This window comes from Spinacia oleracea, chromosome 3, assembly GCF_020520425.1.
Source record: "Spinacia oleracea cultivar Varoflay chromosome 3, BTI_SOV_V1, whole genome shotgun sequence".
In the NCBI taxonomy this organism is placed as follows: Eukaryota; Viridiplantae; Streptophyta; class Magnoliopsida; order Caryophyllales; family Amaranthaceae; genus Spinacia; species Spinacia oleracea.
Window position 1 is genome coordinate 139,526,600 of NC_079489.1, and position 72,089 is coordinate 139,598,688.

At 35.3% G+C, this 72,089-nt stretch overlaps 3 protein-coding genes and 5 long non-coding RNA genes across 9 annotated transcripts; 1 reads left to right on the forward strand and 7 right to left on the reverse strand.

The window, feature by feature from the left end:
- The first annotated feature begins 9,655 nt into the window (after nucleotides 1-9,655).
- On the forward strand, nucleotides 9,656-10,712 carry LOC130469442 (uncharacterized). 2 transcript variants are annotated; one of them, XR_008929976.1, is made up of 3 exons: nucleotides 9,656-9,951; nucleotides 10,045-10,255; nucleotides 10,400-10,712. It is a non-coding gene; the product is annotated as an uncharacterized lncRNA (long non-coding RNA). The 2 variants fall into 2 exon arrangements; XR_008929977.1 differs by having other exon boundaries at nucleotides 10,062-10,255.
- Nucleotides 10,713-13,684: 2,972 nt separating this feature from the next.
- On the reverse strand, nucleotides 13,685-14,919 carry LOC130469443 (uncharacterized). The gene is made up of 2 exons (XR_008929978.1): nucleotides 14,887-14,919; nucleotides 13,685-13,866 (listed from the first exon to the last, which is right to left on the reverse strand). It is a non-coding gene; the product is annotated as an uncharacterized lncRNA (long non-coding RNA).
- A 5,362-nt stretch (nucleotides 14,920-20,281) lies between these two features.
- LOC130469444 (uncharacterized) lies at nucleotides 20,282-21,580 on the reverse strand. Its single transcript, XR_008929979.1, has 2 exons — nucleotides 21,484-21,580; nucleotides 20,282-20,463 (listed from the first exon to the last, which is right to left on the reverse strand). It is a non-coding gene; the product is annotated as an uncharacterized lncRNA (long non-coding RNA).
- Nucleotides 21,581-23,322: 1,742 nt separating this feature from the next.
- LOC130469445 (uncharacterized) lies at nucleotides 23,323-24,175 on the reverse strand. The gene is made up of 2 exons (XR_008929980.1): nucleotides 23,804-24,175; nucleotides 23,323-23,723 (listed from the first exon to the last, which is right to left on the reverse strand). It is a non-coding gene; the product is annotated as an uncharacterized lncRNA (long non-coding RNA).
- A 1,983-nt stretch (nucleotides 24,176-26,158) lies between these two features.
- Nucleotides 26,159-31,405, reverse strand: LOC110774746 (uncharacterized). Its single transcript, XM_021979327.2, has 10 exons — nucleotides 30,760-31,405; nucleotides 30,156-30,239; nucleotides 29,955-30,071; nucleotides 29,197-29,847; nucleotides 28,629-28,951; nucleotides 28,441-28,540; nucleotides 28,292-28,351; nucleotides 27,918-28,001; nucleotides 27,673-27,789; nucleotides 26,159-26,881 (listed from the first exon to the last, which is right to left on the reverse strand). Exons 1-10 carry the CDS (start codon nucleotides 30,817-30,819, stop codon nucleotides 26,579-26,581), a joined length of 1,899 nt encoding a protein of 632 aa, XP_021835019.1. The 5' UTR covers nucleotides 30,820-31,405; the 3' UTR covers nucleotides 26,159-26,578.
- A 5,161-nt stretch (nucleotides 31,406-36,566) lies between these two features.
- On the reverse strand, nucleotides 36,567-37,610 carry LOC110774750 (uncharacterized). The gene has a single exon (XM_021979330.2). It carries the CDS (start codon nucleotides 37,608-37,610, stop codon nucleotides 36,567-36,569), a length of 1,044 nt encoding a protein of 347 aa, XP_021835022.1.
- Nucleotides 37,611-50,858: 13,248 nt separating this feature from the next.
- Nucleotides 50,859-52,896, reverse strand: LOC130470541 (uncharacterized). Its single transcript, XR_008931139.1, has 3 exons — nucleotides 52,484-52,896; nucleotides 52,090-52,149; nucleotides 50,859-51,132 (listed from the first exon to the last, which is right to left on the reverse strand). It is a non-coding gene; the product is annotated as an uncharacterized lncRNA (long non-coding RNA).
- Nucleotides 52,897-63,826: 10,930 nt separating this feature from the next.
- LOC110774745 (uncharacterized) lies at nucleotides 63,827-69,535 on the reverse strand. The gene is made up of 3 exons (XM_021979325.2): nucleotides 69,282-69,535; nucleotides 66,908-68,567; nucleotides 63,827-65,651 (listed from the first exon to the last, which is right to left on the reverse strand). Exons 2-3 carry the CDS (start codon nucleotides 68,555-68,557, stop codon nucleotides 63,876-63,878), a joined length of 3,426 nt encoding a protein of 1,141 aa, XP_021835017.1. The 5' UTR covers nucleotides 68,558-68,567; nucleotides 69,282-69,535; the 3' UTR covers nucleotides 63,827-63,875.
- Between the last annotated feature and the right edge of the window lie 2,554 nt (nucleotides 69,536-72,089).

The window sequence follows — 72,089 nt, forward strand, 5'->3', positions numbered from 1 at the left end:
AAAACATTTGAGTCTATATATGGCCTCTAACCATTTTAGGGAATTTGGGTTTTGTCATAGCTTTCTTACAAGTCACAAACTCATTAATCTACATGATAATAGTTTGACTGCAAGTTGTAGGTTTCTTCACTATTTAATAGAAGAATCTCATAGTTTCATTGACCTGATCTCTATGTTTCTTCACTATCTAATAGAAGAATCTCATAGTTTCAGTGACTTGAATTCTATGCCTACTTGGGTATAGAACATCAATAGAATATCAATAGCCACTTGAAAGTCCTTTGAATACTCTGTTCTCCTTGAAGCACTTGTAAAGTCTTCTAAGAGATGTCTATTCTTTAAAGCCACTTCTAAAGTCCTTAAAGAATAAGTTCGGATTTTCTGAAGCACTTCGAAAAGCCTCCGGAATGTCCGTTTATGTTTGTTGTTCGCCTCGAAGACTTTCGAGGTCTATTTTCTCCCACTTGTCATTTTGGAAACGAATCTCCAAAAGGACATTATTTCGAGCAAACAAACATTATGTTCTCAAAAATTTGTGGTAGAAACAATACCCTTGTGTCTCATTTGAATAAATCACAATGAAACATATATCTATACTTGGGCCTTAGTTTGTCGAATGACAAACACTAAGCTCCCACTGAGTTTTGCAACTCTCTAGATATTTTATGAAAAGTTATTCTGAAATTACTTTTCAATAGCTTTGACGAATTTGGTTTAGTTTGGTGGTAGTTGAGCATTTTGTTTTAGAAATTATAGGAAAAGTCTTTATGATCCATCATTGATCGAATCAAGTACTAATTGACTTTGATTATGCCATATCTTATGGACCTAGATTGTGAAATTACAACACACAATCATTGATGATCATATTTGGTCTCAAGTAATCATCAACATGATCTAACCTAGATCTTTATGATTTCTTGCCAAGTGGATTTTATACTTCTGAATCTTTGAACTAGCCAAACAGATTCAACTTATATCACATTTGAGTAAATAAACCTATATTCACTCAAATCCATGTGAAATAATAAAGTCATAAAATCTTTCTTTAGCTTTGAACTCTATTGTCTAGGCGTTCTAACAATAGTTCATATCTTTTGTTACTTTCAACAAGTAAGACTAGTTGTCTTAAAATGATCTAGAAATCAATCAACTTTCAAAAGTCCATCAAAATAGAGCTTATGAATGTTAACTTGTTGATATGGTCTAAGCAACAATGCCAAAGATTAGTGGAACTCAAATCAAGGGGTTGATTTGAACCTAGTAAAGTTCTTTAAAGAGTTGTTTGTTTTAATCAAGCATATTGACTCAACCTGTAATTGACCATTTCATTCAAATAAACAAACAAACATTGTCTTTGTTTTTCTTGAATGTGAGTCTTTCTGTGTTTGAAGCAGAAATTTAGGTATGCTGATTATGGAACAAAATAGCCATTAAGTTCCAGCCTTTGAAAGGACTTAAAACAAACTTAGATGACCCTACAATTAATGTAGCAATGCCATGCTTCATTTCCCACTTGTAGGTCATTAGTGTATCCTAGCTTCCATTGTTTGAGTTATTACCGAAGTAAGAACCTCAAGCGGTATATGATACCAAGGAAGTTTGATTGCTAGGTCACTTCTCTTTAAACATAAATTTATAGGTAGAAACGGAATCGTAAATTCCTTTCATTTGTTCCTTGTTTTCCTATTTCTTGTACCCTTTCTTATAGTCTTAAGAATTGAATTCTTTAGTGTTGACTTTTATACTTTGTTAGACATGTCCAATGTCACCAACAAGGTTCTTTACCATTTTAATTTATGTTGAATATTTTGTTTCAACTAGATGATCTTACCAGAAGCTTCTAAAGTTCTCTAAGCATCGATCTATTCGAATGTCTAGGGACTAGACTCATTCGAGAATTAAATGGACAAAGATATTAGGTTGTTAACCATTGGTAAAGCTGAGCGTATTAAACTCAATGCTTTATGATCTCAAAACTACATTGTATTTTGAATTCACAAGCACCAATTGGTTTGCCATTCGATTTTGATATTCGAAAACAACCATAAAAGTCGCTATAAGAAACGTACATTTTAAATTGCTCACTTTCTCTCATTTCCGTGAATCGTTCTTGGATTCACTACCAATCGAGGAAATTTACTGTTACCTTTCTAAAAGGATTTATTGCAGTGCAAGATATTTAATTATAAACAATAATTAAAACATACATTGAAGCATGCAAAGTCTAAACATTTATCATGAATAATAACTTGAAAATCAAAGCAATCATGCAATTTCAACAAGTTATTAGCATTTTATTCGAATTTATTGTTCCGGCAGGTGTGAATAAAATGATTCCAAGATCCTAAAATCATTGAAGAACTAAGCACAGTTTGTCGACTTAATCCTAAAACATCTTAGGTAAGCAAAAGCCTTTTGCTAATAGTCTAGAAACTATTCTTGGTTGATAGGTACGTCTAAGAACTTATTAGGTAAACCTATCGATTTTGCCACGACATAAAAGGACTCCTTACTTATATCGTTGAGTTTCACCAAAACTAACATGTACTCACAATTATTTGTGTACCTTGCCCTTTAGGACCAATAAGTAACACCTCGCTGAGCGAAAACTATTACTAGATTGATGTAAAGGATATCCAAGCAAGTGTATATTTTGGCATGGCACCTTTTAACTCAATTTTTAAGTTTGGAACTTAAGGCTCTTACTATGTTGGTTAGATTTTAAGTGAACTAAAATCCTTAATCATGCAACATAATCAAGCTTTTAATCTCATGCATTTTAAGACATATTTAAAAGCAATAAATAACTTAAAACATGCATAAGATATTTGTGATCTAGTATGGCCCGACTTCATCTTGAAGCTTTAACTTCAAAGTCCGTCTTGAAAATCTCCGTGGGAGGCACCATTTTCTTCAAATAGGATAAGCTATAACTAATTACAACTATTTGATGGTACGCAGACCATATTTGAATTGAAAAATAACTTTGGTTCTTTAGACCAATTACATTCAAATTAATGGTACGCAGACCATATTTTCTATCCTATTTGGGCCATACTAGTCACTTCATAACCTGCAAAACAGTACATATACAATATATACCATTCACCCATTCATTATCATGAATGGCCCACATAGCTGGTTAGTAAAACACATTATGCATCACGTAAACATTTGCAGCAATTAATCAAGGGCACCAATAATCTACCAATTATTCAGTCCTTATTAATTCTAATCAAGTTGTTTTAACCTTAAGGATTTGTAGACCTAATCAAGAGTTTATGACTAAAAAGCGCTCCCACTTAAACCAATAAATTCATATGCTTTACCAATTTTAAACATAAAAATGTATTTCTAGTCTAACCGGAAACATACAAATTTAATTAAAATTTAAAGCTCATATAAATTTATAATTGAATCCAAAAAGTTTAATTTAATTTCAGTCGCATTTAAATTAATTCATGATTTTAATTTTAGTAAAATAATTAAACATTCAAAACGATTTAATCGTAACGCAAACACCCTACGCGTTGCACGCCCATGGGCCGCACGCACACACCCATTGCTGGCCATGTGCGCGCAGCCCATGCGCTCGTCGCATAGCTGCTGCATCCCTATCGCAAGCCTCCGCACGAATTGGTGCTCGCTGCGCGCGCCAGCGCTCATCGCACGCGGGCTATCGCTCGCAGTGCGCGCGCGACATCGCTCGCTGGGCGCGCGACATCGCTCGCTGGGCGCGCGAGCCATCGCTCGCTGGGCGCGCGACATCGCTCGCTGGGCGGGCGACATCGCTCGCTGTGCGCGCGCGCAATGCTAGGCGCAGCGCTCGTGGCACGCGAGCTTGCGCTCGCTGCGCGCGAGGCTGTGCGCTCTTGTGCGAGGCAGCGCGCGTTGTGGCGCAGCTCGCTTGCTGCCCACACGCGACTGCCTTGGCTCGCCCTACGCCCATGCCCATTCGTCCATTGGTCGTGGCACACGACACAAGGCAGGGCTGCTGCCTTGTGCTCGTGCACTACGCCCTTGCTCATTGCATTCGTGCCGCACGGGCGACGAGCTCCCTTGCTCGTCGTCGCATGCCCGCATTATACAACACCCCTTAAGGGTAACACGAAGCGTCCATTGCTTCGTGCGTGCAAGTTTTATGAACGAATCGCATAAAAAATTTAAAATTTATATTTAAAATTAATGACAAATTAATAAATAATATTAATTTCATAATTTTAGGGCGAAAAATCAAAAATTTATTATCCAATTGATTTCCGATTGTTATGGATTCAAGTCTAGGTCATAAAAATTTAAAATTTATCGTAAATTTACAATTTTTATGGTGGTTTTTAATCATAGGTTTCTAATTAAATTACAATTAATTATGAAAATCAAATTAATTCTAAATTATTCTAATTTTCAACAAATTAATCATAATTACAAATTAGATTGCATAATTAACAAGACTAGGCATTCAAACTTGTTAAACATATGCAGTAGGTCAATAAAAAATTCAAGATTTATCAACAAGAATCGCAAATATTTAATTTAACATCTTAAATTTACGAAATTTTGCATTCGAAAAACTAAAACCTTCGAAAAGTCATAGTTAGGCTTCGAATTTGAAAATTTTAGAATGCCTTTTACATGCGGAATTGACACAAAAATCACTCAATTCGGATGAGTAACGAAGAAACTGCCGAAAAAACTGCGTACGTATAATTAAATAAACGCAATTTGCAATTAATTAACAATTACGAAAATTAATCACCCCTTTTAATTCTTGCAAATTTGTAATATTTAACCATGTTCATGCAATTTAGATTATGAAAATAATAAGGGGCTCGTGATACCACTGTTAGGTTATGATACATATGACAATTCATAAATCATGCGGAAAAACCATAAACCCAGGAAAACATATTATTTACACATAATCATTTAGCATAGATTAGATGCATACTCTTTGTTGCGTGCCTTCCCTAGCTGCGCCCGAACCGAACAAGAACAAGTCTTTAGGACTCCAAGTGTCGTCCCTCCGTAGAAAGTCCACAGCACGTCCGGATCCGCCTTAAGATTGACCAACTAGAATCGCCCTTAAGGTACTATTATTTTCGGCACTTTATAGGCAAATGTGTGACTGAATTTTTCTCTCAAAAACTCACTTTGAATACTTTGAAACTTGTGTTATAAATTGTGAGCCCTAGCCTCATATTTATAGCGGTATGGAAAGGGAATCGAAATCCTATTCAGATACAAATTAATTAAACCTAGAATCCTACAAGAACTCTAATTTAATTAATTTATCAAATAGAATTAGGAATTTAATCATTAACCGAACTCTGCATGTTTTAGGAAACGTGCACGAACACAAACACTTGCACACACACGCACGGCAGCCACGATGGGCCCCATGCGTGCGCGCGAGCAGCAGCCCACTCAGCGCCCGCGCGCGCTGCGCGCTGCGCGTGCTGTGCGCACTGTGCGCGTTGCGCGTGCTGTGCGCTGTGCGCGCTGCGCGCAGCCTGCTGGGCCTGGCCTTGCGCTGGGCCTGGCGTGGCTGTTTGTGCGGCGCGCTTGGCTTGCTGGGCGATGGCCTGGCTTCGTGCTGGGCCTCGTCCGGCAGGCCTCGTCCGATGCTTATTCGTACGATGCGCTTCCGATTAAATTTTCCGATTCCGGAATTCATTTCCGATACGAACAATATTTAATATTTCCGATTCCGAAATTAATTTCCGTTTCGAACAAATATTTAATATTTCCGTTTCCGGAATTATTTTCCGATTCCGGTAATATTTCCGATTCTGACAATATTTCCGTTTCCGGCAATATTTCCGATTCTGGCAATATTTCCATTTCCGATAATATTTTCCGACACGTACCATGTTTCCGTTTCCGGCAACATCTACGACTTGGATAATATTTATATTTCCGATACGATCCATATTTCCGTTTTCGGCAATATCATCGTTTCCGGAGTATTCATTTCTTGCCTGTGACGATCTCAGCTCCCACTGAAACCAAGATCCGTCGGTTCCGAATATTCATAGATGGAGTATTTAATGCTATTAAATACTTGATCCGTTTACGTACTATTTGTGTGACCCTACGGGTTCAGTCAAGAGTAAGCTGTGGATTAATATCATTAATTCCACTTGAACTGAAGCGGCCTCTAGCTAGGCATTCAGCTCACTTGATCTCACTGAATTATTAACTTGTTAATTAATACTGAACCGCATTTATTAGACTTAACATAGAATGCATACTTGGACCAAGGGCATTATTTCCTTCACCTACGGGGTTTGGGTCTTTTTCTCCCATTGAGACCTTAGGAAGAGAAATCCAAAACAAGCAAAAATCCCGAGAAAACGCTCACTTTTTGAATTTGAACCAGGCGGAAGACTTCCAAATTCAGCTAGCTTCTCCGCAAAGACTTCCATACCAACTTCGCTTTAGCGACTTCATATCATACCTTACTCGTTAGAGTAAGCAAATAGGAATTACCTTACTGTCGAGTGGCTTTCGCTCCTCTCCCTAATCTTTCTTCTAGCGCGGCTCGCTTCGCTTTTGTTGCGGAGCTTGCTGCTTTTCATTTTGTTAGGAGTAGGTGCTTGCCCTTAGTTGGTTGGGGGAAGAGGGCATTTCCATCGCGAAGGATTCAATCCAGCCACAGGTTCCCCTACGGCTACCTTGTTACGACTTCACCCCAGTCGAATACCCCACCGTGGTATGCGCCAATAAGACCACCAAAAGCCTTTGTGGCACTAGTGGTACACAGAAGCCATGGGTGATCATTGGTCCGATGCTTCGGGCGAAACCAATTCCCAGGGTGTGACGGGCGGTGTGTACAGGGCCCGGGTCGAATTGACTTGATAAAGAGCTTTCTTCGATGCGAAGAATTGTAAAGAAAGTAGCCATATTCACAAGGAAAGGAAGCCATAGACCGAAAAAATGAGTTGGATTTCCTGTGCTAGCAAGAAGCAATTGGGAGGATTCGGGTCAGATTTAGTTGATGGGATAAACGAAAATTTCATTCATATTACCTATGATACTACAATTACGTGTCAAGGTAATTATAAGTTATATAAAATTCAGCTTCTTAAAATTGAATGTCTATCGACAAACCTAAATCTATAACATTATGTTATTTTGTTTTGACTTCATGTATTGTGATCTAGATGAGAGTAGATCTTTTGTGGCCAATAAAGATACAAATATAATAGATGGCTTGACCGCTACTCAAACAACTCAAACAGGTATTTTGCTGCACAAGTGATTTTGTTTACCTTTTTGAAATTAAACATTAATAGTCATGCATATGATTAACTTGGTTAAATCTAAGTACACACTTTTTTGAGTTGTTATGTTTAGGTGAAGATGATTCCTCCACTAATTCAATGAAAGGTATTTGAAAAAATACTATAAAGAACTTTATTGGTTAAGATGTATAAAATAACAAAGTAAACTTAATTTGTCTGGACTTATATTATTTGAACTTATTTTATCTAAAAAAAACTTATTTTGAGTTAAATAAACTTATTTGTGGGTTAAATATGTCTGAAAAAAACTTAACTTTTTTAAAATTTATTTATTTAGGGAAAATTAAATCAATTGGTGTTGATAAACTCATTTACGAAATATTTTATATTTTATTAACTTTCTGTAAATGATTATTAAAAGTATTACATAAAAATATTTACGGAGTAGTAATAACCGTGCGTTGCACAAGTACTAAACTAGTTATCACTAATCCTTAGTTTCTCCCATGCCGGTTCTAAAATAACTCATTCAATTGGATTTGTTAGATAATTGACATCACCAAATTTGTTTTATTGCAAAAAAGTCTTAAATCCCTTCCAACATTCCCCCTCTCCACTTTTTATTTCCTCCTTTTTACATCAATGTTGTAGCCATTTATAAGCTTTTAATCTTGACCTTTAATTATAGGATATTATATACATATGAATTTAGATGATCAAACTACATAGTAAAACTACAAATCATATAATTATGTTATACATAATAAATATTGTATACCTCTATTTCAGTATGACTACAAATAGATTCATTTCCGCAGTTTCAAATAAGCATACTCATACATTGTAGTGTTTCAAATACTCCGTACATGTACACACTCGTATTATAATTGAAAAAAAAAAAACAATAATTCACAATTGGTGTTATTGGTTAGCAGAATTTTCCATTTCTTCATTCGTAAAATACTACAATGATCACGATTTACCTTAAATTGTAAAGATTACTAATAATGATGGAAACTAAAGATTCACATGACTGATAATAGCATTAGGAAAAGAAAATATCAGTTATACGGAAAATCATAAGATATTATTATTAGCACCAATGTGATCAAAATTTTACCATAATATCAATTTTACTATTCTATAAGCTAATTACTGATTAGTTTGTTGTCCACCCACAATGTCAAAAACGCAATCAAAACTCATAGAAATTTATACAAATTTGTAAACAATGGAAATAAAAACTGCGATAAACAAAAAAATCAATAAAACTATTGCCCACACAACAATTAATTTAACGGAGTTTTCGTGCCACTTTTATTTTTGTACTGCTAGTGCTATTTTGAAAATAGTCATGGGGTATTTTAATTCTTCCGAGATCAGGAAATACAAAAACTTCAAGTATACAATCATTCACATGGCTTAGCACCACCAGGAAATACAATTGTAAGTTGGATGAAAGCACGTACACTATTTAGTTTATTTTGATGATCAAACTTCATAGCGATATCTACAGAGGCGTTTATTTTTGTACTGCTAGCACTGATTAAATAAAAACTGAATGAGTAAGCAAGAAGACTTACAGGGAAGAGAGACGATTTCTCGCCGGCGGCTCTGTGGAGAGATTGTGTTGATCTTGATATCCCCTCCTTCTACCTTAGAAATCAGAACTTGTAATACCTTGAAATCAGAACTTGTAATAGTTGTATTGCAGAAAGTATTGAGAGGTGAGTAAATTGAAGAGAGTTGGTTGCTGTGAGGGAATTGAAGTTGTTCTCCATGAAAGTAGGAGAAGTAAGAGAGGTAAGTGGGGGAGTTAGTTGATATTACGTGGGTTGAGGAGTTTCATAACTCCGTATATTTTATTTGGGCTGAATTTCCTAATTTTGATTGTCAATTGGTTGAGTAATATATCATCAAAAGGTCTTGCGCGCACAAGGTGTACAATAAATTTATTGTACATCAAGATAACTTTTATGCAGTTTTTCGTAACTTTAACCTATTTTTCTGTAACGTTTATATTATAAAATTAAAAAGTTGATAGATAAACATTTTAAAGGGTTAAATGATTAATTTATACATATTAGTGATTTTGAAGAAATAATTTTTATTGAAATGAAAAATTTTATCATTAAAAAATAGATAACTTTTACATATATAAACGTAACTTTTAAGTATTTTGAATCAACTTTTACTTCGGTGTACAATATTTATTGTACACCCATTGTAAATAAGAATTTGTGATATATCATATATTACTAGTATGATATTACGTGTTTTTTTTTTTAATTTGTGAAAATCAATTTGAATTTTGGAATTTAGGGTATTTTGATTGATTTTGGAGGGAGTCAATGAGATTGCTGGATTTGGGTTTTGGAGGTCTCACATACTCCAATGACTCTTTTATTACAAACTTTTATATAAGGCGGTCTTTCCTGTAAGACCGCCTTGTTGTCACCAAGCTGCCACGTATGAGCTGAGTCAGCGTTTTATCTCCCAAAAAATATATATACATATTTTGCATTTCTTTTTCATTTTTATTTTCATAACCCTAATTCTCTCTCCTCCAAATTCTCTGACCCCCTCTCTCTCCTCCAAACCTCTCTGATCCTCTCTCTCCTCCAAACCTCTCGGCCAACGCCGGTGATAACCTGGAGAATCGAGGTCGACGGCGGAGGATACCGGCGACGCGGTTAGGGCGGAGGTGAGAATTGTTCACTCGGCCTCCATCTATCTCCTTCATTTCTCCTTCATTCTTGATTTAGTTAGGGTTTTGATTTTCCTTTTTATTGTTTAGTTTTGTTGATTTTGCAGATTAATTTACCGGAAAGATGAGAATGTGGTGGCCGACGAGCAGCGGCGAAGGGAGGAAGGAGATCGTGCGATGTTCAGGAAGAGGAGAGGAGAGACCGAGGAGGTTGCGCGATGAGTCGTCGTGGCTGCTGCTGCTCCTCGTCGGACAACCTAGTTAGGAAATTGCATGAGGAAGATGAGGTGTTCCTTATGAGGTGATTCTTTATCTTTCACATGTTGATTTGTTGATTTAGATTTGATGATTTAGATTTGATTTTGTTTTGTTTCGATTGAATTGATTAGGTTTTTCCAATCTCCTCTTTTGATTTAGGTTTTTTTGATTTTTGAATTACTGGCAGGAGGAGGCGGATTTGCCGCTGGTTGTTGGTGGTGGTGGTTGCCGCTGCCGCAATTAGAGGAAGGAGACGTAGCGCCTGATACTGAAGTTGCTCAGTCATGCGGTGGCTGCGAGGCGAACGAAGCGAAGCTGCTAACCTCGCTAGGGTTTCGTAGCTGGAAGGAAGCGTTACTTGTTGGTCGATTATGCTGTTGTTGGTGTTTTAATTTCGTTTTAGTTAAGAATTGTAATGTTTTAGTTATGGTTTTTCTGTATTTAGTTAAGAAATAAATGGTTTAGTTGATTTTCTTAAGTGAATAATTGTTTAGTTAAAATTCATATGAGTTTAGTCAACATTTTCGGAGGTTTAGTTAATATATTTTGTGTTCCATTTGTCTGAGTTTTAGTCGTGGTTTAAGAAGTTTTAGTTAAGAATTATTTTGTTTTAGTTATGAATATTGTCGTTTTAGTTAAGGTTAAATTTATTTTAGTTGAGAATATAATTTTGTTTTAACTAATAATCACTTTTTAGGTTTTTTGAGTTTTAGTTAAGATTTCTTTAGTGTTAGTTACGATTTTCTAGGAATTGGTTAAGATTTTTTGAGTTTTATTTACCTCTTTTGAGTTTTAGACAACGAAGTTCATGATTTTAGTTAAGATGCACACTTTTAAACATGCAATGAAACTAATTAGTTAAGTAATGGAATCAATTAGTTAAACATTGAAATCAAGTAGTTAAGCAATATAACCAATTAGTTAAGCTATGAAAACACTAAGTTTACAGATATAAAGAAAGTATTGTTAAGCCTGAAATTCAATTAGTTAAGCAATGAAACCAACTAGTTAAGCATTGCAATCAATTAGTTAAACAATGAAATCAATTAGTTAAGCAATGAAACCAATGAGTTAAGCATTGCAACCAATTAGTTAAGCAATGAAAACCAATTAGTTAAGCATTGAAACCAATTAGTTAAGCAATGAAACCAATTAGTTAAGCATTGCAACCAATTAGTTAAGCAATGAAACCAATTAGTTAAGCATTGAAACCAATTAGTTAAGGTTTGTCGAACTTTATCTCTCTCCTTCATTCACTTTGGTTTAAGATTTTCAGCTTTTCAAAGACGTGTTCATCTAATGTTCTTTTCCAGTAATTCACCGAATCCATTTGTTTTCTGATTTGATTTTGGTTTCGGATTTGTTTTCTGATTTGATTTTAGTTTGTGGCGTCGAATGCGGCGATTTTGGTTTGTGGCGTCGAATGCGGCGTTTTGTCGATAATTTGGACGATCTTAGTTTTTTTGTAGATCGAACCGAGTTTGTGCTTTGGATGCGATGTTAGAGGATGTTGAGCGGTCGATGGTGGAGATGGTAGTAGGCAGTAGATGTTTGAGGAGAGAGATCTGGAGGAGCTGTTGCAATTGCCAGTGACTGCAATCGTGAAGTAACATGCTTTGGTGGCTGCGATGTTTCTTCAGTGTGGCCTGGTGGTCTTGCAGTGGCTTCGCTATCCCTGCTGGTGGCTGCGACTCGAAGGAACATCAGCTGGTGCAAGGGTTGCCTGAGCTTGTGGTTTGATTGATGATGTTGGTGTTATGTTTTGTTGTTGGATTGAGATTGCTATTCAACAAAAAACAAGAGTTCAAGAATAATTTGTATTTTTTTAAAAGTGTAATTATTAATGGATTTGATGTATTTAGTAATGATTAAATTGCTTATAGTTAATAATATTTTCGTTCTAGTTATATTTCTAATGTATATAGTAATTATTAAATTGCTAATAGTTAATACTTGTAATGTTTTTGTTTTAGTTATATTTCTGATATATATTTAGTTATGAAATTTTAGTTTTAGTAACATTTTTTTTGCATTGAAGTCATTTTTTGTTTTAGTTTTTCTTATGTTATATTTAGTTAAAAATAACTTTGATTTAGTTAAGATTACAATTGTTTTAGTTAACATTACAATTATTTTTGTTAAGAATAATTTTTAGTTCAAACTTAATTGTTTTAGCTAAGAGTACATTTTGATGTTTAGTTAAAAAATTTTGAGTTTTAGTTAAGGTTTTTAGAATTTTAGTTATGATTTTTTAAGTTTTAGTTGTGATTCATTTATGACGTTTGGTTATAATTTATTGAGTTTTAGTTAAGGTTTTTTGAATTTTAGTTATGGTATTTTGAGTTTAAGTTACGTATTTCCGAGTTTCAAACAACAAATTTCAAAGCTTTAATTAAGATTCAGAAATGGAACCAATTAATTAAGATATGGAACCAATTAGTTAATAAATGGAACCAATTAGTTAAGCAATAAAACTAATTAGTTAAACACTGAAACTAATAAGTTTACAAGTATAAAGAAAATATTTGTTGAGCGTGGAATTCAATTAGTTATGCATTCGAACTAATTAGTTAAATAATGAAAGCAATTAGTTAAACATTGGGACCAGTTACTTATGCAATAAAACTAATAAGTTTACAGATATAAAGAAATTTTTGTTAAGCCTGAAATTTAATTAGTTAAGTAATTGAACCAATTAGTTAAGCAATGAAACCAATTAGTTAAGCACTGAAACCAAGTAGTTAATCAATATAACCAATTAGTTAAGCAGTAAAACCATTTAGTTAACCACTGGAACCAATTAGTTAAACATTAAAACCAACTAGTTAAGCATTGAAACCAATAAGTTTACAGATATAAAGTATTTGTTAAGCCTGACGTTCAATTAGTTAAGCAATGGAACAAATTAGTTAAACAATGGAACGATTTAGTTAAAGCAATGGAACCAATTAGTTAAGCAATTAAACCAGTTAGTTAAGTCTGAAATTCAATTAGTTAAGCAATGAAACCAATTAGTCAAACAATAGAACCAGTTAGTTAAGCAACGAAACGACTTAGTTAAAGAAATGGAATCAATTAGTTAAGCCTGAAATTCATTTAGTTAAGCAATAAAACCAATTAGTTAAGCCTGCAATTCAATTAGTTAAACATAAAATTCAATTAGTTGAACAATGAAAACAATTAGTTAAGACTGAAATCCAATTAGTTAAGAATGAAATTTCATTAGTTAAGCCTGAAATTCAATTAGTTAAGCTATGAAACCAATTAGTTAAACAATGGAACGAATTAGTTAAAGCAATAAAACCAATTTGTAACACCCCGACAATTCTCTCTTTTCTAAAATAATCTTTTAATATAAAACGTAGAGAATTATCAAGGCATTATCGCCCGTGTGAAAACGTAACGGCTTATTCAGAATTTTGCAGCGGAAAACATAAAACTAACTTCAGGTTTATAAATAATCGATTACAGATTTAGTCCAAAACCCATTTAACTGAAATAAGGAAATACGAATAGTACGACAAATTTCAAATTTAAGTTAACAAACCAAATCACTTAATAAAGCAAATCTAACTACAAGCTCTCTAATCCCGATCCCCAATGATGCATCATCTTCAAACCTGCAGATGGACAATGCTTATTGATCCTTAGAGACTGCTCACCAAGATTGGGTCATCACAGGATCAATAAGGCATAGCCATGATCAACATGCACAAGCAAAAGCACGTAATCAGCAAAGCTGAGTACTACATACTAAATCAATAATAATCCTAACATGATTCTATTAAACGAACAATCCTAACATGGTACTAAATAAAACATAAGCAAGGATAATCAAGATATATTGACTTGAAGACTATGTTTGACTGAACTAGACTTTTGTATCATTAACATTATTTAAATTGAAATAGTCAATGGACTGAGTTGTCTACTAGAAACTTCTTCTTCTTCACTAAGGAAGACGAGGTACGGGCGCGACTCCGTAAACCCCAATGACCTGCGATATCGAGGGACTTTTAAATAAAAATAGAACCGGTGATCAATCCGGCCCCAGAAAAAGCCATAGGCGACCCATGACCCCAACTCCTGATTGTCCGTCACTTTAGACGTGCACAGTCTAAAGCTATTGCTACTCATGTTCACTTTACATGACTTAACTTTTAATACTTGGTTATGACTCATCAAACATAAATATTATATTCAACAAGTAAACGCAACTTCTTCTATCTTTGAATTAAACAAGTGATCACAGAGACGTCACACAAGACTTATTCCAATTAATTCAACCTTTCCTTTAATACTGATACAACCCCTCTATATGGGTATAAGGTTTCAACTTACTAAACAAGGTCCTCGGCCCTTATAAAGTAGTGAAAAGCTAAAAGGGAACAATGAACAATCGATCTGAATCAATATATATAATAATCTAATGTTCCCAACCAACATGTTCGCATCAATCATCCATACCAACATGCTATAATTCTCATAACGAAATATATATGCTTAACATGTCCATCCAACAATATTAAACATGCACTTTCAACATAACCTAGTTCATCAACAATTTCAACATAACCAAGTTCCTCAATCGTTTCAACATAACGAAGTTCATAAATCATTTCAATATGGTTTCAACAAATCACACACATTCCAAGCACACAGGTATGTACGTACCTTGTGTAAACAAACTGATAGGCCACTTTAACGAACTCAAAAGTTGCCTACAGAGAATTCTCCGCCTAAAAACAACCAATAAAATTCCCCAATCAATATCCAACAATTTACAGCAATACTAAAGTACTCTAAATACACCCTAAACATATTTTGAACCATCCCAATATCGAAACTTAACTAAATAACCTCCAAGCATAATAACTATTAAACTAATGATCCCAAAACGTTCTAAACTCCAATAAAACATTCCTTTTAAAATTTCCAGCAATATAAAATAATTTCAAACGTCCACAAAACATAATGAACGTTCTTAAAATCATAAAAATAATAGCTTTAATAATATATAATCATTCGATTATGATTTAAATCATTAAAAACCTTAAAATTTCACACTTTAATAATTAAAATCATTATTTCATTTCAATTACCTAATCTGAAAATTAATAATTTAATTATGCAAACCTAAAATTCTGAAATCCACAATTAAATCATAAATCTTATAATTTAAATTCAAGAAACGCAATTTAAATTATTAAAACGTTATTAAATTCATTATTTAAACATAATATGTAAATCTGAAAATTCTAGTTAAATCATAGAAACATATAATTTAAATTCAAGAGCATAAATTCAAATTAATAAACTTAATTAAAAGATTTAAATAACTTAGGGTTTAAGAAACAACCAAAAGAGAGGGAATGGGTTGCTGGCCGGCGGCAGTGGTGGCGGCAGCAGGCGGGTGGTCTACGGCGCGGCGGACAGGCGGCGCGACGCAACTGGTGGCTGACACTAGTGATGGTGGCGAGGGGAGTGTGCTTGCGTGGAGGAGGAAGGAGGGAGGAGCAGGCCGAGCGGGCAGGGCCACAACGACGGTGCAGGCGGTGCGGCGCGGGGTAGACGCAGAAACAGCAACCAGGTGGCGGTGGTTGCGAGCGCTGGTGGTGGTTGAGCAAAACAGAACTCATGATTAATTAAGGGAAGAAGAAGAAGAAGAAGGGAGAAAGAAAGAAATTATAGACGAGAGGGAGGAGGAGGAATTACCGGGCACAGGAGGAGGAGGAGCGACGGTGGTCGGGTGGCTGCGGCGGCTGGGACAACGGCGGTGGCTTGGTACAACAGGCTTTTGGGTTTTTACGTGAAGTTTGAAGAGGGTCTGAGGGTTTTGCTTTTCACGTACAGTTGAGACAAGGGGAGAGTTTGTTGGTTTTTCATTTCACGTGAAATGGATTAGAAAAGGGAGTTTTTGGGGGTTTTTTTTATTTTTTTTATTTTGGGCTTTTCCCACGTGGGGCTAGGATTAGGATTTGGGTTTTAGTGTTTGAGTCAAATCGAATAGGGTTGTTTTTCCGAATTCAACGAGTTTTCCTAATTCAAATTCTTTTCAACATAAAATTCTAAAATTATTCTTGATTGCGCAAACCGTTAAAATATTTAGAATATATTTAAATGAAATTAAATATACATTAAATATATAAATATAATAAAGTTCAAAAATCGTTAAATATTTAGAACGTACTTAAAATAAAATAAATATACGTTAATTATATATTCATTACTTAAAATTCATAAATTCTATTTAAATATAAATAATATACGTTAAAATATATTAATAAAATTTATAAATTTACGGGGGATTACAATCTACCCCTCTTAAAAGAAGTTTCGTCCCGAAACTTGACACAAAATTTCCCACCTTTTCCCCAAGAGCTTTTAACTTATTCTTACTAGAGAAGTACTTGTGCCATCTATGTGCACTCTTTTGCCAATTCAAAGCTGTTTGTGTTACTCATGAACACCTTTTCTTATGCGGAGAATCTATTTGCTTTGCATCAACTTGTAAAATTTGCTAAAATGAGCATGAAAATGCATAAAAATGACATAAAATAGGTAAAAAGTGCGAATTTCTATCGCATTCTACCCCCCTTAAAGAAAACGAGTTACGCCCTCGTAACTCACCTCAGGGAATAGCTAACCAAAATTCTTTTTCGACGAATTCTATCCTCAAAATTCCTATTTCACTAAAACTACTAACTTTAGACTTTTCGCAACAGATGACTAAACAAAAGAACAAGTCACCACGAATTAAATAATGCTTAACTTGCGCGGAGTTAATAGAAAAGTACCAGAATCTATATCGGCAGATCGTTCATCCTCATTCCGATTCATCATGTACAACTTTCCTGGAGCCTTATTCGGGTTGTTGTTATCATTTGCAGGCTTATTATAGTTCTCTTGATTGTTTTGTGCCCCTCCAGGCTTTGAATTTTGACCTCCAGATTGGTTAAACCTCACTTGGTTTCCACTTCCATTACTATTTTGTTCCTTTCTGTGCTTAGTGAAGCACTCATACTCCCTATGTCCCCTTTTTTGACAATAGTTGCAGGTCACTAATTCTCCTTTGCAGTTCTTACCAGGGTGATTGTTACTGCACATCTTGCAATGATGCACTCTCTCAGACGGGTTCGAGTTGTTGTGGTGCCCCTGATTGTTTCTTCCTTGGAAATTTCCATTTCCATTCCCATTTTCGTTTCTATTCTTTTTAAAGTTTTCTTGGTTACCCCCAGCATTAAAATCTTTTCTCTTTTCCCCAATTACCACAGTTTTCTTTTCCCTTCTAGACTGCAGACCATAAATATGAGCAGCTCTCCCATACACTATGTCTAAGGAAGTAAAAGTTTCTCCACCTAATCCCAGTTGAATTTCATCCGTCAGCCCTTGCTCAAATCTTTGAGCCTTTAGCTCCTCAGTAGCTACCACCTCAGGTGCAAACCTCGATAAAGCTATAAACTTGCTATAGTATTCAGCAATAGTCATATTCCCCATCCTAAGGTTGATAAACTCCTGCGCTTTCTGCTTTCTCATAAAAGGAGGATAAAACTTCCCCCTTAAGGCAACTATGAATGAATCCCAATTGAATCCCTCAACAGCACTTAGTCTATTTCCATTTTCTTTCCACCACAAATCGGCTTCATCTTTTAGATATAGGACAGCTTGACTTACTCTCATACTCCCAGGGCAACTCACAGCCTCAAATAGTTTCTCAAATTCCCTAATCCAGTTTTCCAGGAAGGTAGGGTCTGCTTGTCCCTTGAAATACGGTGGCTTGACCTTAGAAAGTCTTTCAAACATTTCCCCTGCAGAATCGGGGCGCTCAGTTCTCTCCTGGGTTAGCTTTTCCGCCAAGAGGCGAATCGCAGCAGCTAGATCATTGTTGTTGGCCATTCTAGAACGCGACCTGCAATTAGTATACTCTATTTCAGGTTTGAAACACCACTTATACATTATCCCATACAATTTAATACTTGAATTGACCATAAAGATCGCCTCAACCAACAATGTTCACATTAATACACATCATTTACGAAGGCACGAAAATCGTTTATGAAGGTGCAACGATCGTCTACAAGATGCAATAATCATTGGAAAATAATCATCCTCAATAATTCGCGAAAGACATTTACGCACTACACATAAGGCATAACATTTTGAATCATATTGGTCATGAGGGTCTAGATTGGCCCTCACTTCCTTTATGTTCTCATCATTTAATATTATTGTGGCAATTAAATTGATCCACAATTCACATTGAGTATGCAAACAATTAATCCATGACGTACTACCTAGAGGTTGGAGTATTATGGAATCCTCAAAATAGAATAAAGAACACTTCCTTGAAAACTTTAACTTTTATTGCTAACTCCATAGAGGTTTATTACATCCTTGAAAATAATAAAGAACATTTCAAACTTCAATAAAATTTAACCTTAAACTGTTGTAACTTTGCTACTTATTCTTTAAAACATAAGAGCTAATAAACTATTTATGACTTCAAAATATTTGTGGCCTCTTGCCTATCCATTGCTCCTGAAACTTGCGGAGTGAAATTTAGATTTCAAGATCATCGAACTCTTCTTCAGGGTCTTCATCGGGGTCTTCCTCAGGGTTTGCATCTTCACCCATGTCTTCATTTTGATTAGGCTCACTTGCCATCTCCTGTTCACTTTCGAGCTCTGCATTCGAATCACTAGAGATCTCAATGGTTGGCTCATGAGCCGCTGGGTTAGGATTCTCTGCCTCAACACCTACATTCTCATTCTCCACAGCTACATCATTTTCCTCTAGGTCATTATTTACACTAATTCCCATAGGTTCTTCTGTAACTGAATCCCCAACATGACTCCCTACGATTTTACCGTCTCTAAACCCACTTTCTGCCGCTTCAATAACGGTGGTCAGAATTTCTGAATCATATTTCCATCTACCATCCCAAGTTCCATACTTAGCCAAGTTTGGAGTTCCATTATCAGAATGCATGTCTTTAAACTTTTCCTTGAGTTCTAGGTATGGAAATTTGTTAGGTAAGCAATTAATGATAGTGGCTGCTATGATATCCTTTCTCATTAAGATAGGTTGCCCTTGAACCTTAGCATAATATTCACATCCAAACACAATTTTTTCACATAAATATCTGGGGTTTCTATATCAAGTTTCTCGAAGGATCCTATATTGGTATACTTGGAAAGAAACATTTTATTCCTGAAATAAACAATTCAAGGTCTCACTAACGATTTTCCAGCCAAAACATAAACAAGGTTCAGTAATCGATAAGTTTGGTGGAATCAAACAATTCTTTATGCACTTGTAAATGTAACACTTAAACAATTAGCACATGCACATACATAACAATCAATTTCTTATCATTGACTAGCTACTAATGTACATATAATTCTATCTTATATGCCCTTCTTATACTACCCATCTCTCATAAACTAAAGCATTAGAATCATTTATATAACGAAATAAAAGAACGAAAATATAATAAAATTATAACGTAGCGAATAAATTCGAGAATAAAGTTATTAATTCAAAAAGATTTATATTTCCTAATTAACGAATTCTAACTCTTGAAACAACTTTAAAAAAATTGAACTCCTTTTTAAAAAAAAATGTATTCATATGATTTTTATTTATTTGTTTGAATAATAAATAATAAAAAATAAATGTCCAAAGTATCACTTTAACTTGGAAAAATAATTTGATTTCGAACGTAAATAAGGAATATCGTATACTTTCAAACAAGGTAAAATGAAATCGGCCCCCCAAAAAAAAGTACCAATTTTTGAACACTATAATCCGTAGAAGCTCGATTTTTAAGAAATCTATTTTAAATAACTAGGTAGTTAGGCGCCTAAAAATTTATTAAAGTAAAACCTTAGCTTCTAGATACCACTTTGTAACACCCCGACAATTCTCTCTTTTCTAAAATAATCTTTTAATATAAAACGTAGAGAATTATCAAGGCATTATCGCCCGTGTGAAAACGTAACGGCTTATTCAGAATTTTGCAGCGGAAAACATAAAACTAACTTCAGGTTTATAAATAATCGATTACAGATTTAGTCCAAAACCCATTTAACTGAAATAAGGAAATACGAATAGTACGACAAATTTCAAATTTAAGTTAACAAACCAAATCACTTAATAAAGCAAATCTAACTACAAGCTCTCTAATCCCGATCCCCAATGATGCATCATCTTCAAACCTGCAGATGGACAATGCTTATTGATCCTTAGAGACTGCTCACCAAGATTGGGTCATCACAGGATCAATAAGGCATAGCCATGATCAACATGCACAAGCAAAAGCACGTAATCAGCAAAGCTGAGTACTACATACTAAATCAATAATAATCCTAACATGATTCTATTAAACGAACAATCCTAACATGGTACTAAATAAAACATAAGCAAGGATAATCAAGATATATTGACTTGAAGACTATGTTTGACTGAACTAGACTTTTGTATCATTAACATTATTTAAATTGAAATAGTCAATGGACTGAGTTGTCTACTAGAAACTTCTTCTTCTTCACTAAGGAAGACGAGGTACGGGCGCGACTCCGTAAACCCCAATGACCTGCGATATCGAGGGACTTTTAAATAAAAATAGAACCGGTGATCAATCCGGCCCCAGAAAAAGCCATAGGCGACCCATGACCCCAACTCCTGATTGTCCGTCACTTTAGACGTGCACAGTCTAAAGCTATTGCTACTCATGTTCACTTTACATGACTTAACTTTTAATACTTGGTTATGACTCATCAAACATAAATATTATATTCAACAAGTAAACGCAACTTCTTCTATCTTTGAATTAAACAAGTGATCACAGAGACGTCACACAAGACTTATTCCAATTAATTCAACCTTTCCTTTAATACTGATACAACCCCTCTATATGGGTATAAGGTTTCAACTTACTAAACAAGGTCCTCGGCCCTTATAAAGTAGTGAAAAGCTAAAAGGGAACAATGAACAATCGATCTGAATCAATATATATAATAATCTAATGTTCCCAACCAACATGTTCGCATCAATCATCCATACCAACATGCTATAATTCTCATAACGAAATATATATGCTTAACATGTCCATCCAACAATATTAAACATGCACTTTCAACATAACCTAGTTCATCAACAATTTCAACATAACCAAGTTCCTCAATCGTTTCAACATAACGAAGTTCATAAATCATTTCAATATGGTTTCAACAAATCACACACATTCCAAGCACACAGGTATGTACGTACCTTGTGTAAACAAACTGATAGGCCACTTTAACGAACTCAAAAGTCGCCTACAGAGAATTCTCCGCCTAAAAACAACCAATAAAATTCCCCAATCAATATCCAACAATTTACAGCAATACTAAAGTACTCTAAATACACCCTAAACATATTTTGAACCATCCCAATATCGAAACTTAACTAAATAACCTCCAAGCATAATAACTATTAAACTAATGATCCCAAAACGTTCTAAACTCCAATAAAACATTCCTTTTAAAATTTCCAGCAATATAAAATAATTTCAAACGTCCACAAAACATAATGAACGTTCTTAAAATCATAAAAATAATAGCTTTAATAATATATAATCATTCGATTATGATTTAAATCATTAAAAACCTTAAAATTTCACACTTTAATAATTAAAATCATTATTTCATTTCAATTACCTAATCTGAAAATTAATAATTTAATTATGCAAACCTAAAATTCTGAAATCCACAATTAAATCATAAATCTTATAATTTAAATTCAAGAAACGCAATTTAAATTATTAAAACGTTATTAAATTCATTATTTAAACATAATATGTAAATCTGAAAATTCTAGTTAAATCATAGAAACATATAATTTAAATTCAAGAGCATAAATTCAAATTAATAAACTTAATTAAAAGATTTAAATAACTTAGGGTTTAAGAAACAACCAAAAGAGAGGGAATGGGTTGCTGGCCGGCGGCAGTGGTGGCGGCAGCAGGCGGGTGGTCTACGGCGCGGCGGACAGGCGGCGCGACGCAACTGGTGGCTGACACTAGTGATGGTGGCGAGGGGAGTGTGCTTGCGTGGAGGAGGAAGGAGGGAGGAGCAGGCCGAGCGGGCAGGGCCACAACGACGGTGCAGGCGGTGCGGCGCGGGGTAGACGCAGAAACAGCAACCAGGTGGCGGTGGTTGCGAGCGCTGGTGGTGGTTGAGCAAAACAGAACTCATGATTAATTAAGGGAAGAAGAAGAAGAAGAAGGGAGAAAGAAAGAAATTATAGACGAGAGGGAGGAGGAGGAATTACCGGGCACAGGAGGAGGAGGAGCGACGGTGGTCGGGTGGCTGCGGCGGCTGGGACAACGGCGGTGGCTTGGTACAACAGGCTTTTGGGTTTTTACGTGAAGTTTGAAGAGGGTCTGAGGGTTTTGCTTTTCACGTACAGTTGAGACAAGGGGAGAGTTTGTTGGTTTTTCATTTCACGTGAAATGGATTAGAAAAGGGAGTTTTTGGGGGTTTTTTTTTATTTTTTTTATTTTGGGCTTTTCCCACGTGGGGCTAGGATTAGGATTTGGGTTTTAGTGTTTGAGTCAAATCGAATAGGGTTGTTTTTCCGAATTCAACGAGTTTTCCTAATTCAAATTCTTTTCAACATAAAATTCTAAAATTATTCTTGATTGCGCAAACCGTTAAAATATTTAGAATATATTTAAATGAAATTAAATATACATTAAATATATAAATATAATAAAGTTCAAAAATCGTTAAATATTTAGAACGTACTTAAAATAAAATAAATATACGTTAATTATATATTCATTACTTAAAATTCATAAATTCTATTTAAATATAAATAATATACGTTAAAATATATTAATAAAATTTATAAATTTACGGGGGATTACACAATTAGTTAAGTAATGAAATCAATTTATTAAGCATGAAATTCAATTAGTTAAGCATTGAAACTAATTAGTTAAGCACGTGAACTAATTAGTTAAGCAATACATAATTCTAGAGATTTTTGTATAAATTAATTACGATAAAATATTTATGCTTCTAAAAACCATTTCAAAACTAAAAAATTACTTAAATGCAAAAAATGTAACTAAAAATCATTTCATAACTAAATATAAGAAAATTATAACTAATTCCATACAATCTTTTACTAAAACCATGAATAACTCAATAGAATTAAAACACCAACAAGTAGTCAATTCCTCCTTCTAAAACCAACCAAGATTAAAAAAAAAAAAAAATCTGGAACATGATGTTCCCGTCGGTGAGATGGTGTTGATCCGAAAAGCTCCGCTTCTCCTTCCTTTCTCGCTGTTTCCCGGCGGATTGTTCCTTGAGGCAAGCTTCCACCACAACGGTCATTTCACTGAAACCGCGCACCTCCAACAACTCCCTATCATTTCACGAAACCCAACGTCTTCCTAGCAGCACCAGCCACATCCCCACCACCGTCACCGCCCCCTCTTCAATTCTCATGAAATCAAACATCTAAAATATCAACCAAATTATTCAAAAACCTAAATTGCAAATTCAACAAAATCAAAGGAAAAAAACCGAAAACCTAAAACCTCAAACGAAATCCATGGTCGGCGGAGAACAGAGGCTGGGACAGTCGGAATCCATGGTGGTGCATCTTGCAACGGCGGCGAGAGGACAGATCGGAGAAGGAGAAGGCCGGAGAAGAGAGAATGAAGGTGGCTATGGTTTTGGAGGGGACGGCGAGAGTGTTGGAGGAGAGAGAGAGCGGGGCTGAGGGGTTAGGTTTGGTGTTGCAGAAGGTTAGGATTTTGTGTGGTAGAGAGAAGGATGAGAGGAGAGCGTTTGCAGAAAATGAGAGGAGAGAGAAAAATTTTCAACTTATATCGCGCGTGAGGCCACGCGCGCGTGGTTTCACACCCGGTCTTTCCTACACGCGCCTGTAAGGCGGTCCTACCGAAAAGTTGCTGCTCTTTTATTATTATATAGAATTTTTCGTGAGAATTTTTTGGTTAAATGGGGAAAATAAGGTGAGAATGAATTCTTATTTACATGGGGTGTACGTTAAATATTGTACACCGAAGTTAAAATTAATGTAAAATGCTTAAAAGTTACCCTTATTTATTTTTTAGTAATAAAATTTTTTCATTTTAATAAAAAAAAAGTTTCTTCAAAATTACTAATAATGTATAAAATTAATCACTTACCCCTTTAAAATGTTTATCTATTAACTTTTATTAATAATATAAAAATTTTAAAAAATTGGGTAAAAGTTATGTTAATGTACAATAAATTTATTGTAAATCTTGTACATGTAAGAACTTTTGCTATAGGAAGCAATACTTTATGGACGGAATGAGTAACAATGATTAGAAATTTATAGCAGACGTCAAATTCAATCAAATATGCCGTACTTATCTAGCATATATTTTGATGGAGACCATGGAGGCTTCGTCATGAGTCATGACGTCTAACATTATTGCATAATTATTTTTGATGGACACTCGTTCTATTTCTTATTCAACCAATTGATATGATCTAATTATTTATGGAAGAAAAAGGAGATTTGGATATTAAGAATATGATTATGATGTCATATTGTAATGGCAATTCATCATACGTAATACTTTATTCCATAAAATTTGCAACGTTCACCACTTCCCCATGTAAGAAAAGTTTTATTAATATTGCAATTTTCTTTAAAGGAAGTCTAATTTCTTTTACGTTAAAAGTAGGAGTGGACAGAAACAGAAATGTACATATTCTGATTGATAAAAATTTAGCTGGAATTTAATTTGTTTGAGCTTAAATATATGGTTCGGTAACTACATGAACCAAACTCAAATTTTACGGTGTTCGGTGCGAAAGCTTGTGAGCTCATTAAATTAAGAATAATAATGCATGTTTACAAGATTGTTACGTATCATTTAATACCAATGCTTAAACTATCAATTGAATGACAAACGGGGATCATGTTCTACATAACTCGTCAAAGAAAAATACCACTCCGTATTACAATGTCAATTAAGAAAATTATTAAATATTGTACTTATTGTTGAAATATAGTTCTACCAGTTTATCGAATCAAGACTCGAAATTCGACTTGAACTCGAAAATTCTTATCCAACCTAGTTCGAATTGAGTTCGAGCTCAAATTCGGAAAATTTTAACCAACCAAAGTCAAGCCCATATTAGAGTTTGTTTTGGTTCTGGTTTGTGTCCACCCCGAATTGCAAATTCTTAATATTAGCCTTGTTGATAACTCCCTACTTGGTTACCCATTTGGGTTTTGTGGATTACTTACATGGGTTTTGTAATTCCTTCTCACCGTTTACTCAACTAATTAAAACTTATATTCTATTCTAATGTAGCAAACATTTTTTAAAGGAACTTTTTTTTATTACAACTCATGTGTCACCTAGATGAAAACCCACAATTTTTTAACACGTAGATATCCGATATACCGCTTCAAATTGCAATTTTAGTATCATTACATTACCCTACCATTAAAGCTCTCAAGGAGTCAAGGGTGCTGATCGCAAGCAACTTGAACTCGACTCGGTCAAAGCTCAGTCAATGCTCGACTCGAGCTCAAAACCTTAATGAACAAGCTTTTTCTTGACTCGATAAGCTCGTAGGCATCTCGATAATTTTATTTATGGAGTGTAAATTAAGAAAAAGGACACTACACTTTATGGTACATTTGTGCACTGAGATCGAGTCACTGCATATAATGGACCAAATTGTAATGGGTCACAAGGTACAGGTTTTGATTATGAGGCAGATCATTGGCTTCACAAGCACCAACTTGAGGTCTCATATATAGATCCTCATGTTTTCTGAGCTACTTATGTTTGTATTTTGCATATCAAATGTTCTCATCCACATCAATCCGTAAGACCGTAAGCATCATTTTCAGTTAAAGATACAAGGTTACCAGTTAACCATTTGGTAGGAAAACATCTTACTCGTATTTCATAATAAATCGTAAAAGGACTCATACTAGTTAGGCCCTGTTCTTTTTGCCTTAATTGCAGTTTCAAGACTTTTTCGCAGTTCGGAAGATGGTTCTGAAAGTGCCGTAAAGTCCGGATCCCCGGCCCTCGTTGACAGACAATATTGTAAAATGGCAAAAGAAAAAACAAACTAATTACATACTCCAACATCCAAATGAAACAATAAGTACAGAAGACTCTATTGTGGAGGGGTAGAGGTACCTACTTTCACTGCCTCACAAAATCTATTCCACAAAAAAGAATTATTAAAAAAAAGAAAAAATCTATGTACGTACTTGGTGCTTATAAATTACATTCCTAAAACATGTTATGTTGAACAACATGAAATTCTCAAATTGAACAAAAAAGTTGTTATTGATGTATAATGTACCTGAAACTGAAATCATATGGAACCACTTCTACTAAATCTGAAAGTGTAACATTTTCTTTTCTGTCAATGCAGCTGAACGCTTCTTTCCTACGCTCATCGGGTAACTGGAGACAAACCCAATCAACCAATGAGTCAAAATCCTTCGCAAAGTCGAGTTGATACCAATCCATCAACTTCGGTATTACGAGCTTGTTATCCTTCGATACTCCAACTGCTGCCTGCAGATACTCTCTCTTTGCTACTTCCAACTCGCTTTCTATTTGAGACGCTGTGTACACTCTCACCTGTGTTTAACAAAGACAACGGTACCATAATGAGGAAACGAGAGCTTTACTCTAATCCAACATAGAGTGAATGTTCGGTTCTTTTAGGATATCTCATTAGCTTTAGATATCTATATTGATCTATACACTCTCATTTTAGTAAGTTTTTCCTCTCTTTTCCCTCTCCTATATTACCACTTAATCTCTGTGACAAATCCCTAATATACAGATTAATATGGGAGTATAATTTCAACCTACTTTTGGACCGAGCAAAAAAACTTCTTTGTTGGATACTAAGGCTCCGTTTGTTTTGACGGAAAAACACTTTCTCGGAAAATGATTTTCCTATTTTCCTGATGGAAAACAACTTTCTCTAGGGGAAAACCAACTTTCATTTTGAAAATATACCTACTTTTGGACCGAGCAATAGAATTTCTTTGTTGGACTCGAAGGCTCCGTTTGTTTTGACGGAAAAAGACTTTCTCAGAAAATTATTTTCCTAGTGGAAAACAACTTTCTCTAGGGAAACCCAACTTTCATTTTGAAAATAAGGAATGCCACATTTTCCACTCTAATCCCTTACATTTCCTTTTCTCTCCTCTCATTCCCACTTCAGTGTTCTTTTTCTTTATAATTTTTCTTGTAAGGAAACAAACAAAGGAAAACTATTCCCCCCTGATATTTTCCGTTAGCCTAAAACTTAATGCAAATGGGATTGAACAATGGTCAGTCTGGGCATCCTGGAGTACTTGTTTCAGACATTCTATGTAAAATTCATCAAACCAGAATCCTAAATAGGTTGGAAAACTCACAGCAGGAGAAGACCAACTTCCACAAGATAAGGCAAATGTAACCAATGGTTCTACGCACTCCAAACCAAACATCTCGCTCGCTTTCAGGTCATCACCTTTAACAGCTTTTCTGCCACCCTGTCGAGAACATACGATAAAACAAGGTCAGTAGACGTGACATCCTTATATAGATACTGATTTACTAAACACTCAGTTGATCTGCATATGTTTGGGAGTTAAAAACAAAGATATATAATGCTGGTTACCTGTTTCAAATAATATGGCAATCTTAAAATAAAATGCTCGATTGTGATCGCATTCATTCTCTGACCTCCGACTGTAATAGTTGCCTGTTGAAAACAATTTTAAATTTACTTAAAAGGAAAGTTGCTTTGAAAGAACTCCATACTATACCATTTTATAGAATATGTCAAGGTTATTGCCAATATCTTTCCCACTAGGGATTTTTTGAGTAATTCACTTGTACAATTTTGGCAGCACTTGAGAAATATCAAGTGCGGGCACGCCAAGTGCTGCGCATGTAAAAACCCGCACTTGAGCTTTTTTGTACTAGTGTGTGTTCAGTGGTAAAAACACTATCCAATTAATGCACAATAGCACCAGGATAGGGAAATCTCACCTCACGCATTAGTAAGACAACCTTTTCTGGACTCTCGGGTATTCCATGCTCTAGAAAAGCCTGAAAGTGACATAGCCTTAGCACAAAGCAAAAAATCTAAGGTTAAAAGTTTCAGGATAGTACTTAGCATTGACAATTTGACACCTTACATTCATCAAGCAAGAATTGTACGTATTTATCCAGAATGCAAGCTTATGCTGGTGTCCAAGGCCGTCCAAGCTGACTCTGGCAAGCTTCCCAAGGAGAAGCCTAGATATATACATGCATAATTAAGTTAAGCAAAGTGATCTAAATAATAATTGTAAGGTAATAGGAAAATGCAGTAAATTAAACTAACTTGAGTTTATGAAGCAAGAAAAGAGCATTTCTTTTCCTTTTTAGATCAAACGAGAGAGCATCAACTGTGCAGAAATCCTTGTAAACACCGATATCTCTGTGTTTGATTCCTGCAGAACCTCTATAAGGATCCTGAAACTCCTTATCTTTCTGTTGGTGAGAGGTAAATGATAAAGAATAAGGCGATGTGTCCAATTGAGTCCCTTTATCATTTGTTGCTGTTGTTGTTGTGCCCATCCTTATAAAAATGCTACACAAACACTTCAATATATCCTCTGAGATTTTGTTTGGTTCACTGTCTCCTCCTAATTCTTTGTTTACTGGCTGAAAAAACACAGAAATTTGTCAGAATTATGACAGAATTGAACTTGTTTCATGTCCCAAACTTCCAACTAATAACACCGCAAAACATTATAGAACAACTTTTGTGTAAGACCGCCTCAACGAAAAGACCAATTTGATTGCTTAATTAATTGGTTTTATTGCTTAACTAATTATTTTCATTGCCTAACTTATATGACATTAAGGTGGTCTTTTGTGAAAGACTGCCTTATATAAAAGTTATATACCTGCTTCTGAGATGGTTGACGCTTGAAAGAAGACTTCTTAACCGGTGTCTTAACCCTGGAAAGTTTTCTTTCTGAGGACTGTACATTTCTAAATGAAATAGAACACTTCCTATCATCTTCTTCTTCCTTTTCCTTCTTCACTAACTCTAACGAAAAATCATGATCAAATAAACCTTGTTTCCCATTCATCAAATCACTAGAATTTCTCCTAGTATGACGAGCTTTAATGTTTGTATTTCTTTTAGAATCACAAGGTGTTCGATTTTCCAGAGAATCTGCAGTTGATGAGTTACTTTTCCCATTAACCAAATCACTAGAATTTTGCGCGGTTTGATCAGAAACAATGTCAGAAGAAGTCGAGGTAGTTCTGACTAGTGATAACGAAGACCGATCATCAGAGACAATGTCAGATGAAGTTGACACAGTTCTAGCAACTGATAATGGAGATATCTCAGAATCAGAATGCTCATCTTCTTTAGAAGAACATCTACTCAAAATGCGTTCGTAGTAATCAACAGGACTTTCCAGTTTCCTCTTTGAACAGATGAACACAGCTTCCTCATATAAACTATGTCTGTAACTCACAACCTGTTCTTCGAGGCGAACCACCTCTTCTTCCAGGACAGCAATCTCAGCAAGAAGCTCCTGTGTCTGATCTCAATTTCATCCAATTTAATCAATAAACAGATAATTAATTAATTAATTAATTAATCTAATAATTAAGCACCCAAAATTATGATTAGTTTTTGAGTACTTACATTTGGAGGGAGATAAGGAGGAAGACGAGGAAGAGCACCTAAAGGTCTGTTAAAGGCTCTTTGTAAGGCTCTGTGTATGTTTTCTTCATCTTTCAGCCTCTTCTTCAGCCTGTCAACCTGAATTACAATCCCCAGTTCATAAATTTAAACAAAATAAATTTAAACAAAGAATTAATTGATTGAAAATGTTGAAAACAATACATCTTGCAATAAAGCTGATTTCTTCTGTTTGCGGGTTTGGTTTGCAGTTGGTAATTTAGTTCCTTGCATCTCCACCTTGTTCTCCTGTGTTAAGAATTGCCAATTTTGGAAATTGTTAAGAATTACATCATTAACAATTAACAACAACTTTAAAACCCAGCAAAAATCTGGAAACAAAAATAAATAAAAAGATAAGAACGACATAAATGTAGAAAAAGACAGTTGTTTTCTTTTCTTAGCTTACTTTCTGTAGCTCAGCGGAAAAGGAATTTCTATCCTTTTCCATTTTTTTCTGTAATTGAAAAAACAACAACAACAACAACAACAACAACAACAACAAAATCCTATAATTGCAGAAACCCAGAAACAAAGATTTAATCTTTTTCAACCCAGATTTAATACAATACCCATTTGACTAAAAATTAAAAATTAAGAAATGAGATTTTTTTTTATAAATTGTCAACTGAAATTCAGAGAGTAGAGCAATTTACAGCAAATTAACAGACCCACCAAGAAAATTTCAATTGACAGCTGTAGAAAATATAACCAAAAAATCAACAAAAACTATTAAAAAGGGAAGAAACAATTAGAAGTAAATTCATACATTTTGACGATTCAAAGGATGTTTTCGAATCTGTTGAGACGTGCGCGCTTTAGTGTTCATCTTTCTTTCTTTTTTTTCACTTCATGGGCTGCATGCACTCCACCACCATTTAAGCAACTTGTGTTTAATTTTAATACCAATCAGAAAATAAAAACTCGAAGGAAATTCAGATTACTGGGTATTTTTTTAGATTAATGAAATAAAAATGAGAAATAGAGCGGGAAAGAGTTTGAATCGAATACAAAAAAGGGATATGCAGAAACAGAGATGTGCCTGGATTTTGCTGAGTTTTTCTCTGTATTCCTTTGGAACAAGATCAAAATTACAAAAAAATAGTAAAAAAATGGAATACTTTAAATGGGAATTGATGATTTCCAGAAGGAGGAAGAAAGGATGTATTGAAAAGAGTGGAGTGAGACAAAGTTAGTAAGAAGACGACGAATAGAAATGATAGATTGAGCTTTAGACGGTGTTCAATGAGTTTTGGAGTATTATGTACTACTCTCCACTCAATATTTGTAGTTGCATTTATGTATTTTATCTGAATTTTGTTTGTTTATTCATTGTGGTAAGGGATTTCAGATTTGTGCAGTTAAGAATAATAAATGTAACAACGATTGTTCGAATCAACTGATAAAAGATTTGGACCCTGTTGGGCAATTACGGAGTTGGAGTTGTTACTTGTTAGCTGGCTTAACTAATTATTGGTTGTTTGTTTAAATATTTAGTAAATTAGTTGTTTAATGTAGGCAATGATAATTAAGGATACTCACGTAATCTGATGTAGGTTGATACAGGGTTATGATTTTATAAAATAGTAGGACAAATTTGTCATTTTACACCTATTTCTCCAAATCTATGTAAAATGCTCTTATATTGAGCTTTTTTAAAATTAGTTTTTTCCATCCCAAATCTCTCTTTTTATCCTCTAATTCACCTCAAAAGCTTTTTTTTTCCAAACCTCTCAAAACCAAACATTTCCTTGTTCTACTCCGTGTTAAACAAGGTTTCTGGATTGTAGACTTAGAAATGCAATAAATCTTTAAAGAGTTTCCTCTAGTTATGATCCGACTCGACTCGAATAGAAACTATCATAATTAAAGTTTAGTAGTAATAACATTAATAACAGGGGTCGCAAATAGGCCTGGTCACAGAGACGGACCTTTCCCAAGTCGATTCACACAAAATTCACTATTTTATACTGAATAAGGCGAACTTTTCTTCCATTTCAAGTCGGGCCAATTTCACTCCTAAAACTTCGATTTTAGATGTCCATAACCCCATAAGAACATGTCGGTGCAAGGCCGGGCTGGGCCAGAAAATTGGTCCTATAATTACTGCCCTGCTTTTTTGAGACGGGTCCGGGACGGGTCAGGTTGGGCTAAGCTAGATTCGGTATAGTGGTAAAGATAAATGAATGGTAAAGAAAAGAAGGGGAAAAAGGGATGATTTGGTGGAGTGGTGGGGTTGTGAAATGTGGGCGTTGGAATTTGGAGAGGTGAGATCAGAGATCATGCTAAAAGATGAAAGCACCCAATTTAAAAAGTGAGTGAGTCAGTAATTCAGTACATGTATGTGTAATGTGTGTGTGTGTGTGTAAGTGAATGACTGTGACGCCAACCTTGTTCCATCATGAATACTCCAGCGGTCCACCCAGCGTGCTCCTATTATTTCGCCCTACAAAATCTTTTACTAAAGTGGAAAAAAAGGAAAGCTTATTCTTTCTTTTTTTTACGTAAAATGAATCCTAACCTTTTTTATCACTACAAAAATAAAAAAACATGAATCTATTATGAAAGTAGAGAGAAAGATAGAGAGGGAAAGAGAGAAACTGTATGTCAGTTATCCTCTTATTTTATTAGACATACATAATATATACATATACATAGTATTATATAGGGGTAAGGGTATAATGGGCATCCACCCTAATATATATTTTATAACACTCCCCCTTGGATGTCCATTATCCAAAACAATATAATGTCTTATAATGCGCATGAAATGTTGCCTCATTAAAAACCTTACTAGGAAAACCCAGTGGGAAAAACCATGGTTAAGGGAAAAAGAGTGCAGCGCGCATTTACTCCCCCTAATGACAACATCACTAAAGATCTTTGAGACGGCGCAAACCAATGAGGTGAATCAACTTTTTAAATGTAGCAGTAGGAAGCGCCTTAGTAAACAAATCTGTCAAATTTTCACTTGAACGAATCTGCAAGACATTTATATCGCCATTCTTCTGAAGTTCATGAGTGAAAAAGAATTTTGGTGATATGTGCTTTGTTCTATCACCTTTGATGTATCCTTCCTTGAGCTGTGCAATACATGCTGCATTATCTTCATATAAAATTGTTGGTGCCTCTTTCTCGGAGGATAAACCACAATCTTCTCTTATATGTTGAATCACAGACCGTAGCCATACACATTCACGGCTAGCCTCATGAATTGCTAATATCTCAGAATGGTTAGAGGAAGTAGCTGCAATAGTTTGTTTTATAGAACGCCAAGAAATGGCAGTACCTCCACATGTGAACAGATATCCAGTTTGTGGTCGGCCATTATGAGGGTCAGATAAATATCCTGCATCTGCAAAACCAACTAAACCTTCTTTTGATAAATTAGGAAAGAACAAACCCATATCTTTTGTACCTTGTAGATAACGAAGTACATGTTTAATCTCATTCCAATGCCTACGGGTTGGGCATGAGCTAAACCTTGCTAACAAATTCACAGAAAATGATATGTCAGGTCTTGTATGACTAGCAAGATACATCAATGCTCCAATTGCACTTAAGTATGGTACTTCAGGACCAAGAATTTCTTCATCATTTTCCCGAGGACGGAAAGGGTCCTTATTCACTTCAAGTGATCTTACAACCATAGGGCTACTCAATGGATGTGCTTGATTCATAGAGAACCTTTTTAGCACCTTTTCTGTATATGTTGTTTGATGCACAAGGATTCCATTCTTTAGGTGCTCAATTTGTAACCCCAAACAAAATTTTGTCTTTCCAAGATCTTTCATTTCAAATTCTTTCTTTAAACATTCCACGGTCATGGAAATCTCTTCAGGAGTTCCAACAATGTTTAGATCATCAACATACACTGCAATTATAACAAATCCTGATCCAAATCTCTTTATAAAAATGCATGGGCTAATAGGATCATTCTTATAGCCTTCTTTCAATAAGTACTCACTAAGGCGATTATATATACCACATACGCCCAGATTGTTACAATCCATATAGAGATCTATTCAATTTGATAGAGAAATGTTCTTGAGAATTTGATTTTGTTGCTTCTGGCAACTTAAATCCTTCTGGGAGTTTCATATAGATATCATTATCCAGTGGGCCATACAAATAAGCTGTGACTACATCCATTAAGCGTAAGTCAAGTCCCTCTCTCATTGCCAGACTAATTATATATCTAAAAGTTGTTGCATCCACCACAGGAGAATATGTCTCCTCATAATCAATACCAGGTCTATGTGAGAATCCTTGTGCAACTAATCTTGCTTTATATCTTTCAATATCACCATTTTCATTTTTCTTTCGCACAAAGACCCATTTATGTCCCACTGGCTTTACATCTTCAGGTGTACGGACTACAGGTCCAAATACTTCTCTTTTTGCAAGAGATTTCAATTCTGATTCAATTGCTTCCTTCCACTTTGGCCAATCATCTCTATGTCTACATTCTTCAATAGACTTTGGTTCATGATCCTCATCATCATCCACAACATTTAATGCTACATTGCATGCAAAAACATTATCGACGTCGATTTGATTTCGGTTCCATGTAATTCCAGACATGATATAATTTATTGAAATTTCTTCATTATCAGGTTCCTGAATTTCATCTTCTATCATGTCTAAAGTCTCTTCTAGAGATCCTTTAAAATTGATAGTATCCTCTATTGGACCATCATTAACCATTGCTCCTTTCCTTTTTCGAGGATTCTTGTCTTTGGAACCTATTGGTCTTCCACGCTTCTGGCGTGCCTTAGACTCATTAGCAACTTCATTTTGTCCTTCTGGGACCTCAATCTTAATTGGAGCATTCACAGCTGGTATATGTGACTTAGTCACTCTCTTTGGGTCAGTAAAAGCGTCTGGCAACTGATTTGCTAAACTTTGTAAATGAATTATCTTTTGAACTTCTAGTTCACATTTCTTAGTACGAGGATCAAAATGAGATAATGATAATTCATTCCAACTAATTTCTTTATCCAGCTGTTTGTTTTCTCCCCCTAAACCTGGGAAAACTGACTCATTAAAATGACAATCAGCAAAACGAGCCTTAAATAAATCCCCTGTAGTTGGCTCAAGATATTTGATTATTGATGGGGAATCAAATCCAACATATATTCCCAACCTCCTTTGAGGACCCATCTTGGAGCAATGTGGTGGAGCTATAGGGACATAAACTGCACATCCAAAAATTTTAAGATGGGATATATTTGGTTCCTGACCAAAAACCAATTGTGATGGGGAGAATTTATGATAATTTGTTGGCCTGATGCGAATTAATGCTGCTGCATGTAATATAGCATGTCCCCAAGCAGTAATTGGGAGTTTAGACTTCATTAGCAATGGTCTAGCAATCAACTGAATGCGTTTAATTAATGATTCAGCAAGACCGTTTTGTGTATGAACATGTGCTACAGGATGTTCAACATTTATCCCAATGGACATGCAATAATCATTGAAAGATTGTGAAGTAAATTCACCAGCATTATCAAGACGAATAGACTTAATAGGAGTATCTGGAAAATGTGTTCTTAATTTAATCAATTGAGCAAGTAATCTCGCAAACGCCAGGTTGCGAGATGATAACAAATATACATGTGACCATCTAGTCGATGCATCGATTAAAACCATAAAGTATCTAAATGGTCCACACGGGGGATGTATTGGCCCACAAATATCCCCTTGTATACGTTCCAGAAAATTGATTGATTCAAAATTTATCTTAGCTGGTGATGGTCGAATTATCAACTTTCCTTGTGAGCAAGCAACACATGAAAAATTATTAGAGAGAATCTGCTGGCTCTTTAATGAATGCCCACAAGAATTTTCAATGATTTTTCGCATCATGATTGAACCGGGATGGCCTAACCGGTCATGCCAAACTATGAAGCTATCAGTAAACTTCTGGTTTACTATAGCATGTGTTTCAATAGTATTAATTCTCGTGTAGTACAAACCAGTGGAGAATGTAGGTAATTTCTCCAAGACAGTCTTTGTGCCATTAGTTATGCTCGTGATTTGAAGGAATTCATCATTTCCTTCACTAATAGTCTCAATATGATCGATAACCATTACTTTGAAAATCTTTAAAACTCAATAAATTTCTTTGAGACTTGGTAGAATATAATGCATCAATGATGACAAATTTAGTTCCCATAGGCAACAATATATTTGCTCTTCCGGAGCCTTCTATAATATTAGTACTACCCGATATAGTATTCACACTAGTTTTTCTCATCATCAATTGAGAGAAATATTTCTTATTCTTAAGTATAGTATGAGTAGTTGCACTGTCTGCAAGACACAATTCTTCATCATTTATTTCCCATTGACCTTGAGAGGTATTCATATTCTTCAAGGAAATAAAAATATGTGTCACAAAACTAAACATGTCCAAAATAACCATTATAAAATAAAACACCCAAAATAATACAATATCTTAGAAAACACACAGAATATAAAGTCATTATACCACAAAGTTCATAACTTAAATACATAATGTCATAATTAAAATACTACAATTCTATACCAAATCCAACACAACATATTAAAAACTTAATTATTCCCTTCAGGGGAAGTAAAGAAATCTGCAACTTCTAGGTGAGTTGTATCACCAGACTCAAAATTACCTTCGCCATCTTCAAATACAAGATTGGTCTCAACATTCTTTCCTTTCTTCTTCAATGATGATTGATAAAGGTCAACAAGGTGTTTTGGAGTGCGACATACGCGTGACCAATGGCCTTTTCCTCCACAACGATAACAAACACTAGTCACATTGTCACTTTTTCCTTTCTCACCTTTACCATTTTTGCGGTCCCACTTCTGGTGGGAATGTGAGCTCTTGTAATAACCTCCACGACCTCTACCACAGCTACCAAAACCACGTCCACGCCCACGGCCTCGCCATTGGCCACGACCACGACCACTGCTGCTGGCATGGTCTTTATTCTTTGATATTTTCCCGCTATGGGATGTCACATTCGCTTCAGGGAATGGAGTTGAGCCAGTAGGGCGTGCTTCATGATTTTTCATTAACAGCTCATTATTTTGTTCAGCCACAAGAAGACAAGATATCAATTCAAAATATTTTTTAAAACCTTTTTCTCGATACTGTGTCTGCAGGACAACATTGCTTGCATGAAAAGTGGAGTATGTTTTTTCTAACATATCTGCATCAGTAATTTTCTCTCCACACAATTTCAATTGAGAAGTAATTTTAAACATGGCTGAATTATATTCACTCACGGATTTAAAATTCTGTAATCTTAAATGCAACCAATCATAACGAGCTTTTGGTAATATTACAGTTTTCTGGTGGTCATACCTTTCCTTTAGATTGCTCCAAAGGATTTGTGGGTCTTTAACTGTCAGATACTCAGTTTTAAGCCCTTCATGGAGGTGATGGCGAAGAAATATCATAGCTTTAGCTTTATCTTGACATGTTGCTTTATCTTGACATGTTGCTTTATTTCCTTCTTTTATTGTGTCACCAAGCCCTTTAGCATCTAGGTGTATTTCAGCATCTAACACCCATGACAAATAATTCTTTCCAGTAATATCAAGCGCCACAATTTCAAGTTTTGCTAGGTTCGACATGATTCACTATACAGGATAATAATATTGATTAATTAAGACTTACATAATAAACATATTCACATCAAATCGTAATTTACATAAACATCACATACTAACATCATCAAATAGACATACTCATACACATCAAAATAGGTTTAACACATTAAATTATCATTTGTCGTGAAAATCATCAAAACAATCAATAGTATTGTAAAATATATAAGAAAAATTCATATTTACCGCAATAAAGAAGAAGTTACCAAAATTGATATGGACAACAAAGATACTGCACTTCGATCAAAACAGTATTGCCACATGATATTGTCACATTAAACCGTAACTAACATAAATATTCAGATACTAACATCATCAATTAGACATAATTCCAAGTATTCTAATTCAATATTCATATTAATACGGTAAAACAAATAAACATAAACTTACGAAATCAACATACCGATTACTAACGGTTATTAAAACAACTTAGTATGGTAAACTATCAATTCAAATCATGAGTGCAGGAGGAATGAAACGCAAAACACAAAAGCGAAATACTAGTTTACAATCATGTGGGCAGGAGGAATGAAACGCAAAATACAAAAAGCGTACAGTACTAGTTTACAATCATGTTGCATACTTGCATCATCACAATATAATTCAATTATAACCATGAGTATTAATTATAACATTAATGTGAACAACATGTAACTGTCAAATTGCGTCAATAAAAATCTAACAAGTTATACAGTTATAAAATAAATACCATGATCCAATAATTAAAATACATACCAGAATTTGTTGATCGATTTGCTTGTTTCGTTGTTCCTTTCCCGTCACCAAACAAGATTAATGATTAGGGTTGATAATTTCAATTATCTTCGGTCAATTAGAGATGGTGCTGATAACGTATTATGAAAGTAGAGAGAAAGATAGAGAGGGGAAGAGAGAAACTGTATGTCAGTTATCCTCTTATTTCATTAGGCATACATAATATATACATATACATAGTATTATATAGGGGTAAGGGTATAATGGGCATCCACCCTAATATATATTTTATAACAGAATCCTAATTTTATTATATCCCACCCTCCCTAATTCGTACGAAGTATTAGACCGTACTCGCATATCCTTAAGTATTACTCCCTCCGTCTCTTTCTGTTTTTAACGTTTGATATTTTTCACGCGTTTTAACGATTAATTAATTTACATTGTAATTCCTCAAAATTTTTTATTCAAACAAGATAAATTACGTTTATTTATAATGTTTTCACTTTTATCAAAATTTTGATATTCGGAAATGAGAAAATTTAAATGTCCCAATTGAAAAGTGTGAGAGATTAAATGACCCAATGAATTTAATTGGTTAAAATAATAATTGGACACAAATTTTGATAGAATACTAAATCCATTTATGTGATACTATAAAAGGAAATTTAAAGAACATTTTGAAATACTCAAAAAGGAAAATGTAAAGAACAAAAAGAGACGGAGGGAGTAGTAACTTTTTTACGGTTTTAAAAACGCGAATTAAGAAGCTATTCTATATATACGCGTAAATTTTTTAAAAGGTAATATTCTAAAATTATACATTGAACCGAGTCTAATAAAAATCCGCACGAAAAAAATTTCTCGGAGGTGAAAAGACGATACTGGATGCTTACCGAAAGAGGGGAATTTTGCGTATTACGAAATATTGCCCGAAGGGGCCTCGTCTCACTTTTCTCCACATGATTATATTATTTCTTATATGTTAGTGAGAATTAGTGGTCAAAGTATCTATTATTCGACCCATAAAAAATGCAATGGGACAAACAATTAGAGACGGCGAGAGAATAATCATTTTTCTTAACTTTACTGGTCTCATGCCTATAATAAGTTCAGTTCATCACCAAAAAAGAAAAAAATAATAAGCTCAGTTCAGTTCAACTAAAATTCAATAAGTTGGATCGGTTCTCATTGATTAAATTAAACTGTAAAAATAAATGTGTGAAGACTTTTTATCTCATTAATTGTTTTTCCTGGCAAGAAAGAATGACCTGTTGGAGCGGACTTCTCTGAGGTAACCGATCAATTATAAATTAAAGATGAGCTCTTTATATTTTTGTCTCTTTATATCCCTAATTCGTGTGGAGTATAAGAGACTTTTAACTTTTTATACTCCCTCCGTCCCGGAATACTTAACCTGTTTTCCTTATCGCCGTCCCTTAATACTTGACCTGTTTCTAAAAATGGAAATATTCTAACAATATTATATTATTTCTCACTCCACCCCTATTAACCCACCTACCCCCTACTCCATACAAAAAATAATTAAAAATTTAACCCCTACTCTCCCCCAACCCCACCTCTTAACCCACCTCCCACTAACTACATTAAAATAATACCCCACTATCAATTACTACATATTAAATTAAATAAGTCAATTCAAGTCCCTTAAACTCTGTGCCGGTCAAACCGGGTCGAGTATTCCGGGACGGAGGGAGTACTCCTTAATATTTACTGATACTCCCTCCGTCTCTTTTTGTTTTTTACGTTTTGTATTTTTCATGCGTTTTAACGAATAATTAATTTGCATCGAGATTCCTCAATTTTTTTATTTAAACATGATAAATTACGTTTATTTATATTGTTTTCACTTTTATCAAAATTCTGATATTGGGAAATGAGAAAAATTAATGTTCCAATGGAAAAGTGTGAAAGATTAAATACCCAATGAATTTAATTGGTTAAAATATTAGTTGGACATAATTTTTGATATAATATAAGTTATTTATGTGATAATATAAAAAGAAATGTAAAGAACATTTTGAAATACCAAAAAAGAAAAACGCAAAAAACAAAAACAGACGGGGGAGTAGTAGATTGGTACAATAGTTATAGTTGGATGTACTAGTCGTTAAAGTTAGCAAAACGTGAAAAACAAATATGGAGTAGGAAAAATAAATGGTACGTAATGATATATACAGGTCTTATTAGAGCTCCAAACTCTAAATAAACAGTTAATGATTTCTAATTTAGAATTAATTTAGAAATATATGTTAAAATCACGCATTGAATGATTAATTATGGATCTGCGTAAAGTTGATCATTACGAGTGTCACTTAATTTCCTCAGCTGTATTGGGGTTTGGTGGTATTGATGTCTCCCATTTTGAACTTCTTATATACGGAGTACTTCGTATACTGTAGGATCGGAATAGTACTGTACTTTGTAGTATCACAGTATCTTGAAGCAGACAGAATGATAGATATACGGATGATTAGTACTACTACAAAGATGTCGTTAGTGAATGGAATAGTATTAATCCGTATTATAAGGAGTAATTAGGAACTAGTCATATTAAAGTCCAAGCAACTTGATCTTGTTGGTGAGTACGGAAACTAATAATTAAGTAGATCGTCTTTGTTAAATTACAAGTTGGTCTCGTAGAAAACGACCGTTAAAGATAATTAATTAGAACCATCGGGTTTCAATAATTATAGAGATGGAATAAGACTTGTAATTCAAGCAATGATATTTCCCCCATTAATGATTACCCAAGAAAGATTGTAAATATTCACTACTCCTTTATAATTACACTTTAAATTACCTCGTTTACGATGTGCTTAAAAAGAGTAATGTATAGCTCAGTTGGTTAGAGTTTTTATCCCGGTTCCAGGTGATTTTGGGATCGATTTTCATCCATGCTCTTTTGGCTCATTCGCACAAAAAAAAAAAAAAGATAGTACTATCTCCATTTTAATTGATTTTTATATTTTCCGTTTTAGTGTGTTTCATAATGCTCTTTACATTTTACGTATTCTATTTTTGGACATGAAAAATTATTATCTTATCTTTCTTACCCCCATAATATTTACAATTTTACACTCATTTTTTCTTACTTTACTTTTTTTTTTCCACCCACACATTTTTACACATTTCTCTTACTTTATCCATATTTTATTATATTTCACCAACTTTCTTATTTTTGTCTTAATATTTGTGCAAATAGTAACAATAAAACTTTTTATGAAACGTTGATAGGAGAGAAATAGGTAGAAGGGGAGGAGAAAAAAAAATATCGAGAGGGGGGAAATGCAGCTCACCTTCCCCCTCTCCTTCCTTCCTTTCCCTTCCATTCTATTCTATTTTGTTTTCTAAACACACCGCAAATCTTCAATATTGAGAGTATGGTGTGATGGACCATAAGTGTGTCTTTAAACACCTAGGGTGGCCACACAAGTAATATAATTTAGTCCACTTGACTCAATCATATGACACTATACAAAGTATAGTAGATAAGGGGTAAGTAAGGGGTCGAACTCTCGGGAATCAAGTGTTTTTCATACTAGCAAGACACATGTAGCTACTAGCACACTTCACTTTAAACAACAATAAATAGTTGGGTTGTTTGCACAACTTGTCACTAATTGCACAAACTGGGTAATCAATATAAAGGGATAGGAACAGGGAGAAGGGCATTTCACCTAGTATGGCTATGGCAAGTCACAACTCTTGTACTACGGATCAAATCATGAAAGGGACCTATGCACCCTATCGGCCCGTTTAGAAGTCGGTCATAAATGGTATCAACATGAATGGATTTGTATGTAAATTTGTAAGGAAAATCAATATTCATTCTCATGGTAATATTATTTCACTCAAAATTATTTCTTTTTTCTTTATAAATTTTCATTATCATTCATTACCATTTTGGGAGTGATAGTAGGTGGGAATGAAATTTTATGAAGAAAAACAGTAATTTTGAGACAAAATTTCATTACCATGGACATCATGATGCTATTTCTTGTCAATTTACACTTAGATTTATTCCCTTTCTCACCATTTATGACCGACTATCAAACAAGCCGTATTAGTATAAATCCCCAACTTTCATCGGTGAGATTCGCTTCCTACAAGAGAATGTTCCCCGGTCGAAGGTCAGAACACTTCTAGGACATTGAGCATAGCACTTCGATCATCTCTATCCACCATAAGTGGGTGAATATCAATATGGATGAACACATAATCTAGCCCCGACTTTCACCGGTTACTAGACTACAGAATCCACTTAGTAACACCTCACAAGAACGAGCAATCAAGACCCCGAACCCGCCTCGGTGCCACTTCAAGGCCTCGCGAGGGGTGTAGGAACAAAAGCATTGAGTTGGCATCCCTATGGTCACACTACTAAGAAAAACGCACAAATCACCTCAACAATACATAGACACGAAAATAGCACAAGAGAAAGAGAAATCATGACATAATTCTACTAGGGGTCACCCAACCCCTAGGCTTAAGAGAACTACTTACATATAATAGCACTTAGACCTAGTAGATATAAGCAAACCATACATGAAAACACGACTTTTTATTTTAGATAAAGAAACACAACCTAAAAGATGAACTTGAGGATGAACACCAAAAACATACCAAATTAGGTAAAGAAACTCAACCACAAATTAATCATGAACTAAAAAACTCAAAATAAAATTGTAAGGAAAGCAATTAGATAAAATCTATAAAGGAATTACGCATGTAAACAAAAGAAAATACTTGAATTGAAAGATGAGATATTACTCCTAAATGTGCAGAAATTAAAAGACAAATTAAGTAACTAAAGAGTAATCTAGAAATAAATAAAGTGTATTCCTAAGAGAAATGACTGAAAATAAAGCTAATACACACTCCACGCAAGTGGATTTAAGGGTAACCTTCTATTTATACTAAGGGGAACATGTGCCAAAAAAGTAGGGTTGTCGTTAGACACTGCACGGACTTCATCAACTCTGCACGACCCGTGCAGATGTTGGACGACCTCGAGCTGAAATGGGGTAGCATGTGTTGCACGACGTGGGGAAGAAATGCATGACCCGTGCAGAGGGTCATGCGCCAGAAATGCACGACCCACGTCGAATCGTGCACGGTCCATGCATAACTGCTACCCATTGGCGATCTTTCTCTCGTTGTGATGTAAGGACTACATGCTCCGTGCAAGGACCATGCCTCTAGCTTTCTTACTACTCTTCTACACTCCTCACATCGTGCTTCCTTCAAGCCCAAAGACTCGACTTGGTGAAAGCTTTTCACCCATACTTCTCTTTATTCTTGAGAGCCTTCAATGATAGTGATGAGGTGGTATGACGAGGATTCTGCGAACCTTGCACTCGAACCCCATTGACGTGGTCAATGTCTCTTTTGAATTAGCGAGTATATACTCTTTACGTCGCTTTAGCTTGACTTGAAAATAGGGAGAGAGAAGCTCTCCGTAGAAAACAAGCAAAGAAAGGAAATAGAGTAGGAATAACTCTAAATGCAACTATATGCGACTAAACTATGCTAATATGTATACAAAAAAGATCCTAATTGGCTCCTAAATATGTGAAAATTACAAGCACATCACGGTGTCTATTAATTAGGGAGGGAAAATAAATCTCCGTATCATTTTCTTCGCCAACCTTTTATCTAAACAAGGGCTCAGCTTATTCTCGATTTCTCAATCATCACCTTTCCTTCTTTTTCTTTCTCTCCATTTTTTTTATCCAAACAAAAGTGTATCGGTATGTACAATTAAAAGTTAAATCAAAATGTTTAAAAGTTATCACGCTATAACATAAATTTTGTCTATTTTTTAGAGATCAAAAATTTCACATTAACAAAAATTATATCTGCAAAATCACAACAAAATGTATGAATATAATTATTTACAACCCTTTCAAATGTTTATCCATCAAAATCAAAATTTTAATTTAAAAATTAATCCCAAGATGTTAAAAGTTACCAAAACAGTAAAAATTATTCCAATATACATTCCAATATACAATATATTTAAAATTTTAAATAACAAAATAGAAGGAAAAGAGGAGGAAGGGAAAAGGGGGCACCAAGACACTAAAAAGAGTATTCCGTATTACAGTCGCTGAGTAGCGTAGATGTGGGCAAATAGCACATTATTAGCACATTAAGCTAAGGCTGAACATGGACCACCAAATTAGTGATTACATAATGCCTCCCAACTCCTTCATAATAATCATAAATCATAACCGCAACTAAGGGGCAATCAAAGCCTTTTACAGGACAACCCTTTATACCAAAACTGACCATTCTAAATTAATTATCCATATGATATTGTCTTGTGCTTGTTACGGAGTATCAAACGTATTTCCTCGATCCGTTTTGAAATAATGTGGACGGTTTATTTTTTTAACGGAGAAAATCTATTTGGCACCCTAATTAGCTGAGTTTGGGTCATCCGGCTTATAATCGAGGAGTCGATCACGAGCTGAACAAAATTTTGACTGAAATGTGATTGTCTCAATTTTAATTTCAACTGCGCTCGAGCTACGACCAAAATTAAACTTGAGGACTATTTCATCCGTCTTTAAAAGATTATCTCGTATTCTTTTTTAGAGTGTCCATATTCGTTTTCTTGTTAATAAAGTTAAAGTAAACTCGAATTAAGTTTAGTTTAAACCGAGTCGAGCTGAGTTCAAGTAGCTTACGAGTTGGGTCACATTTTTATCCTCTTCGGTTATCGAAAAATGATTATATGCCTTCCTTCTCACTCCACCTAAGCCATGCATACTAAAGAGCTACAGAGTAATTATTTACAACCATACTCTTTATGATCACAACTTACAAGACTATAGTGGAGTAACCATCAATCCTTCAACTAAGCTATTACTCCGTACAGCAGAGCACCAGCAAACATGAAAGCTATTAGGCTTTATTCTCTATCATCAATTTGATCGTTTTGATCTGATTTTTCTAATTTTTGGTCTACTTTTTCCTGGTTTAGTCTGATATGAATGTCTTTTATAAGTGTTTTTTGACTTTCTTTTATCAGTTCTAGTTTAATTTTTCCGATTTGACCAAACAAGCTATTAATAAGAATAAGGTGAAGAAAACATATTATAATGTTCTTGCTCGCATGTACCCAAATTATGCAAAGTTTTAGGTCCCCAATTAAAGAATACAAAGCATTGATTTTCTTTGTGATCGATCACTAACATATCGATCACGACGTGTCTTTAGCGGCCACGTAACAAATAGCCAAATAGGACCACGCACAACTATCCACTATCGACCTAGGGAGTATAGGTACGTAAAAACGAAAAACTAGGTAGCCAGAGTAATGATTCTACAGCCAAATTACAGCAACAAGTTAAACCTAGATGGAGTATGTGTATGTTCCTTGCTTGATACCTTTTTCAAGTCGTACTGAAACGGGATGGAGTTGTAATTCCTTACACAAATGCCTCGTGCCACCGTACAATGTTGAGTCGTAGTAGTTCCAGTTGAGGTACGTAATGTCGTAGTAACAATGAGTTTGTATTTCATATATACTATGTATGTAATTTTACATCTCGTTTACGTACACTAGTAGTCCAACTCAATGTGAATGAATGTCCATTAATTATGGCAATATTCTTGTACCAATATGGCCGGGAATCTATCTCTTTTCCATTCCATTTCTGTCTGTCAAATATTGTGTAATCTCGTATCATTCTCATTAATAACACACGTATATATAGTACAACTCAGTTACCTAAACCCTAGGTACACATTAGGTAACTTACCATAGTTAGGACTCTACAGAATATTCACAGAATAATATCTAATATCTTAACATATCTTAACATCCCCCCTCAAGGTGGAGCATGTAGATCTCGAATGCCCATCTTGTTCAAAAAAACTCAAATTGCGCCTTCCCCAACGCTTTGGTGAAGATATCTGCTAACTGAACCTTCGTCGACACGTACGACGGACTGATGATCCCTTCCTTGATTGCATCTCGAATGAAATGACAATCTGACTCGATGTGTTTTGTCCTTTCATGGAACACCGGATTCTGTGCAATATGTAACGCAGACTGATTGTCGCAATACATCCTCATGCCTTGGTCGTGTGTCACCCCCAAGTCGCGTAGTAGTTGTTTCAACCACTTCAACTCACACGTCAGAGCTGCCATCGATCGATATTCTGCCTCAGCAGACGACCGAGAAACAGTATGCTGTTTCTTGGTCTTCCAAGAAACTGGCGACATACCAAGTGACACAAACCATCCAGTCACCGACCGACGCGTCATTGGACACCCTGCCCAATCCGAGTCGCACCACCCCTCCAACTGCAACGCACTGTCCGACCGAAGTAGTATACCTTGACCCGGACACTTCTTCAAATATCTCACTACTCGCAAAGCTGCTTCCCAATGTGCCTCCTTTGGTGCTTGCATAAATTGAGATAGGACATGTACAGAGTAGGCAACGTCTGGTCGCGTGACAGCCAAATAAACCAGACGTCCGATCAGACGCCTATACTGCTCACCGTCCGACAGGTCTGGCCCGTCTGCCAATGCCAACCTATGATTCTGTTCCATGGGAAAGTCCACAGGCTTTGCTCCCAACAATCCGGCCTCTGAGATGATGTCGAGGGCATATTTTCTCTGACATACATAGAACCCTTGACTACTTCGTGCCACCTCTAACCCAAGGAAGTACTTCAGAGCCCCGAGGTCTTTCATTTTAAAACACTCCTTCAAGTATGCCTTAAAACTCTCAAGCGCAAACTTGTTATTGCCTGCGATAATCATGTCGTCCACATAAATGAGCACACTCAGCTGCAACGTACCTTTAGACAGAGTAAAGAGAGAATAATCGGACAGCGACTGTCGAAATCCATAGTGCGTCAATGTCGTCGACAACTTCTGGAACCAACATCTAGGTGCTTGTTTCAACCCATACAACGACTTTCTCATTCGACACACTTTGTCAAAGTGATTCTTCTGGAATCCAGGAGGAATCTTCATATAGATCTCTTCCTCCAAGTCACCGTGCAAGAACGCATTGTGGACGTCCATCGCACGTCCCACTGTTTGACAGCTGCGACAGCTAGGAAAGTTCGAATTGTCGCCATCTTCGCGACGGGAGCAAATGTCTCATTATAATCCAACCCTTCCTCCTGATGATTCCCTAAACATACCAATCGAGCCTTCAGTCTCAACAAATTCCCATCCTCATCACGTTTCTCAGTATACACCCATTTACTCCCCAGTGCTTTCTTCCCTTCCGGTAAATTTTCCAACGTCCATGTCCCCTGTTCCTCCAACGCGTCGATTTCAGCAACCATTGCCTGACGCCACCCCTCATGCTGCATCGCTTGTTTAAAACTCTTAGGAACTTGCCCTTCTTGCAATGCTGCTATATAATGCCTGTGCTTTGACGAAAAACGCTCATAATTAACAAAATATGTGATAGGATAAGGAGTACCTGAGAGTGATGACGCCGTAGGTGTTTTGTCGGAAGTACTATATTTTTCCCGTATTGTATGTATCACACAGTCTTTCAGCTTTGTCGACGGAAACTTCGCACGCTTCCCCCTTCCTAACTCCGTATCCTCCACACACTGCCTTGTCTCACTCTCGTCACTACCCGTCGTCTCCTCTACACCTGTCTGTGAGGAGACGACGTCTGAATCCACTCGACTAGGAGTGTCATGTTGTTGTTCCTCCCTCACAGGCGACGACACTCCCCTGTCGTCGCCACTGGTCAATGACACCCCCTCATCAGCTCCCGGATGCGACAATACTCCCTCAGTATCACCTGTAGGCGGCGACACCCCAGCAGTATCACCTGCACGCGACGACACGGTCTCAGGACCCGTAGTCCCACTCTCATCCAAACTCCAATGGTCAAGCCCCCCATAACAATTAAGAACTAAGTGATCGTTGTAATATATTGATAATGATGGGCTCAATTGTACTTCGTATAATTGTAGTTATGGACTCTTGTGACTACGACTATTATGTGCTGTGACCTTATTAAAAATATTAATTACGTAAAGTGTAATATTAGAGGGAAAAGCCCGTAAGGGTTAGGAACAGGTTACCCTTCTAGATGTTGTTCTATCGGTGCACTTTAGTGGAGACCCGGTAGGTTTCTAGTAGGTTTCTATTATTCTGCAATAAACTTTCTGCTTAGTCTTCCTCCTAATTCTATTGGTGCGCGGTCGCGGAGACCCATAGTCAATTAGTGAGGGGTGTGCACACTAGGGACATTCTGTACTCATCTTACTTTGGCCATTCTCAAGGGTTACGCGCGACCCTTAGCGTTCTTTTTCCCTCACTTAATTAATATTGATCTTTATGTGATAAGTTTAATAACGGAGTTGTTAAATTGGTGCTGGTTTTTAATTGTCTATTTTATGCAGTGACGAAGCAAGCCATGAGCTTATGCAAGGAGCTGCAATGTGCAGCAAGGCAGCCACAGTAGCAGCCTCACAAGTGCACATAAACAGCACACAAACAGCAACACAAACAGCAACACAAACAGCACACTCCACAATGTTTTCCATGTCTCCCAACTCAGAAAATATATCCATGACCCTAACCATGTAATCCAACCAGAGTCTATAGAGTTAGACGAGTCATTAACCTCCAAAGAACGCCCTATTAAGATTCTTGATACCAAAACCAGAAGTACGCGGAACAAGGCCGTTAAGTTAGTTAAAGTGCTATGGTCGAATCAAAATTCCGAAGAGGCAACGTGGGAAGCTGAGTATGACATGAAAAAGCGTTATCCAGAACTATTTGAGCAGGTATGCTAAGTTTCGAGGACGAAACTCCTTTTAGGGGGGGTGAAATAGGATGCTAACAGGTCAGTATCGTTCTTTTAGCACATTGGGTTAACCTTAAGTTCGAGGACGAACTTTGTTTTTAGGGGGAGTAGATGTAATACCCCGAATTTTAGGGGTTTTTCTGATGAATTATTTTGGTATTTTAATATACTTTTTACAATTAAAATAAAGCTTTTTAATGAGTTTTAACTAAAAGTAACTACAAATATATTTTCAGATTTATTTTATAAATATACTGAAATTAAATCTCCAAGTTAAACCCTAATACCCTAAGTTATATATAATCTCAAACCCTTAAAACCTCCCGTGTTGCTGTACTCTCGAAGAAAAAAAAAAAAAAAACTAATCTCCATCTCCCTCAAAACCTTGCCTGCCGCCATCACTGCCTCACCCTCACCATATCCAGTTCTTGTAAGTTAATTCTTTTTTTTATTCCCTTCACTTGATTTATGCGGTTGATTGTAGAATTTAAAAAGGAAAAGAAACAAATCTTGTTTGCCATGTACGAGCCAACCGAATCCCGTGTAGTATTCTAAGTCCTTCTTGATAATTGTTTGCCACCTGCATATAAGATTTAGGATTTTAATCATTGTATACTATGTCATCATTGCTTAAAAATTTTAAATTTACGTTTTGTTTTCAAAGAAAATCAAGTGAGTAAATGTTTTGGAATTTTCCTACATGTTATGAACAGTAGAAGAGTAGTAGTATAGGATATGCAGATTAATACTCCTTCATCGGCATTAACTTAAGGTCGATTACGCACTAACGTTATACCTACTCTAATCATGCGACTACCGTAGACTAACTTAGGTTATTTATTTTGTGTAATCGTAGACGGAGACTACTTAGGAACCACGCGAGGAGACTACTAGTTTGAGTACGTGCGTGTTCAAGGTAACTTTCAATGTCCATCATCTTTAGGTCCCGCTAGCAAAAATATTTTTGTACATATCTATATGTTATTATGAAATAGAAAGATTAAGTGTTTTGTATGTGAACTATGTGATTTGAGTTTATGGGCATGTATAAAGTTAGTAATATTATGTAAATCTTATTTGTACTACTACCATTATTTTATGAACCAACTACTTTTGTTTATATTGAAGTGGAGTATGTATTGGATAGTGTGGAAACTAGTATTGGATTGTTATTATTAAGTGTTAATGACTACGTGAACACAATGCATTAAACTATGAAATTTCGAGCTGCATCAGTGGAGTAACCTGATGTCATATGTGATAATAATGAACTAAGGTTGCGTAATTTGATATTTTGGGGTTTGTATGACTACTGTATGCGCTTCAACCTTATGAAATTACTAATTACGTAAAGTGTAATCTTCGAGGGAAAAGCCCGTAAGGGTTAGGAACAGGTTGCCCTTCTAGATGTTGTTCTATCGGTGCACTTTAGTGGAGACCCGGTAGGCTTCTAGTAGGTTTCTATTATTCTGTATTAAACTTTCTGCTTAGTCTTCCTCCTAATTCTATTGGTGCGCGGTCGCGGAGACCCATAGTCAATTAGTGAGGGGTGTGCACACTAGGGACATTCTGTACTCATCTTACTTTGGCCATTCTCAAGGGTTACGCGCGACCCTTAGCGTTCTTTTTGTAACACCCCCAAAATTTGGACCTTTTATATAATCAAAAATCATGTTTTTATATCATAAAACAATCGTCCAAACCTTGGGAGTGCCACTGCTACATTTATTCTCCATAGAAAATAAATGCAAAGCAACAAAACAATTTAAAATCATTAAAGTCAAAATTAACTAAGTGGTCTAAAAGGTGCCCCATAAAAACTACAACCAATTCCCATAAAATGAATGACAAAAACCAACTTAAACTTAAACTGAAATAGAAATTGTCTCTTGACTAGGTGGTTATTCTAAGCGTCTCCTCACTCGTAGCCAAGTACCTTTACCAACCTGCAAAAGTAAATAGAAAAGAGACAAGAGAGACGAACTCCCAAAAATCAGATAAACTGAGTAATTCCAACTCCATCCCGTAAAATAAATAATTTTAGTTTGAAAACATTTTGAGTACATAAAATAGACAATTAAACAACCAGCACCAATTTAACAACTCCGTTATTAAACTTATCACATAAAGATCAATATTAATTAAGTGAGGGAAAAAGAACGCTAAGGGTCGCGCGTAACCCTTGAGAATGGCCAAAGTAAGATGAGTACAGAATGTCCCTAGTGTGCACACCCCTCACTAATTGACTATGGGTCTCCGCGACCGCGCACCAATAGAATTAGGAGAAAGACTAAGCAGAAAGTTTATTGCAGAATAATAGAAACCTACTAGAAACCTACCGGGTCTCCACTAAAGTGCACCGATAGAACAACATCTAGAAGGGCAACCTGTTCCTAACCCTTACGGGCTTTTCCCTCTAATATTACACTTTACGTAATTAATATTTTTAATAAGGTCACAGCACATAATAGTCGTAGTCACAAGAGTCCATAACTACAATTATACGAAGTACAATTGAGCCCATCATTATCAATATATTACAACGATCACTTAGTTCTTAATTGTTACAGCTCTTATTAAAGAGTTGGAGTGCTTCTGTAACTTTATACAATTCATGAACAAATTTATAACCAGAATTAATTAACAAACTCCAACTTGTGTCCAGCATCAAAATAGCCTCCATACACATTAATCAGATGAAGTGATATTCATTTTCGTAAAATAATTATATTAGTACAAAATATCATTTACATACTAATATTATACATCCCCATAAACTCAAATCATATATAACACTCATATATATGCATATAACACTTAATCTCCATAGCACATATTAACACATAAATATACCCAAATACTTTTACTAACGGGACCTAAAGATGATGGACATTGAAAATTACCTTGAACACGCACGTACTCAAACTAGTAGTCTCCTCGCGTGGTTCCTAAGTAGTCTCCGTCTACGATTACACAAAATAAATAACCTAAGTTAGTCATAATATTTGCCCAACCTAACTTAATCTATGCGTAGTAATAGTTAGAGAATATAAACAAGAATTAGTCTAATAAATCAACTTTCATTATTTTTTTTAATCAAAGCACACCATTGCTGTATGAACCTATTCCTAAAGAACGTACAATAGAAAAACCCAAAACAATGTTAGTTAATGAGTTAAACAATCCCCACTCCCAATTGTCAGCCATAATTGTCAATTAGCAGTGACGAGAAAACACTAAATCGAAGATAGATTTCAAAAGTGAAAAGCTTGGAAATGATAAACATCTATTACTTACCGAGAGGAAGGGTACTGTGACAACGGCGGAGATTATTGAGAGGAGGGGTTTACTATCAGTTAATGTAACGAGAGATTTTTTTTGTGAGGTTTGGGTTATATATACTTAGGGTATTAGGTTTAACTAGGAGACTAATTTCAGAAAATATATAAATTAATTCTGAAAATATACTTAGGGTATTAGGTTTAACTAGGAGACTAATTTCAGAAAATTTATAAAATAAATCTGAAAATATACTTGTAGTGACTATTAGTTAAAACTCATTAAAAACTTTATTTTAATTGTAAAATTATCTTAATTTATCAAAATAATTTATTAGAAAATACCCGAAAATTCGGGATATTACATCTACTCCCCCTAAAAACAAAGTTCGTCCTCGAACTTAAGGTTAACCCAATGTGCTAAAAGAACGATACTGACCTGTTAGCATCCTATTTCACCCCCCCCTAAAAAGAGTTTCGTCCTCGAAACTTAGCATACCTGCTCAAATAGTTCTGGATAACGCTTTTTCATGTCATCCTCAGCTTCCCACGTTGCCTCTTCGAAATTTTGATTCGACCATAGCACTTTAACTAACTTAACGGCCTTGTTCCGCGTACTTCTGGTTTTGGTATCAAGAATCTTAATAGGGCGTTCTTTGGAGGTTAATGACTCGTCTAACTCTATAGACTCTGGTTGGATTACATGGTTAGGGTCATGGATATATTTTCTGAGTTGGGAGACATGGATATATCGTAAATCAAGATTACCTTGCAACTTGTTTGAAGGTCGTGACAAGATGTCAACTATTTGCTGGACTTGCTCCTTCGTCACCCCAACAAGCTCATGATTGGTTGTCGTCACTGCACCCTGCGATCCGTCTCCACTCGTCACAGTGGTTGTCGCCCCTCCTGTGGCATTGCTCACGGCATTGGCACGAGCGACACCACTGGTCGACGACGCTGCCCCACGAGCTACTCTGCCTCCTCTAATCGACGTCCTGCCTCCTCGACCAGGCCCTCGTCCACCTCGTTTCTTCTCATCCCACCATTCAGGAAATCCAATCAGCTGATAACAAGTTTCTTCCTCATGACCCTCACGATTGCAATGACCACAAAATCTGCCACTGACATCTCCCGACCTCGACCGAGCCTTAGTCTCGACCTTGAACGCCATGACATGGTATCTTAACACTGTCATATCTCTTTTCTTTTGTTCACAAAGAAAGGAATGATCTAAAAAATAAACAAAAGAAAGGGAAGGATCTAAAAAAACCAATTTCTCTTTTACTACCCCCGTCCTTTAATACTCGCATCGCTTTTTTTTTTGGGATCGTTCCTTAATACTTGCAACGCTTCTATAAATGAATTTTTTTTACCAATATTATATTATTTCTCACACTTACCTACCAACCCACTCCCTACAAAAAAATCATTTAAAAATTCACACCCCCACTACCCCTTACACATTTCCCACTAACTATATTAAAAAAATACTCCACTATCAACTATCACCAATTAAATTAATAAGTCAATTCAAGTTTCTTAAACTCCGCACCGGTCAAACCGGTGCGAGTATTAATGGACGGAGGCAGTGATTTTTATGCTCATTTGTTTATTTGGAGCCTCTAAAATGAGCAAAAAGAAATTAAACCGTAGTACTAACGCCCATTTGGTAGCTGGTGTAGCCGTGTAGTAGTACATGAAGTTAATAAGAATGAATTAATTTGTATGTAAATTTTTAAGAAAAATAAATGTCTATTCCCCCTTAAGTGTCTCTTTTACTTTATAAATTTTCATTATCATTTGAGGTGGCTGAATGATATAGAGTAGGAACGAAACTTTATAAAGAAAAACAGAAATTTGAGATGAGATTTCTTAACATGGACATTATGATGACGTTATTTTTCCTTGCTAAATCACTCATATTAATTTCTATTACCATTATTTACTACCGGCTATAAACAGACCTTGTGGGATAATCACTAGTCGGTATCAGGTGGTAATGAAACTGTCTAAGAATTAAGAAAGTCGTTTAATTACTTGTGGTCCTTACAAAGTTAGTTACACAACTACACAAGACACTTAAAACCATTAATACTAGACATGCCTTACAAAGTTACTAATAGAATATAGATCTATCTACTTAGAGTTATATGTTTTGAGATATATTTTTTCCATGACATCTCTTCATGTGTCACGATGACTTGGCAAGTGATATGGCATTGTAGCGCCACATCATACGCACACATGATTGTTTATTATGTCCTCACATAAAAAAAAATTATTGCTACTCATCCTTGAACCCATGACCTCATATATGTTAATGCTAAGTTTTATCCATCACTATAACAATACAACTTGTGACTCTAAAACAACTAAAAAGGAAAAAAGTCGTATAAAAAATTAATGCCCAAATTTATGTATTTGAGTAACAATTAGTGATAACAATTTTTTTCTAGAATAGGAAAAAAAATTATGTTGCATTATCTTTTAGCCAAACAAATGTGTTTTTTTCCTCTAAAATGTATTTCGACTTTGTAACTTAATATACAATTGTAATTTAATTTTTTTATAAGTTGTAATTAAAGTATTACAAAAAGTAAAGTTTTATAAAAGTAAAAAAGTTATTCAAAATTTAGTTCAACAATTATTGGTTAACCAATTTTATTCTTAAACCGCATGAAATTCATATTATTCCCAAATTTCATATATAAAGAAATCAATTACAATTTAATTTTTTATAAGTTGTAATTAAAGTATTACAAAAAATAAAGTTTTATACAAATTTAGTTCAACAACTATTGGTTAACCAATTTTATTCTTAAACCGCATTAAATTCAAATTATTCTCAAATTGCAAGTAAACTTGAAATGAATAAAAAAATAAATCAAACTATATACAATATTCTGGGGCATCACCCGGGACACTAACTAGTTAGTTTCCTAATTTGTGTTATTAGTTTGCTAATATATGTATGGCTATTAATAAAGTCATTAACAAAGTCATTAAAGGATCGAGTTGTGACTTGAACCGGACCACCTGAGGGCAAAGGCTATAAGAACAGATCGCTCGGAAGGCTGAACCGCTTTCGCAATCAGGTGGCTAGAACTACGTAGTTTACGTAAGTGAAGTATTAGTAACATTTGAAAGGGACAAACAATATGGGATAGATGGATATAATTTGAATGGAAGTCATAGGTTGATGTAATTTAGAAAGGGACGTTACTCTTATTAAACAAATAAGTGTGACACAAATAGTTAAAAAATACAATCGTACAAACTACAAATTAACAAGTCATGTGTGTTTGTATGATGTAATGGCATTCAATCCTATGGCATAGGAATTTCGTTCTTGATATTACGTACGGCATATGCGGATGAAATCGTTAGAAATAGGTTGCTTATTAGGTGGGTTTGCGTCGTCAACAGCCATAATGTATGGAATATAAGACAAGAATTTAATTGAATTAATAAAACAAAGACTACGAAAACAAAAGGAGAGACAAACTCTGCTCGTTTAGGTGTAGTGCTATACCAACATCTTCGTACGTTCTCTTTGTGAAAACTGGAAAAACACATTTTGCGGAAAATTATCACGTTAGATTTGTGAATGCTCCTTGAATAAGAGTATATTTCATTGATCATATTTGTAGTGTTACCATAGTCCTATTATATTAGAAAACATAATATGACTAAATTTGTACAATTTCTATCCTAAGAGAATTATATTCTCTATCAGTAACTAATCAATCCAACACGTACCCATGAATAATTAGTGCCAACATTTATAATTGCATTAATCCAAATTCCAAAACAAATGAATGATTAGTGCCAAACACTTGAGATTGTATTAATCCAAAACAAATGAATGATTAGCGCGAACCCTTAGTTTCAACTTCTTTTGATTCATTTGATCATTTCCCGAAAAAAACATTAGATAAGTTAAATTTAAATAAATTCGGTCAAAATAAATTATTTTTCCAGACAATTTAACATATAAATGGATATAATTTGAATGGAAGTAATAGATTGACGTAATTTAGAAAGGGCTTGTTAAACAAATAAGTGTGACGCAAATAGTTAAATATAACAATCGTACAAACTACAAAGCCAACAAATTAACAAGTCAAATCTGTATGTAATTGTCAATATGTCATTCAACCCTAACTAATCAATCCAAGATATACGGGTAAAAACAAGTTTTAATTTATTTTTAGGTGGTAAATATAAGTTTAAGTTTTTTAGGTGGTAAAAACAATTTTTATATTTTTGTAGGTGGTAAAAAATAATTTGTCCATATTTTAATTTATTATAATATAATAAATAGTATTATTTCCTTCTTTTTATCTACTACCTTATTTTTTCATAGTAAAAATATTGCATTAATAGTCAAAATATTTTGATAATGTATGATCTGCGTGGCGCCTATATGTAACATTTAGAATCCGATACGTAGAACTGCGACAACTAAATGTTGTCGCAACTTGTGACTTTTATCATCACCCTATTGCAAATGAATGATGAGCGCAAACTATAAACTTAGAGAAAAATAAAATGGGGTTGGGCAACCCAATTAGAAGGAGAGTTCGGTCCACTTATAAGCCAAATGGAGGTTCCATACTAAAAACCAATTGACAATAGTGGGAATAATCACAAGCTTATAAGATAGTATTTCGACTATTTTCTCTCCTCTTTTTTTCCAATGTGGGACAACTCACATGTGGTAACACTGAGTTTTAACAAGCCAAATAAGATTAAATAAATTCAGCAAAACTAGCTTTTTTTAAGACAATTTAACACATAAATGAGTTATTTTCAGCAAAATATGTTCAGATAAGTTAATCTCAATCAAATTAAGTTGAACCAGACAACTTAAATCATTCGGTCTAGTCTAGAGTGCAAGACTGTAAAGCAACTAATAGGATCAGGCTGTCTTAGATTTTCAAGATCTTAGTAGTTAGCAGTTCGGTTTCAATACGAAAATGCAGTAAGAAATGCAATGTCACCATTAAAAATCACAATAACTTATGAAAATATACATGCAATGTACTTGCCATAACTCATAAGAAATGACAAGTAAATGACTGACATATCTAGCTAAATAATCTCATGGTGTTACATAAGGCATGGAGTACTCTGTATACTATTGTACCATTGTTCTATTTTACACCAAAGTCATGTTATTAGGGAAAATTATAATGAGTCAGTTATGTAAACTATAATAGCTACCGGATTATTATAGTCATTGCAAAACTATTTTTATGATGCACTATCTTTATAAACTTAGAACTCGTAAATATTGTAAAAAGACATCACTTATCGAGTTATCTCATAAGGGTTTGAATAGGGATGTCAATGAGCCAATACGCTCGTGAACAAGCTCGGTCAAAGCTCGGTTAAAGTTCGTTCATTAATATATAAACGAGCTTAAACAAAAATTTTAAGCTCATTTAATAAATGATACTAGCTCGAACAACCTAGTGTTCGACTCGTTTAGGCTCGCGAACTCCTCGTTCATGTTCGTTTCCTAGCTCGTTCATTTTCGTTTATAAGCTCGTTTATAAGCTCGTTCAAGCTCGTTTATATTAGATTTCTAAAAAGAATATAACTAATTTTTATTTATAGTAAATATAAGTTGCAATTATTTTGTTAGATTTTGATATTTAGATTATTTTTATTTTAGGAGATTATAATTTATAAAATAGTATTAGTAAGTATGCTATGCTAACTTTTTATCTGGGTTTGGTTATGTTTTTATGTTTTATAATTTTTAAAAAATAATATTTCGTTTCTTAATGTGATCGTTTAAATTCTATCTTGCTTGCTTATTAAAGCTCGTTTGTTAATAGCTTGGCTCGACTCGAGCTTGAACTTAAACAAGCTACTCGTGAGCTAAGCTCGAACAACGAAAAACTTAAATGAGCCAAGCTCCAACAGGGAAAATGAAAGCTAGGCTAAGCTCGACTCGAGCTCGAGCTCGGATTTTTTTTATCAAGCCTAACTCGAACAGTCAGATACTCGGCTCGACTCGACTCGTTGACATCACTAGATTTGAACCCGAGACCCAAGTCTAATCATGTTATCGAGTTATCTCATAAGGTGACGGCAAACCACTAAACCAACCCATGATCCTCGTTCAGTTTCAATGTCACTATACCATGTTAAAGCCCAATTTTCTAAAAAGGAATACATCATTTTGGGCCAAAGATCTTTTGGAATCTTGCATTTTCCTAATTTTCTAGGAGAGGAATGTTTGTTTACAAATATGATTTGTCTCTCTGATGTACAAAACTTCATAAAAGCACCTTCATCTTAGGTTTCGTTTGGTAGGGCGTAAAATATTTTCCTGAAAAACAGTTTCCTTTTATTTTCAATTTTACATTGTTTGATTTTCAAAGGAGTGTAAAACTATTTTCTGTATAAGTAAAATTGCTCTCCCATTGATGGAAAACCATTTTCCCTTCAAAATGAAGGGAAAATTATTTTCCTTCCTTTTCCTTATCCCTCTTGTATACTCCTTTCACTACCTCCTTACTTTCCCTTTTATTTTACTTTCATTTCATCATTTTTCTTACATGAAACCAAACAACGAAAAACTAATTTTAGAATTTTGTTTTCCATTGTAAATTATTTTCCATAAAAATCATTTTACACTGAAAATGTTTTACAACAGAGCCTTAATGTTTTTCCTTTGTCACAAAATTGAAAGGAGCCACCAAATGGTTGCCAAATTCTGCAAACAATTCGCAAAACACCAAATGTATGCACGTATAAACGATTTACAAAGGCCATGAATGGAGGGGCGAAACCACTACCGTGTTTTCTACTGCTTTCCAGTTTCCACATTACAAGAACTAAGCCGGGACAGTTAACTGTTACTGAAGCTGTTTATTCACATTGATGAATCACTTTCTGTTGGGATATTATTAGGAGTATTACGTAAACTAGTATACCTAGAAGTGTCCTACGTAGGATTAATTACCTATTCCCTATTTGAGTAGTTATAGGAGTCTATTACTTAGCTATTCCTCATTAGAGTAGTTATAGGCGTCTAATACTTGTAATATATATATGTGCTTGAGCACGTCATTAAGGATCATGAAATTATTAAGTTAAACAATATTATTCCAATATTTGTCATGGTATCAAGAGCAACGTAAAAACCAGTTTTTTTTTCCGCAAAAATTTAAGAGAGAAACACAGTGAGTGTGACATTGTGTTATGGCGAAGGATGATGAGGTACCTTCGCCACCGAAGGACGAACTTACGAAAGCATACCATCTGGGATCATCTGATGCTCCTGGCAATTTGATCTCGCCTATCAAACGGGGCCGATCTGGAAGCAATAATAATGGCTCTGCAAACAACTATAGCAGTAGTACGCATAACACATCTTCAGGGACAGCAAGTGTACGAGCTAACAAGGTTGTAGGAAAAACAACGCAACACCAAAACTCGGCAGTAAATGCGAATAATATAGCTGATGGTTTAGCAGGAGTATCATCAACACAGATTCAACAAATAATTGATTTGTTGACATCCAAATCAAAACAAAAGTTACAAGGCAAGGGCAATAACAATTTGGATTGGATTGTAGATACGGACGCATCAAACCATGTTACATCCGACCTTTCTATTTTGAAAAATGTGGTGACAGTTCCAAATTGCTCGGTTGGACTTCCAGATGGTCAATTTTCTAATGCAAATCAAAGTGGATCAGTGGAATTGGAAGGAGGATTAATGCTTTAATGTTTTATTTGTGCCTCGTTTAAATTGCAACTTAATTTCTGTAACGCAGTTAAGTGACGAATTGAATCTAATTGTACTATTCAATGCACTAACAAAATATGTGTTATACAGGACCGGTCTACGAGGAGGATGATTGGCCTGGGTGAACGAGAAGATGGACTTTATTTTTTCCGTGGCATTCCGTTGGTCAAGGTGTGCGCAGTTGAGGTAGATTGTGTGATAGAACTGTGGCATCAACGAATGGGGCATCCGTCGGAAAAAATTGTCAAGCTCCTCCCTCCGGTGAGTAATGCTGTTAGGAGAAATAACCATGTATGTGATATTTGTCCGCGTGCTAAGCATACTAGAAATAGTTTTCCTGTTAGTGAGAATAAAGCCAGTAATATGTTTGATTTAATACATTTAGATTTGTGGGGGCCCTACCAGACACGTTCGTCTTGTGGTGCTCGATTTTTTTTAACAATTGTAGACGATTTTTCTAGAGGAGTTTGGATTTATTTACTTAAGAATAAAACTGAGATTGAGGACATGTTTATGAATTTTGTTGCAATAATAAAATGTCAATTCAATCGAGAGATTAAAGTGATCCGAAGTGATAATGGTACTGAATTTAATTGTTTACAAGGATATTTTTTTAAGAATGGCATTTGGTTTGAATCATCGTGTGTTGGGACCCCTCAGCAAAATGGTAGAGTGGAACGGAAACATCAACATCTATTAAATGTGGCACGAGCAATACGTTTTCAAGCAAAATTGCCAAAGAAATTTTGGGGGGAATGCATTTTGTCAGCCCTGTTATTTAATTAATCGAACGCCAACTCCTTTGCTTAATAATAAATCGGCATATGAAATGTTATTTGGTAAAGTGCCAACATATGATTTGATTCGTGTTTTTTGGTGTATTTGTTATGCTCATAATCAAAGGAGCAAAGGAGATAAATTTGATTCTCGTAGTCGAAAATGCATTCTTATTGGTTACCCGTTTGGAAAAAAAGGATGACAACTATTTGATTTAGAGACCCGGGAATTTTTTGTATCCAGGGACGTTAAGTTTCATGAAAAAATCTTCCCATATGATGAGAGTACGAACATTGTTGAAACTGGAATTAGTACCATTGGGGAACATATTACTTTATATGATAGTGATGATGAAGCACCAATAGGAGAGATTAATAGAGGTAATACTCATTTGGGGCAGCAACATGGCCCATCTGATGTAGTAGCAGCGTCTGGGTATGACTCAGCCAAGGCTATGGAAGAGCCAAGGCACGGAGCAGGAGAGGCGTTGCAGGAAATCCCAGAGGCGCTGCAGAGGTGCGATGGGGAGCTGCAGATGCGCAGTGAGGCGCTGACAACAACGAGCAGGGATATGCTACTGGGGTCAGAACAAGCAATAGCACTGTCTTCGAATAATACAGCAACAATACCTTACCCAACACCTGACATAGCCAATCCAGCAAGTACAGTAGGTGCAGAAAGTGCATCATTGGGTACGAGTCCCGAGGAGGAGTTAGGGAGAGGGAAACGAGTGAAATTTTCAATTCAGTAAAGCTTCGTGATTGTAAGACACACACTATACGGAAAAATAAAAGTCCATTGACAATTTTACCCTCGACATCGTCTTCCTCAGGTACTCCCTATCCTATAACATATTTTGTTAACTATGAACGATTTTCTGCGAAACATAAAAATTTTATTGCAGCAATTACAGACAGTAAAGCTCCAAAATCCTTTAAAGAGGCAATGAAACATGTAGCATGGAGAGAGGCTATGGGTGCAGAAATAGATGCACTTGAAGGACAAGGGACATGGGTCCTACAGAAATTACCTCCGGGAAAAAAAGCACTCGGAAGCAAGTGGGTGTATACGGAGAAAAGAGATGAGGATGGAAATTTGATCCGGAATAAGGCACGATTAGTCTGTTTAGGCAATCATCAGGTCGAATGTACAGATTATAATGAAACTTTTGCTCCGGTTGCTAAAATGTCTACAGTGCAAACGTTTTTGGCAATTGCAGTAGTAAAAAATTGGGAAGTACATCAAATGAATGTACATAATGCTTTCTTACATGGTGACTTAGAGGAAGAAATATATATGAAAATTCCACCTGGGTTTCATAAAAATAATACTGACATGGTTTGTAGGATGAAAAAATCACTATATGGATTAAAACAGGCACCCCGGTGTTGGTTTGAAAAATTATCTACCGCTCTGAAGAAGTATGGGTTTAAGCAGTCATATTCAGATTATTCATTGTTCACCCTTTCAAAGGGAGAGTTGCAGTTGAGTGTTCTGGTTTATGTTGATGATATGATTATTGCAGGGAACAATGTGTTTGCATTAAATAGTTTTAAAGCATATTTGAGTCAATGTTTTAAAATGAAGGATTTGAGTCATGTAAAATATTTCCTAGGACTGGAGGTTGCCCGTAGCAAGAGTGGATTTTATGTCTGTCAGAGGAAATATGCTTTGGATATTATTTTAGAAACAGGTTTATTAGGCGCGAAACCTGCTGATTTTCCAATAGAGCAGAATCACAGACTAGCACTTGCAGAGGGGAAGGAGCTTGAAGATGGGGAAAAATATAGACGTCTAATAGGACGTCTAATTTACTTAGCAGTCACTAGACCAGATCTGGCATATGCAGTACATATTTTATCACAGTTTATGCATGCACCAAAAGAAGAACATTGGGAAGCAGCGTTGCGAGTAGTACGATATTTGAAAAAGTGTCCGGGTCAAGGCATCCTTTTACGTTCTGACAATGAATTACATTTGAAGGGGTGGTGTGACTCGGATTGGGCTAGTTGTCCATTAACTCGTCGTTCATTAACTAGTTGGTTTGTATTACTTGGTCTCTCTCCGGTGTCTTGGAAGACTAAGAAACAACATACAGTATCGCGTTCCTCGGCAGAGTACCGCTCAATGGCGGCATTGACATGTGAGTTAAAGTGGTTGAAGCAACTACTTAAAGATCTGGGTGTGGAGCACAAACAGGGTATGAGTGTGTTTTGTGATAGTCAGTCAGCACTTCACATTGCACAGAATCCGGTGTTTCATGAAAGGACAAAGCACATTGAGGCAGACTGTCATTTTATACGAGATGCAATCAAGGAAGGTATTATTTGTCCATCGTATGTGTCCACAAAGGTGCAACTAGCAGATATTTTCACTAAGGCATTGGGAAAGGCACAATTTGAATTTTTTCTCGGCAAGATGGGCACTCGGAATCTACATGCTCCACCTTGAGGGGTGGTGTGTTGAGATATTATTAGGAGTATTATGTAAACTAGTATACCTAGAAGTGTCCTACGTAGGATTAATTACCTATTCCCTATTTGAGTAGTTATAGGAGTCTATTACTTGGCTATTCCTCATTAGAGTAGTTATAGGCGTCTAATACTTGTAATATATATATGTGCTTGAGCACGTCATTAAGGATCATAAAATTATTGAGTTAAACAATATTATTCCAATATTTGTCACTTTCCTATTGTTACACTATAGTTTAAGGACCTTTTTGTTAATTTGATGAGTTTTAGGTGGTTAACGGCTAATCTATGGTGTGACTTTCACATGAATCATGTTCAATATGTACTACTAAAACACAAGCTACAAGAAAAATAAAACTAAGTAATTTAGATTATTTTTCTGATTTATTATTAACCTTCATCACAGAAACTACTTACAGATGGAGGTTGAGAGTTTGCCATCAGGGTTTGTTGTGGACACCGGACAAAGAAGCTATTAAAATGACCTACACCTTCAAAGGTTATGTTAAATGAGCTATTCTGCCCAGAAAGATGAATTCCAGAAAAATGTTTACCCCATATATCATAAGTAAACCCTTTTTCTGGTTGAACTGGTTTGATCTTTGGTCCAGGAGCCCAAGTACGTGGTTCCATCGCCAACCTGGAAGGAGAAACACGCGTCCCGTGAAATGCAGAAGAAGGCAAATGCATAGCTCGACTTCCCATCATCCTGGATCCACCCGGGGATTCTCGTTTGGTTGAATACAGATTCTGATTCTGTTTTTCAGGAACAGATTGTGTTCTGATAGGGGACAGGGGTGATGATGGTGTTGTGATAGGGGACAGGGGTGATGATGGTGTTGTGACAGGGGACAGAGGTGAAGAGGGTGTAGAATTCCCGCTTTGGCTGCTGGAAACTTCAATAAGTGCATTCCTCTTCCTTGAACGTCTTCTCTTTTCCTTTCGAGTTTTAACTGTCAAAGAAACAGGTTCTGCTGCTACTTCAGAAGTATTAGTATGTTCTGAAGAAGGGGTGGTTTCAGTTCGGCAATCCACAGATCGATCTGTATTTTCTGCAATGATCACCTGTTTCATGTGGCCTCTTTTAGTTGATCTTATTACACCCTTTCGATTCTCCTGATTCAGAACCAGACTTGATGATGATGATGATGACTTATCTTCATGCCTTACAACAGGAATTGATCTCTTCTGACCATTATCCAAGTAATCCACAGAATCAGAGGGCACAGAGAGCCAAAAAAGAGAGAGTAAGATTGTGACAAGAATGAACGCGTAACAACATCTCTCTACTAGAGACCAAAAGGAGGATTCTCTACATATAATAAGTGAGTTAAGGGGTATACTTGCTTGCATTGGTATTACAAGTATTCCAGCACCCAAAATCAACTCAAGCTCCCTGTGTACAACAGCCACAGAAAGATCTGACTGGTACGATAGCCCGAGCTCCAACGATTCACCGGGCTCCAGAGAAAACCCCCGGCAATTATGATGTACAACAAAACCATCCAATCCACATTCTCTTCCCGAAACATCTATTCTCTTGACTTTGACAGGAAAATCACCAGCATTTACAGCGAAAAGCTTCTTCAATAACGGCTTACCACACCCCAAAGTAGCATCATCCCCATTCCCGTTTGATATATTAAGAGGAGAGTTCATATTAAAATCCAATCTCTGCACGAGTTCTGAACCCTCAAGCATCACTAAGGAGAGGGACCCACCGAAGCCACGCATAGATAACGTCTCCAAACCAGACAGATTGTTCCTTATGAAAGCCGAAGTCTTCCATTCACATCTACCGGAAGGGTGGAATAAGATAGGACCCAATGATGCTGTGCCATGTGGATGCAGAAAAACCTCGGTAATTGCACTGTCTGTTGCTGAAAACCCACACACACTCGCTCTGTTGGAATCGTTACAAGTTGAACTACTTGGAGAATAACAGGTTTTGCAATTACCAACACATTCTTTAGGGTTTAGAATAAGCTGTACTATGACTGGTTGTTGGGTGGGGTTTCTGACAGTAATAGACTTGGCATGATATTTCCCAACTGGGATTAGTGGGAATAGGAGCTCGTGGTTGTCAAGCAGATAAAGCCCGCTCATGGTGCTCTGAGTTCTCCACTCTTCATGAAGAAATTCATCTTTCTCTGCACCACCCAATGCCTTCATGTAGCAATTTAGAAATGTAGTGTTATTTTATTAAATAATTTATTGACAAGAACTCAGGAAGATGTACTATTATGACTAAAACGTGGAAAAGAAGAAAAAAATTTATTAGAACATATAGAGAAGGAAAGGGGCACATAAAAAATTGTGAAGAGCATATAGACAGGGAAAGGGGTACAGAAAAGATATAGGAGCTTAGCCACCAACACCTAAAAAAGTTGAACCAAATCCGCCATTGTGTTCTGCATAATTAGGCCAACATTGTTCACAAAAAAATTATTTTGTATAAAAAGCATAACCATGAAATTGTTCTGTGGTTTGCTTGTCGATCCAGCATAACTAGTAGATAAACTTGCAACTTACGGTGCATATTCTTTATCAGATTGAAAGAGAAGTATGCACCTTTACTTTCCATGTGTTTAGTATGCTAAGAGCTATAAATCATGAAGCATTAGCATTAACAAACCAGGTCTTTTTTTGTCAGACACAGTACAAATAAATGACAGGGTAAATCAAGTGCTGAACTAAGTGGAAGCTATTCTAGTCAAGGTGCATATTTGGACAGCAAGAGCTAGCTAATGTACGTACGTCAACATCTCACGTCAGAAACTCAACGCTTTTTAATCTTCAACGAATCACATAAGTATCCTATAAGAATATCTCAGGAAGCAGACAACATTAGAAAGATTCACAACATGAAAAAAGGACAAAGGATTTTATGATATTCTATGACAAAAAAATCGCTTATTTCGCTCAGCCCATAACGTTTGTTAGCATCAGACCAAAGATATAGTAATTCTAGAAAATGGATAAGGCAGCAACAGCTTTGATAAACCAAGACCAAATCAAATTTCTTGCTAGTTGCTAACCACATCAAGTTATAGGAGGCCGTAAACAATTATCCATGAACTTGTCAATAGTTGTCATCATCATTTCCATATGATGATGGTAGTTTGTGCCACTACAGAACATGTAATAAACTAATACTCGTATTGTTACCTTCTCCTGGTTTGAATAGATACATTGTATCTGCACATATGCAAGCAAATGTCTACCACACTTATATGTATGAAAAGCATTGAAGTGTTTGGGCAAAAGGGCACAAGAAGAAAGGAAGCCAGCCTCATCCATGAAAAGCAGAAAACCTCCACACACCACACTTACAACTATGAGGCACTAACTTATGCATGTTAAGGAGCAGCAGCAGCCAAAAGGATCGAGATAAGAAGGCAGTAAGTACAGTTTGTTCATACCTTGGTTAATACTCGAGTCTTTTCAGTGTTTGTAAGAGATTCTGTTCTATTGCTAATATCAGGCATAGGAGAGGATGATTCCCGTTGTTGTCTGAGACAAATCGCAAAAAAACTCAGACAAGGAACCTCGAGGAGAGGGCTAATTGAGTCATTCACCAGTATTTCTATCTTACAGCTCGTGCTTACATCTGGTATCTCAAGGAAGGAACCATCCTCGACATTGGAGGATTTGTATGTCACTAGCGCTACCCGTGAGACAGTGCCAGGAAAAAGTAGGAGTCCTTCCAAGTAATTTATCTGCAGGAGTTGTCCGCTGTCAACAACTTCATTAATTTTAACAATCTTCAACAAATATGATGCTCCGTTTCTTACTGACACATAAAACGCAGCTCCATTTGCATCACAAGGACCAACAGCCTCGACATATACTGAAAGTGACGAATCTGTATCTATCTTCTTCAGTCCTGCTTCAAACGGAACTACGACCATATCCTTTTCACCCTGCAGGGGTCTAAACAACTCCATACAAATTGTACCTACAACCTTCCTTCTCGAATCAGGTGAAAAAGCCATTTCCAAAATGCTTTGAGACTTACCAGGACTTATTAACCAGTTGTTAAGAGGCCTAATTGCCAAGATTAATGAATCCAATTGATCACTATCACCATTTGACACCTTGTTTCTCTCTTCAGGATTCTGTTTCCGGCAGATTGACTCTACTAAAAGAGAACCGGTAGTTTCGATTACTGAAATCAATGCAGTTACTTCCTCTAGATCAATGGTTTCATTGAAAGGATTAGACAAGAATAAAGAATCCAAGCCCACCAAGGGCTTCAGCCTATAAGGAGATTCAACAGAAGAACCCTTGGCTTCAACCAAAAAACCACCGAAACTTGTCTGCAAAACCAATTCAGCTGAAGACAAACCCAACCTATTTGGTAAGTAAGCAAAAGATATGGAAGTAACTTCACCAGGTCCTAATACTATCTCACTAAAATTGAACGGAAAGAACTGTGAGTCAGTGCTAAAAGGTTCGTAAACCTTTAAAACACTTTCATTGCAGGTATTCTTTAATCTCAGGGAAACTACAGACGAATGATATAAATAGTTCTGTCCCCAGTTTAGTACACTGGGGCTTATATTGACACGAGGAGATGACGAAACTGAGGATGTATACTTTTCTATATCTATGTTCAGCAGACTAAAACTTGTTTCTTTTTTAGTAAGTAAATGCCCTCCACAGGAAGAAAGGATAATTTGATCAGTACCAATTACAGATGGAGGTAACTTCTCTTGCCCAAACTCTCTGAAGTTTAAGGAACAAGTCACACTCCCCCCATCAAGTAAGGGAATCACAACAGCCTCGGATGACCAACTAACATTCCCTGCCTTTAAACACTCTGCTTCTGACCGAAAACCATAATAAGTTGAAGGAAAGCGAAGCAATTCAGACCTACAACCATCATTGTCATTAACAGGAACCGTCTTCTGATGTTCCGAGCCATAATCCGGATTAAGATGGTTTGAGTAACTTGAAGGTTTGTGTGCCCCTTTCTGTGGACATTTCCCACATTCAGCTAAGCAAATAAGGGTACACAAGATAACGATCAAGCTCACCCGAATGCAGAATTCGTAGGCAGGATGCACCATGTCCTGTAATCTGTATCAATGAATACATAAATAATTATAGCCTTAGCTCAACCGTATAACCTTGAACCCAAAATAAAGAACCACAAAAAAAACCCAAACCATGTTTTGGTCAAACCCACCTAACAATCTAACATAGTATGAACAAGACTTCATGGGACCAACACTACAGATGAATTAATTGAAAATAACAACAAAAAATAACAACAACAACAACAATAACAACAGAAAATTATACCAACAAGATTTAAGAAATAATTTCAGATTATATGAACGTCACCCAAAATACCACATCATCATCTATCTATCTAATCCCCTCCCCCACTTAGAAAGAAAGAAAGAAAGAGAAAGAAATGAGGGCCCATATTAATGCAATTCTTCTATAGAAAGCAATAAATTAGAGAGCACAACATTCGTATGATAAATTTTCCTGTAAGTAATCATTTATGTAACATTTACCAGCAAGTACCTTATCAACCACTAAATTTACATAACTAACTCATTTTGACCACCCAAAACTTCAAATAATCAACTAAATTTCTGTTATTTAACTAACACCCAGTTTTTGATTCTCTGAAAGAAGAAAAACCCAGTTTTTGCAGATGCTAAAATAAGCAACAAAAATTATCCATTTAGATTAACATATAAAGGGTAAGTTCAAATATTTAGCAGAAAATGATAAGATTTAGCTTAAGGAAATATAGGAGACTTTTGGTTAACTACTTACCAGTTGAGCTGAGCTCCTGAAGAAACAAAAGGAATAATATTGATGATTAGGGTTTTGAAAATACTAAATCAACGCAACATTTGACCTAAAAGAATCTTGTTTTTGTATTGGAGGCTCTTTGTATTTTCAAAAAAAAAAAACAGAAATTATTTTTGTATTTCTGGAATTTGGGCCTAAAAATGGCATCCGCCACCTGAAGATAAAAGTGAGTGGCCTTGAAGAATTGACAAAAGGGAGATGGTGGGAAAAGCATGGAGGTGAGAGAATATTTCTGAACTGAATTGACAACTCTGTCCTTGTCTATATGTGTTTTAGAGAATCTTTGGTTTTTAAGGCTAGAGTATTAGAGGGGTGAATTTGTCAAATGGTTAAAAGTAACCCTTGTTTTTTTCACTGAAAAAAAATAAAGGGTTAAGTTAATGGAATTTGATGACTTGTTAATTAGCGAGTTTCAATTTGTGACTAAAGGTGAAAATGACAAGTGATTTTGTTTAAGTAAACTTAATTTATCGTTATTAGATTATTAGATGGGGTATGTTTAAGGAGTCAATGGTAGAGATGAATATTGTTTTATGCTCAACATTGCAAAATGTTAAATTTGTGACTACTTATCTCATGCTTATGAAATTCTATATGAAATTCAACTACCAGTATCTCATACGTTTTTAGAAGAGGAGAAACCATTTTATCTTACGAATTATTTACATGCTACTAAGTTATAGCTTAGCATCCACAAACAAGATCAACCAAATAATCTAAATCCAACATGCTCAAGTCACGTTTGGTGTTACATCCACATACGAAATACGACGGTGGTTTATAAATTAAACACATTTTATGTGAAATACAATGTTGTTCTAATTCTATATGAGATCAAATTCTATAAATATGAAATATCGCAAATGTCTAAGGCATTATAAAGTATGATTCATCCAGTTTTCACTCCTTGTGTGATAATCATCAAAACGGTAAGAATATATTTACTACTCACTTCTCAACACACACACACACCCCCCCTACCCCCTATTCGACTTCTTAAGACCTCATTTTCCAAAGATTACCATGAAGTACATGTAGTGTAATAAATCTAATTGAAGCAAATTCATTATATCATGAAATAAATCTATTTGGCCACAAGTCAAAGTGTATTTAATTGCAAAATGATTGAATAATTTAAGAAAACATAGAAAATTTTAACTAAATAAATTCTGAAAAAAATATACGAGTAATCCATGAAGCCTAAAACATGCTGACATGGTTAAATATATTGATGTTGTAATCTTCATGCTCGAGGGTTCTTTATTTCACATCACGACACTTAATGCTAGCTTATCAGTGAATCATCAATGAAGAAAAAAGAAATTCAAAGAAAGACGGCCTAATATCACAAATCTCTTTCATCAAACCATGTCATTTTCCTAAAATGTGCGTTGAAATCGTAATTAGTAGAATCGAAAATGATAAAGGTCGCAACATGCGACCTTTAAGCGGTGTCACAATGATCACATTGTATGCTTATGTGTCATGATTTAAATTGAAAACTAAAATATTTAACTTATATAACATACTAGATTTAAAGCCCGTGCGATGCACGGGTTAAATTCATTTTTTTATGAGATTTTTTTTTTCACCTTTAAATGATAGTTAGAATATTGATTTTTTTTTTTTTTTTATAATCAATTAGTATGACAGTTTTAACGGGTCTTTGTTTATCTATTAAAAATTTTCAAAATTTATCTCTTATTATCTTTTATCAAGTCTTTAATTATCTCTTTTTATTTTTCTTGAAACACGTACTTTTATTTTTCAATCGTTTCTGCTTGAATTAATGGCTCGAATCAACGAAATATTTCTGAAACTTAATCAAAATTTATCTCTTATTATCTTTTATCAAGTCTTTAATTATCTCTTTTTATTTTTCTTGAAACACGTACTTTTATTTTTCAATCGTTTCTGCTTGAATTAATGGCTCGAATCAACGAAATATTTCTGAAACATAAACGTACGGAGTAATCAAATCATAATAACTATGGGTGAAAGGAAAAACAAATATAATATAGCACTTATTTATAAAAGAGGAGCATAGTTTTATAATACTCTCGTATATTTATAACCAGAAAAAATATAGGTTTAATGCAAGTAGAATTTTATTATGATATGAATTAATCCAAATATCATAGGTTTAAAGAAAATAAAACTCTATTATAAACCGAAAAAGATTTCTTTATCTAAAATTCTATAACGTGGTATTCATTGCTAATACTCTTCAAACTACGATAGTGATCATTACTTTAAAATAGCTAGTCTTGTGAATTACTTTGTTTTTCTTTACTTTCTTTTTTCCTATTTTTGGTACGGAGTAAGGTTTTTTGGACTTTATTTCAATTTCAAGTAGTACATTAAGTTTAGTTTAATTCAACCAAATAAAATGTGGGCTTGCAACCCCGATTGTGTTAACGTTTATCGTTGTATATTCTATGTTAGGTTTAATTTTGACATCTAAATTGTAGTTCCTTGTGCCGTATAAGAAGCATAAATTATGCCCGAGATAACACTTAATTTATTTTATTAATCACTATTTAGCTCTAAATTAAACTGTGTTGATTAGGTATGATTTGGAATACAAAGATATATATATATCAATATCCAGTAGGTATACGAAGTAGTATTAAATGAACACACATAAACCGATAGAACAAAAACAATTATGCTTGTACAAAATTAACATAAACAATGAATAACCAATGAACCACGTAAAAATTATTTTCTATGCAACATAAACAATTATGCGGTACACCGTGAGTCCGT

What these genes read in the sequence shown, in the direction of transcription:
- LOC110774746 (XM_021979327.2), bottom strand. Translation starts at nt 30,819, where the DNA reads ATGAACACTAAAGCGCGCACGTCTCAACAGATTCGAAAACATCCTTTG. An exon ending in GTCAACCATCTCAGAAGCAG is followed by an intron (nt 28,952 to 29,196) that starts GTATATAACTTT and finishes GTGTTTTTTCAG; the next exon opens with CCAGTAAACAAAGAATTAGG. An exon ending in TTCTTGCTTCATAAACTCAA is followed by an intron (nt 28,541 to 28,628) that starts GTTAGTTTAATT and finishes GTATATATCTAG; the next exon opens with GCTTCTCCTTGGGAAGCTTG.
- LOC110774750 (XM_021979330.2), bottom strand. Translation starts at nt 37,610, where the DNA reads ATGTCGAACCTAGCAAAACTTGAAATTGTGGCGCTTGATATTACTGGA.
- LOC110774745 (XM_021979325.2), bottom strand. Translation starts at nt 68,557, where the DNA reads ATGGTGCATCCTGCCTACGAATTCTGCATTCGGGTGAGCTTGATCGTT. An exon ending in AGACTCGAGTATTAACCAAG is followed by an intron (nt 65,652 to 66,907) that starts GTATGAACAAAC and finishes TGCTACATGAAG; the next exon opens with GCATTGGGTGGTGCAGAGAA.